Genomic DNA, 62,790 nt, shown 5'->3' with positions numbered 1-62,790 from the left:
CCCTTCACCTGCCCCCCCCCTTCACCTGCCCCCCCCCAAAAGATACACAAGTTATAAAATATAGAAAAAAAATACTATTTGTACATTATAAAATAGATGATATAGAAGAACCCTCTTTAAGATCAGTTTATTTCCAAATATCTATAAATCCACCGTTGATTTGACAATGCAGAGCTGGTTCCTGTGTGGGGGGGGGGGGGGGGGGGGGGGGGGGGGGGGCGGGGCTCTGTTGGCATTAATGCAGCTCGACGCCCACATTTACACAAGAGGATCCATTGATCAGCTCGAAGGGTCGAGGCAGCATGGATTTCTTTTAATGCGAACGCTCTTCTGCTGACCCTGAAATACTTCATAACAACTTAATAACCATCAATAAGGATCATTGATCATCGCGTTCAACCGACGAACCCGAGGAAACGTCTCATGGGGCTTTAGAAAACATCATCGTACAGTGTGAGGAGATCCCGGATTCATCTCGTTTCTTCTCTTCTGCTCGTTAAAACGTGTTGGGACGTCACGGGGGGGTTCGCCCCTCCCCCGAGGAGACGTGCTGCGTGGCCCCTCCCCCGGAGATACGAGTCATCACACGGAGAATCAAACCTGCGAGTCTGAAGACGTCTCACGTGAACCACGAGGAGCATTAAAATGCTTTGATGGTTCAATGTTTCCACTCACGTAACCATGACAACAGACATTTAGGCTGACTTCATTTCGCCAATTCTCACCCGACTACAGAAACCGTAAAACCTCTGAGATAATCACTTGGTGGAAGCTGCTCTCTGTCAGCAGGGGAGGGCGATGAAGACCCCCTCAGGGGGGCAAAGGGAGGGGGGGGGGTCATAGTGTAAAAAGTGAAACGGCATCTGGGAGAGAAATCCGCCCAGAAGCAAATCAGCGTTCTTAATAAGCAATTGGCGGAACCCCCCCCCGACCCCCCTCGCTCCGAAAAAAAAATCCTTTTCATCAGCACTTCAGAGTCTCGGGGACAAAGACAATCAGGGACGGGGGCGTCAGAAATCTTTAGCGGGTCGATGGCCTCAGCGAGTCGCCTCCTCTCGGACGGGGCGTCGAAATAGATTAAAAGCTGCCACTGTCACTTTGTCATGAGGAGGATGCTCAACTTTATCCGCCCCCCCCCCTCCCCACTCGGATTCTGTGTGGTCGGCAGCTTTCTTCTCTGCTGCCGATACTCGCTGGACCGCGGAGATGAAACCTCCTGAAATAAAAGCATCCAGAGATCTCACGTAGTTCACATTAAAGCACCAGGCCTGGTCTCTGATTGGCTGAGGCCTAAAGAAAGTGACCGGTGGGACGTCAGAGTCAGTCAGTGGGGGACCGGCTTGGTCTTAGTCCTGATGGACCTCAGCCTCCTACCAGATGGAAGGGGCACAAACAGGTTTTGTCCGGGGTGAGAGGGGTCGGCTACCATCTTTGTAGCTGCTTCAGAGACCTGGAAGCGAACAAGTCCTGCAGGGACGGCAGATTACAGCCGATCACCCTCTCTGCAGAGCGGAGGACACGCTGCAGCCTGCCCTTGTCCTTGGCTGTGGCTGCAGCGTACCAGACGCTGATGGAGGAGCAGAGGATGGACTCCATTATGGCCGTGTAGAAGTGGACCATCATCGTCAGCACAACGCTTCAGGGTGTGAGGGGAGACAGAGTCCGGGCCGGCTGCCTTACGGGGGTTTTGTCTTTTAAAGGGTCGTTGCTGGTCTCTGATTGGCCGTCTGTCTCCTGGCAGCGATGCTACTGAGGATTCTGGGTTAAAACACTATAAATAATAATAAAACAGATGATGTCATCACACACACGTCCGTTCATCATCGTTCTTTTACTGAGGTTTAAAGTGCTGCCAAATCAGAAGATATTCAGCTCAACACAGAACTAGGGCCTCTTCTTCCTTATCTTAGTAACCCCCCCCCTCACACACACACACACTCCTACCAGCCTACCTACCCCCCCCCATCTATCTAACAGCATATTAGTCTTGTTTCAGGGCTGTTAAGTCCAATTCCTCAACACTGCGTTCTCTTTGAAGCCCCCCCCTTCCGCCCTCAACACATACACAAATACACACACATACTCTTATATACCTACTACCCCCCCCCCCCCTCCCCCAGCTCTGACTAAAAGCTCCGTCTCTTCTCTCTTTTGATTGAAAGTGACAGTGGCGCTGCTTTATCAGACCTAGACATGTGTGTTTGTTAAAGTGTGTGTGGATGGACCCCCCCCCCACTCTATGCAGCCCACCTGATTATTGACAGGAGGACCAGTGTGTGTGTGTGTGTGTGTGTGTGTGTGTGTGTCGGTCAGGTTGTGAAGATCAGGGCAACAATTACAGCTCGCTGCTCCGCTGAGCCTCACACACACTTCATGCTGTCACTGGATATTACAGTTAACAGGGAGGTGTGTGTGTGTCTGTGTGCCAGCGAGTAAAAAACTCACGGAAAAAACTAAATATATTTTGACTGTTTTTTTTCAAATTAAACCAAAAATACCAGAGATACAACAGATTTTACTTTTGGTCAAAAACAAGAGGGTTTACAGCGACCTCCGGAGGCCGTACAGCGACCCGGACTGTTTGAAGGGTGAGGAGGTCAAGAGGTCAGCGAGTGTCCTCACAAAGAGAGAAGATGATTGTGCGTCTGCTGTTTTAATTCTGACCTTCTCTTGCTGCTTAAAGCTAATAAATGTCTCTCTGTGTTTTATGTGCGTGTGTGTGTGTGTGTGTGTGTGTGTGTGTGCGTGTGTGCGTGTGTGTGCGTGTGCGTGTGTGTGTGTCAGGTGCGAGCGCTGCGACCGCAGCTTCACACAGGCCACTCAGCTCAGCCGCCACCAGCGACTCCCCAACGAGTGTAAACCCGTGAACGAGAGCAGCGAGTCCATCGAGGTGGACTAACCCCCCCGACGCCGCCCCCCCCTCCGACCCCCCCACCAGCTGACGGACACGCGTTCACCTCGAGGCGGCTACATTGTGACGCTTCTTTTCTTGTTCTTCTCGGCCTTCCCCACTTCCCCAGACCCCCCCGGCCCCCCCGCATTGTTTTAACGGACCGACGGATAGATCCGTGTCTCTGTAACGCGTCCGTAATGGAAGCGGAGAGAAGTCGATGCTCCTGGATGCAGTTTGTGTGATTTAAACAGCCGGGGGGGCACGTGTAGTATCTCTGCACAAACACCGGGTACTATCTAAGTACTTTCTACTGGGTACCTCCAGGTATAGACGTGGTACTTTTACCTCCACTACACCTCAGACACCAGTTTGTGTTCCTCATTGAGCCAAAACACGTTTTCCCCTGAAGGCCTCGTGTTGAATAAACAGCTCCTCCTCAACCTGCCAATTATTATATGTCTTAATATTAATGTCAATATTTTATGTTGAAAAATGTCCATATGATAACTAGGAGATCGTCTGCATAGAAACACATTGTGTTGATGTTTGTCGCCTGGCAACCAGAAAAAAGAAGATGTACCGAAGACGCATCGTCATTATTGACGAACTTTGTCTTCACATTTAGTCGCCTGAGTGAAAACGTCGGGACTTTAAACAGACTTTATGACTTTAAAGAACTTTAAGCGACACTTTCATCAAACCAAAGATCCAGATGAACTCTCAGAGCGATGCAGATTTCTTCCTTTGGGGGGACAAGGATATTTATTGGAGACTTTTGGGGGTTGTGGGGGGGGTCTGGTAAGGTTGCCCCTCCGAAGAAAAAATACCAAAAAGAGTGCGACCTTTTGTCTTCTTTTGTTGTTTTTATTTCTTTCTTGCGACAGCGATGCCAAAGGAGGGACGGAGACCAAAGCCAGAGGACACGAGGGACAAGGCGGACGTCCCGGGACGAAACAGGTTTACAAAATAAAATGACACCACAGAGGATGTATTGTACAGAAAATAAAAAATAAAAATACCAAAGGAGGAAAAACCAACATAAATTATATTTATCTTCTGGCACTTTGGTTTTAAAGTCATGTCATATTTTGGTGTTGATGGATGTAAAGACGGTGGAGAAAAGGGAGATTTCTTATAGAAATAATCCTCCAGTTGTCAGCTATGAAGTTTACACACAGCATGTGTTTAAAATGTACTCTTGGTTCAAGTTGCTTTGTCTCTTTCTCGTTTATTGAAATCATTTTCTTCCCTTTTATCTTCCGATGAGCATAAATGTGACTTTTCTCCTGTTTGCGTGTAAATAGTCGCTATGATACACTTTGTGTTGAAAGGACTCGTCACACAGGCTTAAAAAAGCTTTAACAACAGTAAACGTGTGACTCCTCCCCCAAAGACCTGGAGCACAACCCTCCCAGTTCATTTATTTATTTAAGTCCATTTCCCATAGAACTCAATGTGCTTCCTGCTGCCTCAGTAAGAACTTCTGCAGAGCGTCCAGGACCTGCTTGTCCTGCAGAACATTTTTTGGGGACTTTTAAACACATTTTCACATATTTTTATTTTGGGTCGTTATTGTTTCAGATGCATTCAACTGTCTTTAAAAGTTTCGAGGATTAAATATGAAGTTGCCTCCATCTTACATGTGTGTCGATGCTTTGCAGGCATCACATGTTTGCTGTTGTATCCCCAAAAGGTCCCCAAATCCCCCGAATATCAACGCTTCAAATCCACAAAAAGGACGAGTGAGAAATATATAATCAATAAATTCAACACATTTCAGAGTGTTTTCCGCTCATAAACTCTGAATAATTAGTATAATACGGGTAGATGAAATGCAGCGCTCTGATTGGTTGAGAGTGAGTCAGGGTGCATTATTGAGCGGTAATGTACAGTTGCTGTTCACATTGACCCGAGCGTTGCGTATCACTGCGCTCACAGTAACAACTTAGATTTTGTGCGATCGTTAGTTGACATTTCAGCTTTTAGCTCGTTGGCCGAAAACCCCCCGGAAATCCCACAAATGATCGTTTTCAGGCAATGTGAGCTGGATGTACATATTTACACATAGATCTTCTGTAGGAAATAATTCTTTCTATTGTTTAACAAGTTTTTAAACAGCTTCATATCGACACGATCATTGTGGGAAAAGGAGAAAACGACGTAAAACTTTCATTAGAGTTGAAATTGTTCATCCTCTTGTTCTTTAAATATTGTATTTCTCCTCTTTTTGTCCTGAATACAATTATTATTCTGTTATAATAATAATGATCATCACTTACTTGTCCATCGTTGTCCTCACTCTTCTGTGATTGGGGCATTTATAAAAAGGGGTGTGGCTTCAAAATGACCTGAGATCATCACTTAAATGTGTTTTTCAAGCTCTGCAGATTATTTTTTTTTTTTACAAACCGCCACACAGGAAGTGGAGTTACTGATCAACAGCTGCTAATAATCTGTAACACACACACAGACACACACAGACACACACACACACACACACACACACACACAGCCTTGACCTGCGCTCCATCAGTCCTTCCAGCTTCCCGTCTGATTTTAGAGATTATTCCATCGAGGATTCAACAAATTCACCAGAACAAACACGTCTGCGGCTCCGACGCATCAATCAGGGCTTTTTTTTTACTGTGGGAACCAAACAAGTGACGACTCAGCCAACTGGCTCCGCCTCCTTTCACGAACACGTGGAACGAGGCCCGATCACGTCGCACGTGGCGGTTTGTGGAAGTGGTCGTTTTAAATGTGTTCATGAGGAGAAGAAACAAACCGAGGACGACGGACACAAAGAAACAAACACGTCCCTCATGATTGGATCTACTGAATAACAACAAGAGAAGAAGAAAGACACCAAGAATAACAACGTCAGGTTACACAATGTGTGTGTGTGTGTGTGTGTTCAACGGTTGTGTCTGCTTATGGGTGGAATTTCCTGTGGGGGGGGGGGGGGGGGGTCGGAGGGGCAAGAGGTCACACTTTCAAAACCAATTAGACATGAAGCTCAACGTTTTGTTCCTCTTAATTGGAAACATGTTGGAAGGTTTTACTGTGAGAAAATTTGTCTTCTGCTGATCTGAGGGTTAAAGAGTGTGTGTGTGTCTGTGTGTGTATCTTTGTGTGTGTGTGTCTGTGTGTTAACTGATTTACAAAGTTGGATTCCAACAACTGGAAACATCAGCTCCTTTTGCTCCCTTTCAAACACAAAATGTTTTATGTCAAACAGTAATATTATGGTAATAATGTTATTATATATATATATATATATATATATATATAATATATACTGTATATAATATATACATTGTCGTAAAATATAAAAAATCATAGAAAAAAGGTAACAATATATTTAAAAAATTAACATGGAAAACAAAGGGGCGCAGGGAACCAGCGGTATGATGTCGTCTCCAACAAAAATAAGGAAAAAAAACAATATTCAACAAATAAAAATAGAATTACAAAAAAGAAGTGAAGGCAGAACATCAGAAACTAGAAGAACAAGCTGGATAAAATAAATCAAAAATGAAGAGTCAGAGTATAGAATCTCATAAAACCTCTTGAATGTCATGTTAAAATCATAGCTCAGTATTAAATTAAAGCATAAGTCAGAAATATCTAAAGATCAATTCTGTGACTTTATTCAACATATTAGCACCATCTCATTAATAATACATATTTTATAAATATATTCAAAACACCAAGGATGAATAAAAAAAAGACCATTTAGACACCAGATGTTTTCCCCAAAACAATTTATTGAGAACAAACTTAGAAATCAGTTTGTTCTCTGATGATAAAAATAAGTTTCACAGCATCACAAATATTAATACCTTCTACTCTGTACAGACTCATATCGCACTAATAACTTAACAAATAATCGTTTTAAAAGATCAAAGAACCGCTCGCCTTCTCACGTTCACAAGCGCAATGACAGCGGTCACGCCTCAGAGCCCCGCCCCCTCCCTCAGAGCCCCGCCCCCTCCCTCATGGCCTCCTGGATCTGCCTGTTGAGCTCGGAGATGATCCGGTCCTCGTGGGTGTAGACGCCGGTCCTCAGCAGAGTGTCTCTCTCCTCCAGCAGGCGGCTCAGGTGCTCCTCGGCGCCCTCGTTTGGGCTGCGTGTGGGGGCGGGGCCAGCCGAAGAGGGGGCGGGGCCTAATTTGTCCTCCTGCTGCTTTAATCTGTCAAAGAAGCCACCAGACATTCGTTCATTAAAAAAAACATTGTAACAACAATGATACAATTTTTTTAATCTATTGATTAATATATATATATATATATATATATATATATATATATATAATTAATCCTTTTGACTACCTGTTAATACTACCTGATGTACTCAGACATTTATTCCGTGTATTACCTGTTGTCCCATTGACTGTTACTCTTGTATTTAATATGAATTTTTGTTTTTCATACGCTGACTTCTCCGTGTTTCTTTGCGACGGATCCGTTCGTCGTCGCTCTTCACCTGTTGAGTTGGTTCTTGATGTCGTCCAGCTCCCGCCTCTCCAGTTGGACCGCCTCCTTCTGCTCGGTTGCTAGGTAACGCAGCCTCATGGCCTCCAGCTCCGCCTGCTGCTTCTTCAGGCGCGTCATGGCGTTCTCCTGCTCCCGCTGCAAATAGAGGATGAATGTACGATGGGGGGAGTTTCCTCACAGAGGTTGTGTGTGTTTCAGAAGTGAAAGTCTGCAGCGTGGAGACGATTCAGGGTTGAAACGAGCAGGAAGCTCAGCAGAATAATTCATCTCTAAAATCTACTTTATTTACATGCGAGGATGTCAGGAATAATTCAAGGGAATCAACAGAAGAGATTACACAGGAGAGCGTTACGTTCTGCCTTTCACAGAGCAGAGCCTGAACGCATCACAGACGTGGACCTGTTGGCCGTTAGCGGCTAACATGGCTAACTGGTTGTTAACAATGTCACATGAACATTAATACCAGGAACAAGTCTTTATGTCGGAATATGGAGGGGAATCCTTCTCCCCCCAGCATCGTTGGTATGGTTTATATATATATATATATATATATATATACATATATATATATATATATATAAAACATAACATGTGTTTTCAGGGCGACAACGTGAGTTCTTCAGGCCGCTGCTGGTGTTTTTACAGCGATAAGTAGGAGATAAGAGACTGCGTCTGTTTGTGTGATAACGTTTAACCTCTGTGTTAAAGTTTAACACGCTTTATTTGTTTTAGCGTCGCTATGGAAACTCGTTCCTTCAGGGGAACTGTGCAGAACTAAAAGGGTGGCTTTAAATCGGTAACTATCCCATCAGCTCTCTTCATCCAGTTCTAAACATGGTGCTCAGGTACCGTGCTGTGAATGGATGGGGTCCAGCTTCCATCCAGGACCTGGTCCAACCCAACATCTCGACCTCTGACCTCTCCGCTCTGCATGTGATAAACTGCTTGTTCCTCCTCACTGAGAGCAAAACACTCCACTAGATCTCCACTCTCTGCTGTCCTCCTTCAGATATCTGACAGACGTTCTTCTAGTTTCAGCTTATTTCTGACACATTCTTTGTAAAAGTCTCAGAGGATTCGGAGATTAGAAAATGTTCTCCTTTTTGGGTTTTTTGTTGATGTTTTTGCAGTCTGGTTTTCTTCACTGAGTCCACAGAGGTTGAACTAATAAGAGGGAACCATCAGCGTCTCCACTGGGACCAGTACCACCGCTGTGTGAGGCAGACAGGGGGGGGCCAGGGGGGCATTATTGACGTTAAGCCATTGTCCTGCAGGACCCCCCCCCCCACCCGCTGGTGGACTTTAACAAAGAAAGAACCTCTTTTGGGTCCCGACCTTCTTCTACGAGTTCAGAACTTTCATCTCGTCCCCCCCCCCCCTCGCTCCCCCTCCAGGGAGAACTTTTATGATCCGACTTCTTGAGCTAAACAGAGCGCCATGCGAGGCGCTGAGCGCATTTGTGTAAATACACGCTTGATATCTTAGAGGGGGGGTGAGAGGGGAGGGGGGGCGAATATACACACAGACTGAGGAGTTAGCACTCGGCTAGCTGGTTGCTCAACGCAAACCCCAGGGATGATTAATAGGTGTGTGTGTGTGTGTGTGAGGGGGGGGGACACGCTCAGCACCGAACCCCCTTAGAGCTGCATAAATCACACCGTGTTTTCTTTACAATGATGTGGCACTTAGAGCGGGGGAGGAAGGGGGAGAAGGGGGGAGAGGAAAAAGAAAATAAAAGAGGGGAGGATTAAAAAGTGAAAAAGAAGAAAGGAAAATAAAGTTAAGAGCTGCTGGTAGAACGAGAAAAGGGAGAGAAACGGGAGAGAGGAGAGGCAACGGGTGAGGAGTGAGCGGGTGAGGAGTGAGCGGGCGAGGAGTGAGCGGGTGAGGAGTGAGCGGGTGAGGAGTGAGCGGGTGAGGAGTGAGCGGGTGAGGAACAGAGAGGTCCAGTTCTTCCAGCTGCTTGATGTCAGTAACAGTTATTAGTTTGTCAGATAAGCTGTGTGTGTTTACTTTAGACTAGAGAGCCACTTAGTGTGACTGTGTGTGTGTGTGTGTGTGTCTGTGTGTTACTGTGTGTGTGTTACTGTGTGTGTGTTTCTGTGTGTGCGTGTGTGTGTGTGACTGTGTCCAGGAGAAGAGTGAGCGATAAAGAAAAAGGTGTTTTTACACCAGAGACAAATATTTAGCGGAGCACGAAGTAGACGATGTAACGTGTGAGAGCCATGAATCACACACACACACACACACACACACACACACACACACACACACACACACACACACACACACACAAACAAAAATATTGTGTGTGTGTGTGTGTATGTAGAAAAACACACATACGTATCCTCCTTAAACATGTATCCATATCTAATAACCATACAAAATGTTTTACAAAAATAAACACGCAAAATAAAATAGAAATGAAGTCAGGTCGGTACATTAGAAGCATCTGTGAATCATTTAACGCTGTAAGAACTTTGGATGTTGAAGCTCGTTTGTCGTCTCTGTTGTGGCGTTTTGATTCACGTTCCGCCTGCAGGTGTGTGAGCGTACCTGCTTGAACCTGGCCAGCTCCTTTAAGGCCCGCCCCCACTGCTGCTTGTAGTGCAGCTTGGACTTGGTGGTGGACTCCAGCTTCCGCTCCAGCTCCACCTTAGAACCCCACCAGGAAGACCTCCGTCACTCTTTAACACTCAACGTCTTACTGTACATAAACATTCATTCTGCTGCTGCTCGGCGTTAAAGGGTTAAAGTAGCTTGTGTGTGTGTGACGTCTAAATGTTCAAATCAAAACAATCCTTTTTTTAAATGATGATCACATGAATAAATAATAATTCAATAATATAACAATTATCTGAAAAGTGTCAATTGGAGAATATGCATTTTTACATTGTGATGCGGGTACGTAACCTCGTGTTGCAAATACATGAGTATGAATAACGTTAATAGGGTTGACAACCTTCTCCAGAGTGAGCAGGTTGACCTCTGACTGCAGCCTGAACTCCGGCCTCACGTTCTGTTGCTCTCTGAACAGCTGGAACTCTTTCTCCAGCTGTTTGTAGCGAGCCTCTGCGTCTGACATCTGGACAACACAAAGCTTCACGAGTTAAAGCTGCATTCTGTGTAGTGACCAGCAGGGGGCGACTCCTCTGCTCCCATAGACGTCTATGAGGAAATGACTCTACTTGTCTGTAGTGACCAGCAGGGGGCGACTCCTCTGCTCCCATAGACGTCTATGAGGAAATGACTCTACTTCTCTGTAGTGACCAGCAGGGGGCGACTCCTCTGCTCCCATAGACGTCTATGAGGAAATGACTCTACTTCTCTGTAGTGACCAGCAGGGGGCGACTCCTCTGCTCCCATAGACGTCTATGAGGAAATGACTCTACTTCTCTGCAGTGACCAGCAGGGGGCGACTCCTCTGCTCCCATAGACGTCTATGAGGAAATGACTCTACTTCTCTGTAGTGACCAGCAGGGGGCGACTCCTCTGCTCCCATAGACGTCTATGAGGAAATGACTCTACTTCTCTGTAGTGACCAGCAGGGGGCGACTCCTCTGCTCCCATAGACGTCTATGAGGAAATGACTCTACTTCTCTGTAGTGACCAGCAGGGGGCGACTCCTCTGCTCCCATAGACGTCTATGAGGAAATGACTCTACTTCTCTGTAGTGACCAGCAGGGGGCGACTCCTCTGCTCCCATAGACGTCTATGAGGAAATGACTCTACTTGTCTGTAGTGACCAGCAGGGGGCGACTCCTCTGCTCCCATAGACGTCTATGAGGAAATGACTCTACTTGTCTGTAGTGACCAGCAGGGGGCGACTCCTCTGCTCCCATAGACGTCTATGAGGAAATGACTCTACTTCTCTGTAGTGACCAGCAGGGGGCGACTCCTCTGCTCCCATAGACGTCTATGAGGAAATGACTCTACTTCTCTGTAGTGACCAGCAGGGGGCGACTCCTCTGCTCCCATAGACGTCTATGAGGAAATGACTCTACTTCTCTGTAGTGACCAGCAGGGGGCGACTCCTCTGCTCCCATAGACGTCTATGAGGAAATGACTCTACTTCTCTGTAGTGACCAGCAGGGGGCGACTCCTCTGCTCCCATAGACGTCTATGAGGAAATGACTCTACTTCTCTGTAGTGACCAGCAGGGGGCGACTCCTCTGCTCCCATAGACGTCTATGAGGAAATGACTCTACTTCTCTCCTGATTTATTCCCTCAGTAAACATTGTAAACATGAGTTTATGGTCTCAGTCTCTAGTTTCAAGTCTTCTTCTACACAACATGATGTTCATTTAGTGAATTAAGTCCCTCCCCCATAGTCCTTATATGGTCACTTCCTGTCCACCGGTTGCAAAAATCAACAAACTCAAGGCTTCATCAGTCCACAAAAGTGACGTCGCCATGACGACCATCCGCTGAGTCTGTACCTGCTGCAGCAGGCGCACTCGCTCCTCCTCCACCTGTCGCACTTTGTCCCTCTCCAGCGCCACCCGGTGGTCACAGTCCTGCTGCAGCCTCCTGCCGGCCTCCTGCAGCTCCCTGTGGGCGAGGTCGTGTTCGGCCTGCAGCTCCTTCTGCAGCCGCCGGGTCTGAGCAGGCAAACCGCGTTAGAGACGAGCTTAAGAGTATGAACAAAGCCATCAGCGCACTTCTTCTGTTTGTCTGAGCGAATATAAAGTCAAGTGGCGCCTCCTTGTGATGCAGCGAGAGAACAACACAGTATAATATTGAATTAGATAAAAACATGCTTTGACTTGTATGTGATTACATCTATATTGTTTGAATAAATGTGGACTTAAGACTTCATCAGCGAGAAATACAAATTGTATTTTTCACTATTTTAGTATTTTATATTCTAGTGTCAAAACGACTAATTGCCCACGATCCTTTTATTGATTCATCACTAAAACATCAGCAGAAACCTTTCAGCCTTCAGTTAGTTTCACTGAAGTCTCCGTTTGTTGCTATTAAAGCTGCAACGATTAGACGACTATAAAAAAATCATCCACGTGGATTTCTATCGTATGTTATAAAAAGATTGAGAGCTACAGGAAGCGCTGCTTCTATTGTCGACGCGCACCGAGGAAGAAGTTCATCAGGTTGAACGAGGGTTGTTCGACGTTTTAAAAGGCGCTGAGCCTCAGTCTTCTATCTAAGCCGTGTTAACTTAAGGTTTACACCTAAATGTAATGAAAACACAACGTCTCGTGGAGAATGTTTGCTAACGCACAGCTAGGTTAAGTGAATAGTTACCGTTAACCTCCACTTAGCACTCTTCAAACACAAGATCATGGGAAAAAATGATTTCCTATCAACACAATTACCAGAGATCTACTCCACATTATAAAAACCTACACCGTGATAATTGAAGCGCTGCGTTTTTATCTTTCTCTTTTAGCACTAAACATGGTGCACGAGTTTGTCCTTCAGAGGCTCGTGCATCAGATGAAGGAGACAGAACATCCTCAACACGCGCGTCACTATTTTGAGTTACTTTTAAAACCTTATTTGCACTTTTTCTTTACTTTTAAATGCATATTTGCACTTACATTTTGTATTGCTATTCAATGCATTTATTATGAGGATTACATTTGTATTAACTTGTTACTCAAATACATTTGAAGTTCAAAATCCAAAGTGATTGGATGGAAATAAACGGTTGCTATGAATCCTCCAGCGCCGGAATATTTCAATCAGTGGAGAGACACTTTATTTAATCAATGAACATCAATGTTTAAGAGTAAGTCAGCACATTGAAGTGACTCATTGATTTAAGGAACCTCACTAAATAAGAACAAAGCGACCAGTTGAACTGGACTAAATGTTTTCATCGTTCACGTTAGAAGACTAAAGAAGAGTCTGACCTCCAGCTCGGCTTCAGCCAGCTGCTTCTCTCTGGTCTGCAGGTCGGACAGCGTCCTCTGCAGCGTCTCCTCCAGCGCGCTGAACTCCGCCTCCTGCACACAGGCCTCGTTAGTCACACGGTCAACGCCGGCTGTGGGTGTTGGTGTTAAAAGGCCGGACCTTCTTCTGGACCAGAGCTTCTCTCTCCCCGTCCCGCCTCCTCCACTCCAGGGCCAGAGCCTGCATGTGGCTCAGCTCCTTCCTCCGCAGCTGGAGACACACGATCATATTAAAATTAACAAATGTGATCCAGAGGAGCCGTCAACATCTGTCTGCATGAAGGTCATTCAAGCAGCCGCTCGGCTCTCCTGAACAAAGACATTCATCTAGCGTTTGATCAGATACTCGTTCATATAGTTTCTTTACTTCAGGGCTCTCGTGTAAACAGAAGACATGTGTCGCTGTTCATAAACATCTGTGTCTTTATCATTTTATTTGTTTACTTGCTTATTGTGTTGAAGGGCAAATCTACAATAAACATAAATAAATATATCACTATGTAGAAGTGATACATGTATGCACATATCTATATATCAATAGATGAAGATATGATCGTCTACCTGGTCGTCGAACAGGTCCTCCTGCTCCTCCTTCCACAGCTCCAGCTCCAGGGCCGTGCGGTATTCCAGCGTGTCTCTGGGGGCCGCGGGGTGGGGGGCCGGCTGTGTGGGGGCCGCGGGGTGGGGGGGCGGCTGTGTGGGGGCCGCGGGGTGGGGGGCCGGCTGTGTGGGGGCCGCGGGGTGGGGGGCCGGCTGTGTGGGGGCCGCGGGGTGGGGGGCCGGCTGTGTGGGGGCCGCGGGGTGGGGGGCCGGCTGTGTGGGGGCCGCGGGGTGGGGGGCCGGCTGTGTGGGGGCCGCGGGTTCGCTCTTTAGACGTGCAAGGAGTGAAAACATTTATTGCCGACATTCAAGTCATTTTGAGTTAGCGTAGCGTAGCCTAGCATAGCTCTGATCAATCGAAATAAAAGTGATTTACTTGCAGAGAGAACTCAATATGTAGTTAATTGGGCATCTTTTTTGTCCATTTTTGTAGTTTCTACAGCTGCAGTAAACCGGCCGGATGCATGAATACGCCTCATGATGATGTCATGATGACTACAAGAGGCGCTTAGTTACCACGGATACGTGAGACTTCCACAACAGGTTCTGAGCGGAAACAGTCGCTGCCTACTCTATTAAAAGGAGCCATTGTTATTATTGTTGTTGTTGTTGTTGTCTGTCTCACCTGTGAGGAGTCGACCACGACGACTTCTCTGGCTTTAACCAACCCAAAGTCCTCCAGCGTCGCCACGTAGCTCAACTCCGCCACCTTCTCGCTGGCCCTGAAGGAAACACGTTCATTTCACCGCGTTAACCGGCCCCGCGCGAGCCCCCCCTTCGCCGCTGTTTGACTCCTTACCGCTGTGCCGCGACCACGGCGACCCGGTCCTGGTGAGTCTGCCTCCAGCTCGGCTCGCCCGCCGCCGACAGCCGTCGGCTCCTCTCGCAGCTCAGCAGGGGGGACAGCTGGAGGGAGGCGCGTCCCATCAGCTGGTCCCCACTGGTGGGGTCTCTGTGCCAGACCTCCACCAGCAGAGGAACTCTGAGTCGGGGAGGGAGAGACATTAGACGTTCATGTGCATCTTCAACCAAACAGTCCTGTTGCACCATCTGCTGGTCAACTGTGATTTAGCACTTAGAGAAGAAATGACAACAGAATACAATGAAAGATGTGAGGACACAAGACAGATTTGTATCTTTACTAATCTATATTTAGCTTTACTCTTCATCCTGCAGCTTGTCTCAGAGTGTGTGTGTGTGTGTGTGTGTGTGTGTGTGTGAGAGAGGGAGAGACAGGGCTGTCAAAATTGCTCAAAAAGGACGTTCGAATATTCGCTATAAAGAGACATATTTGAATATCTGGCTGCGCATTAAACGCGTCAATAACAGGGCGAATTAATACAACGAGACACAACAGCACTTTATTTTGTTTGTTTTTTACATTTGAATATTTTCACATTCTACATATATATTTGCATATAGAATGTTGATTGACAGCCGTGGTGTGGGAGTGTGTGTTGCTACCTGAGGAAGGTGTCCTGCAGCTGCTGCGGCAGAGCGGCGAAGTCGAAGGCGCAGTAGGACTGAGGCGGAGACGCCTCGGCGTTCCTCTGCAGCTCCAGGGGGGGGCGGGTCATGATGGGCGCCGCGCTGCCGAAGAAGTGGTACGAATACCTGGAGGGTAAGAGGACACACGGAGCGACGTCAACATGCAGAGAAGAAGGATCGAGACATCCGGAGCGTAATGAAGCATCGCGCCAAATATTTACAATATAAACAAATAGCTCAGCTTTGATGTCAAACGTTTGTTGCTCTTATATTATTATCAGCTGCATTCAAACAGTCATTAAGTCCTCGTGTCGTCTCATAAGTGACCAACAGAACGCCCACCTGAGCGTGGCGGCGATGGCGTGCGTCGGGCTGAGGTTTCTCAGGCTGCGGAGGTCCAGAGAGAAGCAGTAGTGGTGGGCGGAGGAGGGGACGGACACTTTGGGGGCGGAGATGCTGACGGATGAAGCTCCGCCTTCCGCTGCAGCCTCGGACCGACCCTGCTGCTGCTGCGCAGGAAGCTCCTCCAGCAGGCTCTCCGCCTCGCTCTCTGTGTGAGGGGAAGGAGGAGCAGGAGGAGGAGGACCCGAAGGCGGGCGAGCCGGAGGGGAGCTCGGAGGCCTCTCTGCAGCCGGAGGCTCGGATTGAGCTTCTTTAGTCCCTAAAGACTGGAGGAAGTACGAAATGATGATGACATCACTAATGTTTCTCACGTGACCATTAGTAAACAACCAATCAGTGTTTAGATCAATAGGAGAAGTAGTAGCGTTAGCAGCACAGCTAACGGCTAACTAATGTCATTTATCTGACGCTTTTATCCAAAGCGACTTGCAACAAGAACATTTAACCACAAGGACACAAACTCAGAAGAACAAGAAACAATTTCCTCAAATAAGCCGATGTACAACTTGCTGTAGATAAGAACCGTTATAAGTCCAATGTAAGTGCTGCAGGTAGTTAGTGTGTTAGTGGAGGTAGAGTCTGAAGAGGTGTGTCTTTAGTCTGAAGATGTGAAGGCTCTCTGTGGTCCTGATCTTCAGAGACCTCCTTCCACCATTCAGGAGCAGGACAGCAAAGAGTGGAGATCTAGTCGAGTGTTTTGCTCTCAGTGAGGAGGAACAAGCAGTTTATCACATGCAGAGCGGAGAGTGCGGGTCGGGATTTAAACTACATTTTACAGATTAATAATGTCCTCATTTTCACAGAGCCTGAACGCATCATAATGTAGTCAGCTGTTAACCATTAGCAGTGCTGCTACCGCTACTAGCTCCTCCTCCTGTTGATGATGCCAAACTTCAAGGTCTGTGTGTGTGTGTGTGTGTATGTGTGTGTGCGTGTGTGTACCTGAGGTGTGACCTCCTCCCTCCTCAGGGTGACCGCCACCCCCACAGTCGGCTGCAGGTTGGCGGGCAGAGCTGACGGCGCCCGGTTGCTGCGTTCGAGGGGTTGCAGGACAAACGCCCCCTCCACCGTGGCCGCCTTGTTCTCCAGGTCCACGCACACGGCAGAGAGAGCGGCGAGGGGGACGTCGGTGCCCCCCAGGGAGCGAGTCCCACAGCAGAGGTGGATCTGACCAGGACCGGAGACGGGCGACAAAAACCGAAGCCCAGCAGGTGAGACGGATGGGAGGCTCATCCAATCAGCCGGCCCGATCCCGACGTCTCCCCCTAAACCCTCAGCGGTTGTGTTTATCTCTTCTTTGTCTCCATGTTGCCACTGTGCTATTAGCGTCACACTGCAAAGGATTGTGGGTAATTCCCATGCATCTAATGCAGACTTACGGAAAAGGTGTCCGTAAAAGGGCTCAAACTGTGAGGGGGGGCAGGACTAAAGAGGGCGGGGCTCTCACCTGTAGGCCGGGCTGCTGGGACAGGAAGGCGCGTAGGACCTGTTTGCTGCTGCGGATGCGCACGGAGGCGCGCTCCGGCTCGAAGTCGGGGCTCAGCAGGCTGGCGAAGGGCTCGCTGGTGATGTCGTTGCCGAGCAGGGAGTAGTAGAAGAAGAAGCCCGACCCCTCCGCCGACAGCTTGGTGGTGCTGGGGATCAACTGCGGAGAGGGGGGGGGGGGGTGTTACTGTACGGATCTCTGCATTGACCAAAGGAGCCTCTCGCTCCCCGAGGATGGAACCCCACCTGCTCCAGTTTGGTAGCAAAGGCCACGGTGACGGACAGCACGAACATGTCGGAGCAGGAGTCAGCGGGGCCGACCTGGTGGTAGCCCTGCTCCGGGACCAGCGTGGCCTCCAGCCGGGCCGGCAGCAGGTCTGTCACGGCCGGACCACCTTCAACGGGAGGATATGAAAAAGATGAACGTGAACAGAGCCGTGACATCACTGCCGAGCGCCTCGTGGATCCGTGTTGTTTCACGTGAGAGGAGTTCATCCGTTTGGATGTTCTCCACAAAGCATTTCTTGAAAACAAGGCGGACGAGCCGATAACATTCTGCCTGTAGGAGCCTTCCTCCTGTCCTACATCAGGAAGCAGGAGCTTGATACACAGCTACACGCTAACAGCTCAGCAGGAACACTGTGGGTGAAATGGGAACAGCTGACCTCGTCTGGGCGGGGCCTTCTTGGCCTTGAACCCATCAGGCGAGGGTTCGGCGGGCTTGGCATCGCTCTCCAGCGCCGCGCCCACGAGGAGCGCCGGCCTCTGTTTGGTGTAGCGGCTGCTCAGCAGCGGGAACCAGCGAGGCTCCTAAAGGGGGGCGGGGGGGGGGGGAGGGCAAAGCACGAGTCTCAGTCACCGGTTAACGGGCGACGCCAAGCCGGCGTCCATCACCGATGGACCGTCACCTGTTGGACCTCGTGCACGGACCGGAGGTCCAGGACCACATAGCCGACGCTCTCGCTCCTCTTGGTCTCCGGGTCGACGGCGAAACACTGAAGCTTGATGGGAGTTCTCTGCAGTCTGAGAGGACAGAAGATGCTTCGATGTTCACAATTAACTAGGGTTGAAAAATGTTTTTTCCAAATATGTTAAGTCGAGAAATGTCGTGGAAAAAAATCAAATAATATTGGGTCAAAAATAATTGGAAACGAAAAGTTCAAAACGACTTTTAAAGTCCAAAAATATTAGGTTTAAAAATGTCATGAAAAATAACTATTAGGTCAAAAAAAGGTCAAAGTAGGTTGTGTCAAAAAAAGTCAGAAAATGTTTATGTAAGTTTTGGGGGGGAAAAAAGCCAAAATATGTCATATGTCATGGAAGCAAAAAACAATAAATATCAGGTCGAAAGATGTTCTAAAAAATTCAAATTAGGTTGTGTAAAATAATGTTGATGTCGAAAAAAAAAGAAAAAAAAAAAAAAAGAGTCCAAATATTTTAGGTTGAAATATATCATGGAAGAAAATGTCAGGTGAAAAAATGTCATGGAAATTAAAGTAAAAAAATATTAGGTGAAAACCTTTTGTGAAAAAGTAGATGGGTAGATGGAATATTATTATGATGATTAACATACTGGTAATGTCATAATCAAACATTCTATACTACAGTGTTTCCCCTTGGTCTACAACATTAGTGGGGGGGGGATTCTGTCCATCCTGATAGAGGATCCTCCTCCTCTGCTTTTCCTGTGCCAATGTGAGGGTTTGTGTCCAAACATTTCATTACCGTGGAGGGTAAATTCTATCCATGAGATATAGTTCACGGTTTATGAATTAATAACTGAAATTAATTAAATTAATAACTTTAATTAAAATAAAAAGACAAAACGACAGCATTTTTGTGTGCAAATGTAACATATTTAATGGTTCAAGTCAGAATTTTATGAAAGTATGAATTAGCCGATTAGCAGAGAAAGAAATGAGACACATTGACTGTGAAAGTACGTATTAGTTGCAGCTGGACAAGAATCTAGATTAGCCTGCTAGCTAACTGACGCTAAAGGCGCCGAGCTCCCCACCTGTGCTGGTGCAGCGTCCGGCGGTCCAGCTCCCAGGCCAGCTCGGTGCTGAAGAGCGGCTGGTCCCGGTGCTCCACCGGGTCCGTGGCCAGCTGCTCGCCGTCGAAGCTCGCCTGGACCACCAGACTGAGGCGGGGGCTCTTGGGGAAGTGGCGACCTGGTTGAAGGAGAAGTCGAGTCTGTTACAACGAGGCTGCAGACAAAGACGGGAGTTTTTGGGAGGCTCATCTTTTCCGTTCAATGAGTGAGATTAATAAAACACACAGAGAGGGACTTTACATTTAAGAAACAACTCTATAAACTCCAGCTCTTTCTCTATGGGAGTCTTTAATTTAATTCCACTGTGTTAACATGAACACTGAAAAAGGACATTTATTAACTATAAGACAGCGTCATTGATGAGGAAAGCAACACATTAAAGTATTTATGTAATACTTATGTTTCGAGCTACACATATGTGAAGATTTGGTGTTTATCCTTTTATTGATCATTATTGTTATTAAATGAGGAGTAATGTTGTGGTGTGGGCTAAATGAATAATAAAAAGTTTAAATGAAGCTTGAGCTCAATCAATTAAAATACATGCAATAATGCATCATATTCCTTGATGGAAGCCTATTTTCGGCAGAAAATAACTGAACCAGAAGATTATTATTATTAATAATGAAATCTTAAAATAACAAAAAGGACAGTATAGTCTCATTTTCACAATATTCCCGTCATTACATTACAGGTCATTTAGCTGACGCTTTTATCCGAAGTGACCTACATTATTAACATTATTAACTCATGGCTTTTACATTTTGCCCGGGGACCAGTTAGGGGTTCGTGTCTTGCTCAGGGGCACTTGGACATGGGACATGGAGCAGCCGGGGCTCGAACCCGCCAACCTTGCCAATGCAGCATCTCTACCGCTGCACCACGACCACCTCAGCACATTAGAATCCTGCTTTAAGGTGAATGTGTGAGCAACAATAAACATGTCATTAGTGCACAACAGTGTTTCTAGTACCGTCTGTTTGTCTAATTAAACTTATATTAGTTCACTTTTACTTGTGCACAAAGTATTCATAACCACAGATTTGAGAGACGCGTGGTTCTCTTCTTATTGCATTCTTCTATTATTGTATTTAACATGAAACATGATTAATCTGAATATATAACATTAGTAGTTAGTCAGGCTGGGTTCTACTAAATTAACAAAAAAAACATTTATTTTACCTTTCGTAAAACCTAATTGCACAACGAGTTTTCACGTTTATTTTCATACATTTCGTATTAGAATTTCAATGCAGAACTTTTAACTTGTAAGAGTATTGAGTGTGTTGTCGAGACAGAAACAATAAAGTTTTCAGTTTTGAATGACAGTTGACGTCCCTTCAGAATGCTAAAGCTAGCTAGCTGCTCGCCGCCCGCGAGTTAAAGGTGGTGTATTAAAGTATTAAGGACTGAAAGTACCTCGTATCCTCTCACATGATGTTTACATTACTTCATGAGGGAACTTACCTTCCAGGATGGACACAACGATGAGGAGTTGGTCGCTCTTCGAAGCCATGATGACATTTATAAAACTTTAACGGAAAACTGATGTCCCACTTATTAGAAGTCCTCTTTAAAACTGTCAACTGTTTCATAAACCTCCATTTAACACGACGTTTGAAACACGGTGGGACTTTTTAGTTTAGCGCCCGTTGGCTAAAGGCAGCAAACAGCCGCTTTGTTGTCAAGCTTTGGCGCCACCCATTTTGTTTTAAAGGCGGAAGTGACGACGGAGAGGCGTCAGTGTTCCACGCCCCTTCTGGTGGGGGGTGGAACTGCAGGGCGCCACTGCTGCTGACGCTACTACTACTGTTACTAATGTACCAGTGGTTAGAGGGAGTAAGTGCGTCTATGCAAACTATTCTGAAGTACAATCTTGAGGTACACCATTAAAATCAGGAATCAGGATTCAGGAAACATTTATCACCGTAATATATCAGACATTCAAGGAATTTGACTTGCGTAACAGCAGACAGTACAACAATGGACGACAAAACAACATGCAAGAGTAATAAAATACAATATAATAAAATATAATGCTATGGGTTAGTTTAAAAATAAAGAAATAAAAGTCAGTTCTTTTTTTTAATTTATTTAATTAAAAATTATTAAATAAAGTGCACTATCGAACAGAAAGTGAAAGTGACGTGTGCAGTGAGAAAGAAAGTGACCGGTGGGACGTCAGAGTCAGTCAGTGGGGGACCGGCTCTGTTGATGAGCCCGACTGCTGACGGGAAGAAACTGTTGGTGTGGCGGGAGGTCTTAGTCCTGATGGACCTCAGCCTCCTGCCAGATGGAAGGGGCACTAACAGTTTATGTCGGGGTGAGAGGGGTCGGCCACCATCTTTTTAGCTGCTTCAGGGTCCTGAAAGCGAACAAGTCCTGCAGGGACGGCAGGTTGCAGCCGATCACCCTCTCTGCAGAGCGGATGACACGCTGCAGCCTGCCCTTGTCCTTGGCTGTGGCTGCAGCGTACCAGACGCTGATGGAGGAGCAGAGGATGGACTCCATGATGGCCGTGTAGAAGTGCACCATCATCGTCTTTGGCAGGTTGAATTTCTTCAGCTGCCTCAGGAAGAACAACCTCTGCTGAGCCACATCATTCATTAAAGTGGATTTCAGAGTAACTTTCTAATACAAAACTCCACAGACAAATAATTATATAAAACATTCTTTAATCATGATTGCCAAACATATGAATTAAGGCATATACAGTATAAAAAAGCAACAGCAGTTTTTCATGGTTATACGATTTCAGTTGTTAACTGGAGACGCCGGGCGGGTTTTAACTGAACACACACCAAGCAGCCTTTATAAGACGGGGCTGCGTCTCCATGGAGACGACAGCGCCGCGTAAACAGAGTTCATATATAGCGCTATATTCAAGTAGGGGAAGGAGCACAGACACTATGCAGGTGAGCCGCTGATTCACACCTTCAGGTTTCCACCACGCGTGTTCGTACGGAGAAGACACGCTTAACTCCCCGCCAGAGCTACTCGGTCCTCTGTGTTTAAACTGTGTGGTCTTACATCGCTGCTTTTATGTTTTTTGTAATATATGTGAAGTGTACAGCAGTTGGGACAAGTGTTAACTTGTAAATGATCTTTATAGATACACGAGGATTGTTATTGTTTTAGTTTTTATTAATGCCAGCTATGGTGTTGCATCAATGCGAATTAAATTGAGCCTAAATTAGCAACTTTTATTATCGAGGTGTTTTTTTAATGACTAGTTTTTGAATGAACTGAATTAACTATACAAATATTGGATGTTTGCAGCCAAATTGACACCTTTTTGTGATTAAAAAAGTAAATCTACGGCTCAGAATTACAACTCAAGGCTGAATTGAAGAAGAATGCAAAAAAATAAATCTATACTATATAACTGGATTATAAATATAACTGAAATATAAATATGATGTTTTCACTGCTAGTTAGCGTTCAATGACTTCATACACTTGTTAACTCCAAAGCTGTAATGGAGTTCTGTATCTGTCCACAATAACACATCACATTCGATTTGTTTCCTATTAATGTGAATCTTTAAATGAATCACAGTTGTCAAATATAGTGAAGTAAAAAGTACAACACTCCCCTCTGGGATGTGGTGGAGCCTGTACCTTTAAGTGTGCAGTGCGTAGTATCTATCGCCACCTAGTGGGGAGCTCGTAGATTGGAAGCATCTGAAGCTCCGTATGTTCCATCAATGCGACTCAGCGGCGAGATAGTCGGCTTGTGGAGGGGAAGCGCGGGAGCCGCGGCGGAGCAAAGGATTGTGGGACGTGGGAGCCTCACTGGCGGTGAACATGTGGGCATTTCAAATGAAGGAAAATTCCGGTGTTCTTCAGCGTTCAAGGACATTTTCTGTCTTGTTGTGGTTGTTCAGTGTGGAGCTGCTGCCGAATACTTCAAGCTGCAGAGAGTCCGGTGCCATCACAGGTTTGGAGTACGACCACCTGTCACTCATTAGCGCCACGCTCGCGCCCGCGGGCTCCAGGTCGGACCTCGGATTAACCTTCGTATTAGAGATCTTTGCCGATTGTCTGTAATATGAGACAGCGGCGTATCCAACAGCCTCACGTGCTCCTTTGTTCTGGTGTTTGATCGATCTCACGTTTCTCGCCTTCAACAAAGAATCGAAAACATGGAAACGAGCTGCCTCCAGTTTCCATCTTTGTTCGGCGCGAAGACGAAAGCAAGAAAAGTGACTTTGACGCGAGCAGCGGCTCAGAGGTGAGTGTGAAAGCGCTGACTCACGTTTGATCGCGTCCCGGCTCAGTTCGGTTCCACCTCCTCTGCTTTGCCGTCACGCGACGGAACCAAAGAGGGCCGAGGAGAAATCAGAGGGGCAAACGGGACCTGTGCAACATGGCGGGGCCAACGTAAAAGGCGAGTAGAGGCGAGGTGTCAGGGCTCCGCCATGAATCTGTACAGAATATCTACACCACGTGGTGCATGTGACGGTGCACTCTCACAGAAAGACAATACAATCAACATGGTTACGCTCAAGTACAGCTTAGCAACACAAATGCAGCGGCGGCACTATGGGAGGAGGAGGAGCACTTGGATAATCAGAATGAGAATAAGAAGTAGAATAGTTACTCTTCAGCTTCGTAGCGCTGCGTCCGGCCGGCCGTTTTTAGGAAAAGGAGATGGACTCTGTCGGGAGAGTCTTCTTCAGTACATTCAGTCACTTCGTCATCGGAAATGTGCGTTTCTTTTTTTTAAAATAAAGTTGATCGTCACAGCTGGGCTGACACGCGGCATTCTGGGACGTTGAGTTTTAGCCGTCCGTCCGTCGGCTCGCGGACGTGATACAAAAGGGGGGGGGGGGGGGGGGGTTGTTCGTTCGTGACCTTTCTGTTGTTTGATCTTTCTGCCTCTCAGGGAGGCGAAGCTTATTAAACGCCAAACGGTGTCTGATGAATCTGTCGTTCCTCGTGTGAGACGACGTCTCTCACATGGTGCTACTTCTTCCCTTCGCCCTCTGCGGAGACAAAGAGGACAAAACACAGGATTTCAGGAACATGGCGGCTTATTATCTGACCAACTAGACTTGAGACGTTAAAACATCACTACCTAAAGCTCAGTGGGCAGTTATGTTGCCTAAACCCAGACAGCAACTCCAGTTCCTTGAGTCAGAGCTTCACGTGTTAAAGCTGCATCCTCGCTAGTGACCAGCAGGGGGCGACTCCTCTGCTCCCATAGACGTCTATGAGGAAATGACTCTACTTCTCTGTAGTGACCAGCAGGGGGCGACTCCTCTGCTCCCATAGACGTCTATGAGGAAATGACTCTACTTCTCTGTAGTGACCAGCAGGGGGCGACTCCTCTGCTCCCATAGACGTCTATGAGGAAATGACTCTACTTCTCTGTAGTGACCAGCAGGGGGCGACTCCTCTGCTCCCATAGACGTCTATGAGGAAATGACTCTACTTCTCTGTAGTGACCAGCAGGGGGCGACTCCTCTGCTCCCATAGACGTCTATGAGGAAATGACTCTTCTTTCTTGATTTATTCCCTCAGTAAACATTGTAAACATGAGTTTATGGTCTCAGTCTCTAGTTTCAAGTCTTCTTCAACACAACATTCATTTAGTGAATTATGGTCCATTTAGAGAACAGACCATAAAGCAGGGGGCGCTTTAGGGCGGGGCTACACGCTGATTGACAGGCCTCTAACAGACCATAAAGTAGAAGATAGATGGAGACACTTTACCACGGAGAGAAGACCCGTCCAACTTCTTTCACTTATTCTGATCGCAGATCTCATTTTATGAAAGAAGAGAAGACTGAGCCAATTCATTTTGTGAGATAAATTGTAATTTGAATCATGTGAAAGAACAGCTCAGTGGATGAAGACATTTTACAGCTTTAAGGATTAAAATGGAACAAGGTGCAAGTTCTTTAATGTTAACCAGATCATTGGGAGTAAAATATATTTTTTATGACAAAGCCGCAATTTATGAATCAATTATTATTCAATTATCCATCACTCAGTCTTGAAAGAGACGTTTCTCTCTTTTTCAACACGAGGAAAGCAAGTCGATAACCTCAGAGCTTGAATACTCATTCAGGGAGAAACGCATTGATGAAGTGGTGAATCAGTGAGGAATAATATGTTTACAATGCAGCCAACTCACCAGCAGAGGAGGAAGCCGACACCTGCTGACTGGAGACCAGCGAGCGGGAGCTCAGCCCTGCAACACAGGAAGGAAAGCACCTTTCAAAATAAAACGTCCCGCAAACCTGAAATATTCTGTTCAGGTGAGAATCTTCCAGAAAAGTCTTCTTTGTCTCAGAACTTTCAGAAAAGTTGCTATTTTTTAAAAATGTTCTATGTTTTCTCTGATTGAAGGGTCAGAGGTCAGAGGAGGTCGTATTTATACTGAGTTCTCTGAAGCAGGTATTAACAGATATTCTGTCTTGTCTGCGATTAACCACATTAAGCTTTAAATAAAATATATCGGGATAATGAAGCAGGTCTGATCCTGATCACATGATCACCTGATCACCGCGGCCAAACCACTGATCTTATTTATCATGTGTGTGTGTGTGTGTGTGCGTGTGCGTGTGCGTGCGCAGTACCTTGGTAGATGTCGTACTGTCCTGACATCAGGGTGTAGCTCATGCCCAGGTGTGTGTGGTGGTGTGTGTGGAGGTGTCGGGCGAACGAAACGTGGTTCCTCTCTCGCTCCGTCTCTCTCTCTCCCTCTGGGGAACCCTTCTCGCCGGGCTGCACACACACACACACACACACACACACACACACACACACACACACACAAACACACAAATTGACTGCTCCTGTTGCGTCTCCACAAAGTAACTAATTTGTACTTGAAAGAAAGGTGTACAAATATACAAATACAAATATGTATTTATATTATTAACTTGTGGTAGAAACTAAATAGCATTCACTTTTATTTCTACTTCCTCCTCTAATGTTCTCTATTATTACATTAACGATTAGACCGGCCGATGACAATGTGGAAAATGTGGAAGCAACAATATAAGAATGAAAAATGATAGGGTTAGGGTTGGGTTAGGGTTGGGGTGTTTGGTGGTGTAGTCGTGTGGCGGTGAAGCGTTGTGACAGGGTGACGGCGTCGTTGTTTGGTGGCGTAGTCGTGTGGCGGTGAAGCGTTGTGACAGGGTGACGGCGTCGTTGTTTGGTGGCGTAGTCGTGTGGCGGTGAAGCGTTGTGACAGGGTGACGGCGTCGTTGTTTGGTGGCGTAGTCGTGTGGCGGTGAAGCGTTGTGACAGGGTGACGGCGTCGTTGTTTGGTGGCGTAGTCGTGTGGCGGTGAAGCGTTGTGACAGGGTGACGGTGTCGTTGTTTGGTGGCGTAGTCGTGTGGCGGTGAAGCGTTGTGACAGGGTGACGGCGTCGTTGTTTGGTGGCGTAGTCGTGTGGCGGTGAAGCGTTGTGACAGGGTGACGGCGTCGTTGTTTGGTGGCGTAGTCGTGTGGCGGTGAAGCGTTGTGACAGGGTGACAGCGTCGTTGTTTGGTGGCGTGGTCGTGTGGCGGTGAAGCGTTGTGACAGGGTGACGGCGTCGTTGTTTGGTGGCGTAGTCGTGTGGCGGTGAAGCGTTGTGACAGGGTGACGGCGTCGTTGTTTGGTGGCGTAGTCGTGTGGCGGTGAAGCGTTGTGACAGGGTGACGGCGTCGTTGTTTGGTGGCGTAGTCGTGTGGCAGTGAAGCGTTGTGACAGGGTGACGGCGTCGTTGTTTGGTGGCGTAGTCGTGTGGCGGTGAAGCGTTGTGACAGGGTGACGGCGTCGTTGTTTGGTGGCGTAGTCGTGTGGCGGTGAAGCGTTGTGACAGGGTGACGGCGTCGTTGTTTGGTGGCGTAGTCGTGTGGCGGTGAAGCGTTGTGACAGGGTGACGGCGTCGTTGTTTGGTGGCGTAGTCGTGTGGCGGTGAAGCGTTGTGACAGGGTGACGGCGTCGTTGTTTGGTGGTGTAGTCGTGTGGTGGTGAAGCGTTGTGACAGGGTGACGGTGTTGTTGTTTGGTGGCGTAGTCGTGTGGCGGTGAAGCGTTGTGACAGGGTGACGGTGTTGTTGTTTGGTGGCGTAGTCGTGCGGCGGTGAAGCGTTGTGACAGGGTGACGGCGTCGTTGTTTGGTGGTGTAGCCGTGTGGCGGTGAAGCGTTGTGACAGGGTGACGGTGTCGTTGTTTGGTGGCGTAGTCGTGTGGCGGTGAAGCGTTGTGACAGGGTGACGGCGTCGTTGTTTGGCGGTGTAGTTGTGTGGCGGTGAAGTGTTGTGACAGGGTGACGGGGTTGTTGTTTGGTGGTGTAGCCGTGTGGCGGTAAAGCGTTGTGACAGGGTGACGGCGTCTTTGTTTGGTGGCGTAGTCGTGTGGCGGTGAAGCGTTGTGACAGGGTGACGGTGTCGTTGTTTGGTGGTGTAGTCGTGTGGCAGTGAAGCGTTGTGACAGGGTGACGGTGTCGTTGTTTGGTGGTGTAGTCGTGTGGCGGTGAAGCGTTGTGACAGTGTCGTTGTTTGGTGGCGTAGTCGTGTGGCGGTGAAGCGTTGTGACAGGGTGACGGCGTCGTTGTTTGGTGGCGTAGTCGTGTGGTGATGAAGCGTTGTGACAGGGTGACGGCGTCGTTGTTTGGTGGTGTAGCCGTGTGGCGGTGAAGCGTTGTGACAGGGTGACGGTGTCGTTGTTTGGTGGCGTAGTCGTGTGGTGGTGAAGCGTTGTGACAGGGTGACGGCGTCGTTGTTTGGTGGTGTAGTCGTGTGGCGGTGAAGCGTTGTGACAGGGTGACGGCGTCGTTGTTTGGTGGTGTAGTCGTGTGGCGGTGAAGCGTTGTGACGGTGTCGTTGTTTGGTGGCGTAGTCGTGTGGCGGTGAAGTGTTGTGACAGGGTGACGGGGTTGTTGTTTGGTGGTGTAGTCGTGTGGCGGTGAAGCGTTGTGACGGTGTCGTTGTTTGGTGGCGTAGTCGTGTGGCGGTGAAGCGTTGTGACAGGGTGACGGCGTCGTTGTTTGGTGGCGTAGTCGTGTGGCGGTGAAGCGTTGTGACAGGGTGACGGCGTCGTTGTTTGGTGGTGTAGCCGTGTGGCGGTGAAGCGTTGTGACAGGGTGACGGTGTCGTTGTTTGGTGGCGTAGTCGTGTGGCGGTAAAGCGTTGTGACAGGGTGACGGTGTTGTTGTTTGGTGGTGTAGTCGTGTGGCGGTGAAGCGTTGTGACAGGGTGACGGCGTCGTTGTTTGGTGGTGTAGTCGTGTGGCGGTGAAGTGTTGTGACAGGGTGACGGGGTTGTTGTTTGGTGGTGTAGCCGTGTGGCGGTAAAGCGTTGTGACAGGGTGACGGCGTCTTTGTTTGGTGGCGTAGTCGTGTGGCGGTGAAGCCTTGTGACAGGGTGACGGCGTCGTTGTTTGGTGGCGTAGTCGTGTGGCGGTGAAGCGTTGTGACAGGGTGACGGCGTCGTTGTTTGGTGGCGTAGTCGTGTGGCGGTGAAGCATTGTGACAGGGTGACGGCGTCGTTGTTTGGTGGCGTAGTCGTGTGGCGGTGAAGCGTTGTGACAGGGTGACGGTGTCGTTGTTTGGTGGCGTAGTCGTGTGGCGGTAAAGCGTTGTGACAGGGTGACAGGGTTGTTGTTTGGTGGTGTAGCTGTGTGGCGGTAAAGCGTTGTGACAGGGTGACGGTGTCGTTGTTTGGTGGCGTAGCCGTGTGGCGGTGAAGCGTTGTGACAGGGTGACGGCGTCGTTGTTTGGTGGTGTAGCCGTGTGGCGGTAAAGCGTTGTGACAGGGTGACGGTGTCGTTGTTTGGTGGCGTAGTCGTGTGGCGGTGAAGCGTTGTGACAGGGTGACGGCGTCGTTGTTTGGTGGCGTAGTCGTGTGGTGGTGAAGCGTTGTGACAGGGTGACGGTGTCGTTGTTTGGTGGTGTAGCCGTGTGGCGGTGAAGCGTTGTGACAGGGTGACGGTGTCGTTGTTTGGTGGCGTAGTCGTGTGGCGGTGAAGCGTTGTGACAGGGTGACGGTGTCGTTGTTTGGTGGCGTAGCCGTGTGGCGGTGAAGCGTTGTGACAGGGTGACGGCGTCGTTGTTTGGTGGTGTAGCCGTGTGGCGGTAAAGCGTTGTGACAGGGTGACGGTGTCGTTGTTTGGTGGCGTAGTCGTGTGGCGGTGAAGCGTTGTGACAGGGTGACGGGGTTGTTGTTTGGTGGTGTAGCCGTGTGGCGGTGAAGCGTTGTGACAGGGTGACGGTGTCGTTGTTTGGTGGCGTAGTCGTGTGGCGGTGAAGCGTTGTGACAGGGTGATGGGGTTGTTGTTTGGTGGTGTAGCCGTGTGGCGGTGAAGCGTTGTGACAGGGTGACGGGGTCTTTGTTTGGTGGCGTAGTCGTGTGGCGGTGAAGCCTTGTGACAGGGTGACGGTGTCGTTGTTTGGTGGTGTAGTCGTGTGGCAGTGAAGCGTTGTGACAGGGTGACGGTGTCGTTGTTTGGTGGTGTAGTCGTGTGGAGGTGAAGCGTTGTGACGGTGTCGTTGTTTGGTGGCGTAGTCGTGTGGCGGTGAAGCGTTGTGACAGGGTGACGGCGTCGTTGTTTGGTGGCGTAGTCGTGTGGCGGTGAAGAGTTGTGACAGGGTGACGGTGTCGTTGTTTGGTGGCGTAGTCGTGTGGCGGTGAAGCGTTGTGACAGGGTGACGGCGTCGTTGTTTGGTGGCATAGTCGTGTGGCGGTGAAGCGTTGTGACAGGGTGACGGTGTCGTTGTTTGGTGGTGTAGTCGTGTGGCGGTGAAGCGTTGTGACAGGGTGACGGCGTCGTTGTTTGGTGGTGTAGTCGTGTGGCGGTGAAGCGTTGTGACAGGGTGACGCGGTTGTGGTTTGGTGGTGTAGCCGTGTGGCGGTGAAGCGTTGTGACAGGGTGACGGTGTCGTTGTTTGGTGGCGTAGCCGTGTGGCGGTGAAGCGTTGTGACAGGGTGTCGTTGTTTGGTGGTGTAGTTCGTGTGGCGGTGAAGCGTTGTGACAGGGTGACGATGTCGTTGTTTGGTGGTGTAGTCGTGTGGCGGTGAAGCGTTGTGACAGGGTGACGGTGTCGTTGTTTGGTGGCGTAGCCGTGTGGCGGTGAAGCGTTGTGACAGGGTGTCGTTGTTTGGTGGTGTAGTTCGTGTGGCGGTGAAGCGTTGTGACAGGGTGACGGTGTCGTTGTTTGGTGGTGTAGTCGTGTGGCGGTGAAGCGTTGTGACAGGGTGACGGCGTCGTTGTTTGGTGGCGTAGTCGTGTGGCGGTGAAGCGTTGTGACAGGGTGACGGCGTCGTTGTTTGGTGGTGTAGTCGTGTGGCGGTGAAGTGTTGTGACAGGGTGACGGGGTTGTTGTTTGGTGGTGTAGCCGTGTGGCGGTAAAGCGTTGTGACAGGGTGACGGCGTCTTTGTTTGGTGGCGTAGTCGTGTGGCGGTGAAGCCTTGTGACAGGGTGACGGCGTCGTTGTTTGGTGGCGTAGTCGTGTGGCGGTGAAGCGTTGTGACAGGGTGACGGCGTCGTTGTTTGGTGGCGTAGTCGTGTGGCGGTGAAGCATTGTGACAGGGTGACGGCGTCGTTGTTTGGTGGCGTAGTCGTGTGGCGGTGAAGCGTTGTGACAGGGTGACGGTGTCGTTGTTTGGTGGCGTAGTCGTGTGGCGGTGAAGCGTTGTGACAGGGTGACAGGGTTGTTGTTTGGTGGTGTAGCTGTGTGGCGGTAAAGCGTTGTGACAGGGTGACGGTGTCGTTGTTTGGTGGCGTAGCCGTGTGGCGGTGAAGCGTTGTGACAGGGTGACGGCGTCGTTGTTTGGTGGTGTAGCCGTGTGGCGGTAAAGCGTTGTGACAGGGTGACGGTGTCGTTGTTTGGTGGCGTAGTCGTGTGGCGGTGAAGCGTTGTGACAGGGTGACGGCGTCGTTGTTTGGTGGCGTAGTCGTGTGGTGGTGAAGCGTTGTGACAGGGTGACGGTGTCGTTGTTTGGTGGTGTAGCCGTGTGGCGGTGAAGCGTTGTGACAGGGTGACGGTGTCGTTGTTTGGTGGCGTAGTCGTGTGGCGGTGAAGCGTTGTGACAGGGTGACAGGGTTGTTGTTTGGTGGTGTAGCTGTGTGGCGGTAAAGCGTTGTGACAGGGTGACGGTGTCGTTGTTTGGTGGCGTAGCCGTGTGGCGGTGAAGCGTTGTGACAGGGTGACGGCGTCGTTGTTTGGTGGTGTAGCTGTGTGGCGGTAAAGCGTTGTGACAGGGTGACGGTGTCGTTGTTTGGTGGCGTAGTCGTGTGGCGGTGAAGCGTTGTGACAGGGTGACGGGGTTGTTGTTTGGTGGTGTAGCCGTGTGGCGGTGAAGTGTTGTGACAGGGTGACGGTGTCGTTGTTTGGTGGTGTAGCCGTGTGGCGGTGAAGCGTTGTGACAGGGTGACGGTGTCGTTGTTTGGTGGCGTAGTCGTGTGGCGGTGAAGCGTTGTGACAGGGTGACAGGGTTGTTGTTTGGTGGTGTAGCTGTGTGGCGGTAAAGCGTTGTGACAGGGTGACGGTGTCGTTGTTTGGTGGCGTAGCCGTGTGGCGGTGAAGCGTTGTGACAGGGTGACGGCGTCGTTGTTTGGTGGTGTAGCTGTGTGGCGGTAAAGCGTTGTGACAGGGTGACGGTGTCGTTGTTTGGTGGCGTAGTCGTGTGGCGGTGAAGCGTTGTGACAGGGTGACGGGGTTGTTGTTTGGTGGTGTAGCCGTGTGGCGGTGAAGCGTTGTGACAGGGTGACGGTGTCGTTGTTTGGTGGCGTAGTCGTGTGGCGGTGAAGCGTTGTGACAGGGTGACGGGGTTGTTGTTTGGTGGTGTAGCCGTGTGGCGGTGAAGCGTTGTGACAGGGTGACGGGGTCTTTGTTTGGTGGCGTAGTCGTGTGGCGGTGAAGCCTTGTGACAGGGTGACGGTGTCGTTGTTTGGTGGTGTAGTCGTGTGGCAGTGAAGCGTTGTGACAGGGTGACGGTGTCGTTGTTTGGTGGTGTAGTCGTGTGGCGGTGAAGCGTTGTGACGGTGTCGTTGTTTGGTGGCGTAGTCGTGTGGCGGTGAAGCGTTGTGACAGGGTGACGGCGTCGTTGTTTGGTGGCGTAGTCGTGTGGCGGTGAAGAGTTGTGACAGGGTGACGGTGTCGTTGTTTGGTGGCGTAGTCGTGTGGCGGTGAAGCGTTGTGACAGGGTGACGGCGTCGTTGTTTGGTGGCATAGTCGTGTGGCGGTGAAGCGTTGTGACAGGGTGACGGTGTCGTTGTTTGGTGGTGTAGTCGTGTGGCGGTGAAGCGTTGTGACAGGGTGACGGTGTCGTTGTTTGGTGGCGTAGTCGTGTGGCGGTGAAGCGTTGTGACAGGGTGACGGGGTTGTTGTTTGGTGGTGTAGCCGTGTGGCGGTGAAGTGTTGTGACAGGGTGACGGTGTCGTTGTTTGGTGGTGTAGCCGTGTGGCGGTGAAGCGTTGTGACAGGGTGACGGTGTCGTTGTTTGGTGGCGTAGTCGTGTGGCGGTGAAGCGTTGTGACAGGGTGACAGGGTTGTTGTTTGGTGGTGTAGCTGTGTGGCGGTAAAGCGTTGTGACAGGGTGACGGTGTCGTTGTTTGGTGGCGTAGCCGTGTGGCGGTGAAGCGTTGTGACAGGGTGACGGCGTCGTTGTTTGGTGGTGTAGCTGTGTGGCGGTAAAGCGTTGTGACAGGGTGACGGTGTCGTTGTTTGGTGGCGTAGTCGTGTGGCGGTGAAGCGTTGTGACAGGGTGACGGGGTTGTTGTTTGGTGGTGTAGCCGTGTGGCGGTGAAGTGTTGTGACAGGGTGACGGTGTCGTTGTTTGGTGGTGTAGCCGTGTGGCGGTGAAGCGTTGTGACAGGGTGACGGTGTCGTTGTTTGGTGGCGTAGTCGTGTGGCGGTGAAGCGTTGTGACAGGGTGACAGGGTTGTTGTTTGGTGGTGTAGCTGTGTGGCGGTAAAGCGTTGTGACAGGGTGACGGTGTCGTTGTTTGGTGGCGTAGCCGTGTGGCGGTGAAGCGTTGTGACAGGGTGACGGCGTCGTTGTTTGGTGGTGTAGCTGTGTGGCGGTAAAGCGTTGTGACAGGGTGACGGTGTCGTTGTTTGGTGGCGTAGTCGTGTGGCGGTGAAGCGTTGTGACAGGGTGACGGGGTTGTTGTTTGGTGGTGTAGCCGTGTGGCGGTGAAGCGTTGTGACAGGGTGACGGTGTCGTTGTTTGGTGGCGTAGTCGTGTGGCGGTGAAGCGTTGTGACAGGGTGACGGGGTTGTTGTTTGGTGGTGTAGCCGTGTGGCGGTGAAGCGTTGTGACAGGGTGACGGGGTCTTTGTTTGGTGGCGTAGTCGTGTGGCGGTGAAGCCTTGTGACAGGGTGACGGTGTCGTTGTTTGGTGGTGTAGTCGTGTGGCAGTGAAGCGTTGTGACAGGGTGACGGTGTCGTTGTTTGGTGGTGTAGTCGTGTGGCGGTGAAGCGTTGTGACGGTGTCGTTGTTTGGTGGCGTAGTCGTGTGGCGGTGAAGCGTTGTGACAGGGTGACGGCGTCGTTGTTTGGTGGCGTAGTCGTGTGGCGGTGAAGAGTTGTGACAGGGTGACGGTGTCGTTGTTTGGTGGCGTAGTCGTGTGGCGGTGAAGCGTTGTGACAGGGTGACGGCGTCGTTGTTTGGTGGCATAGTCGTGTGGCGGTGAAGCGTTGTGACAGGGTGACGGTGTCGTTGTTTGGTGGTGTAGTCGTGTGGCGGTGAAGCGTTGTGACAGGGTGACGGTGTCGTTGTTTGGTGGCGTAGTCGTGTGGCGGTGAAGCGTTGTGACAGGGTGACGGGGTTGTTGTTTGGTGGTGTAGCCGTGTGGCGGTGAAGTGTTGTGACAGGGTGACGGTGTCGTTGTTTGGTGGTGTAGCCGTGTGGCGGTGAAGCGTTGTGACAGGGTGACGGTGTCGTTGTTTGGTGGCGTAGTCGTGTGGCGGTGAAGCGTTGTGACAGGGTGACAGGGTTGTTGTTTGGTGGTGTAGCTGTGTGGCGGTAAAGCGTTGTGACAGGGTGACGGTGTCGTTGTTTGGTGGCGTAGCCGTGTGGCGGTGAAGCGTTGTGACAGGGTGACGGCGTCGTTGTTTGGTGGTGTAGCTGTGTGGCGGTAAAGCGTTGTGACAGGGTGACGGTGTCGTTGTTTGGTGGCGTAGTCGTGTGGCGGTGAAGCGTTGTGACAGGGTGACGGGGTTGTTGTTTGGTGGTGTAGCCGTGTGGCGGTGAAGCGTTGTGACAGGGTGACGGTGTCGTTGTTTGGTGGCGTAGTCGTGTGGCGGTGAAGCGTTGTGACAGGGTGACGGGGTTGTTGTTTGGTGGTGTAGCCGTGTGGCGGTGAAGCGTTGTGACAGGGTGACGGGGTCTTTGTTTGGTGGCGTAGTCGTGTGGCGGTGAAGCCTTGTGACAGGGTGACGGTGTCGTTGTTTGGTGGTGTAGTCGTGTGGCAGTGAAGCGTTGTGACAGGGTGACGGTGTCGTTGTTTGGTGGTGTAGTCGTGTGGCGGTGAAGCGTTGTGACGGTGTCGTTGTTTGGTGGCGTAGTCGTGTGGCGGTGAAGCGTTGTGACAGGGTGACGGCGTCGTTGTTTGGTGGCGTAGTCGTGTGGCGGTGAAGAGTTGTGACAGGGTGACGGTGTCGTTGTTTGGTGGCGTAGTCGTGTGGCGGTGAAGCGTTGTGACAGGGTGACGGCGTCGTTGTTTGGTGGCATAGTCGTGTGGCGGTGAAGCGTTGTGACAGGGTGACGGTGTCGTTGTTTGGTGGTGTAGTCGTGTGGCAGTGAAGCGTTGTGACAGGGTGACGGCGTCGTTGTTTGGTGGTGTAGTCGTGTGGCGGTGAAGCGTTGTGACAGGGTGACGCGGTTGTGGTTTGGTGGTGTAGCCGTGTGGCGGTGAAGCGTTGTGACAGGGTGACGGTGTCGTTGTTTGGTGGCGTAGCCGTGTGGCGGTGAAGCGTTGTGACAGGGTGTCGTTGTTTGGTGGTGTAGTTCGTGTGGCGGTGAAGCGTTGTGACAGGGTGACGGTGTCGTTGTTTGGTGGTGTAGTCGTGTGGCGGTGAAGCGTTGTGACAGGGTGACGGTGTCGTTGTTTGGTGGCGTAGCCGTGTGGCGGTGAAGCGTTGTGACAGGGTGTCGTTGTTTGGTGGTGTAGTTCGTGTGGCGGTGAAGCGTTGTGACAGGGTGACGGTGTCGTTGTTTGGTGGTGTAGTCGTGTGGCGGTGAAGCGTTGTGACAGGGTGACGGTGTCGTTGTTTGGTGGTGAAGTCGTGTGACGGTGAAGCGTTGTGACAGGGTGACGGCGTCGTTGTTTGGTGGTGTAGTCGTGTGGCGGTGAAGCGTTGTGACAGGGTGACGGCGTCGTTGTTTGGTGGCGTAGTCGTGTGGCGGTGAAGCGTTGTGACAGGGTGACGGTGTCGTTGTTTGGTGGCGTAGTCGTGTGGCGGTGAAGCGTTGTGACAGGGTGACAGGGTTGTTGTTTGGTGGTGTAGCTGTGTGGCGGTAAAGCGTTGTGACAGGGTGACGGTGTCGTTGTTTGGTGGCGTAGCCGTGTGGCGGTGAAGCGTTGTGACAGGGTGACGGCGTCGTTGTTTGGTGGTGTAGCCGTGTGGCGGTAAAGCGTTGTGACAGGGTGACGGTGTCGTTGTTTGGTGGCGTAGTCGTGTGGCGGTGAAGCGTTGTGACAGGGTGACGGCGTCGTTGTTTGGTGGCGTAGTCGTGTGGTGGTGAAGCGTTGTGACAGGGTGACGGTGTCGTTGTTTGGTGGTGTAGCCGTGTGGCGGTGAAGCGTTGTGACAGGGTGACGGTGTCGTTGTTTGGTGGCGTAGTCGTGTGGCGGTGAAGCGTTGTGACAGGGTGACAGGGTTGTTGTTTGGTGGTGTAGCTGTGTGGCGGTAAAGCGTTGTGACAGGGTGACGGTGTCGTTGTTTGGTGGCGTAGCCGTGTGGCGGTGAAGCGTTGTGACAGGGTGACGGCGTCGTTGTTTGGTGGTGTAGCTGTGTGGCGGTAAAGCGTTGTGACAGGGTGACGGTGTCGTTGTTTGGTGGCGTAGTCGTGTGGCGGTGAAGCGTTGTGACAGGGTGACGGGGTTGTTGTTTGGTGGTGTAGCCGTGTGGCGGTGAAGCGTTGTGACAGGGTGACGGTGTCGTTGTTTGGTGGCGTAGTCGTGTGGCGGTGAAGCGTTGTGACAGGGTGATGGGGTTGTTGTTTGGTGGTGTAGCCGTGTGGCGGTGAAGCGTTGTGACAGGGTGACGGGGTCTTTGTTTGGTGGCGTAGTCGTGTGGCGGTGAAGCCTTGTGACAGGGTGACGGTGTCGTTGTTTGGTGGTGTAGTCGTGTGGCAGTGAAGCGTTGTGACAGGGTGACGGTGTCGTTGTTTGGTGGTGTAGTCGTGTGGAGGTGAAGCGTTGTGACGGTGTCGTTGTTTGGTGGCGTAGTCGTGTGGCGGTGAAGCGTTGTGACAGGGTGACGGGGTTGTTGTTTGGTGGTGTAGCCGTGTGGCGGTGAAGCGTTGTGACAGGGTGACGGTGTCGTTGTTTGGTGGCGTAGTCGTGTGGCGGTGAAGCGTTGTGACAGGGTGATGGGGTTGTTGTTTGGTGGTGTAGCCGTGTGGCGGTGAAGCGTTGTGACAGGGTGACGGGGTCTTTGTTTGGTGGCGTAGTCGTGTGGCGGTGAAGCGTTGTGACAGGGTGACGGGGTTGTTGTTTGGTGGTGTAGCCGTGTGGCGGTGAAGCGTTGTGACAGGGTGACGGGGTCTTTGTTTGGTGGCGTAGTCGTGTGGCGGTGAAGCCTTGTGACAGGGTGACGGTGTCGTTGTTTGGTGGTGTAGTCGTGTGGCAGTGAAGCGTTGTGACAGGGTGACGGTGTCGTTGTTTGGTGGTGTAGTCGTGTGGCGGTGAAGCGTTGTGACGGTGTCGTTGTTTGGTGGCGTAGTCGTGTGGCGGTGAAGCGTTGTGACAGGGTGACGGCGTCGTTGTTTGGTGGCGTAGTCGTGTGGCGGTGAAGAGTTGTGACAGGGTGACGGTGTCGTTGTTTGGTGGCGTAGTCGTGTGGCGGTGAAGCGTTGTGACAGGGTGACGGCGTCGTTGTTTGGTGGCATAGTCGTGTGGCGGTGAAGCGTTGTGACAGGGTGACGGTGTCGTTGTTTGGTGGTGTAGTCGTGTGGCGGTGAAGCGTTGTGACAGGGTGACGGCGTCGTTGTTTGGTGGTGTAGTCGTGTGGCGGTGAAGCGTTGTGACAGGGTGACGCGGTTGTGGTTTGGTGGTGTAGCCGTGTGGCGGTGAAGCGTTGTGACAGGGTGACGGTGTCGTTGTTTGGTGGCGTAGCCGTGTGGCGGTGAAGCGTTGTGACAGGGTGTCGTTGTTTGGTGGTGTAGTTCGTGTGGCGGTGAAGCGTTGTGACAGGGTGACGGTGTCGTTGTTTGGTGGTGTAGTCGTGTGGCGGTGAAGCGTTGTGACAGGGTGACGGTGTCGTTGTTTGGTGGCGTAGCCGTGTGGCGGTGAAGCGTTGTGACAGGGTGTCGTTGTTTGGTGGTGTAGTTCGTGTGGCGGTGAAGCGTTGTGACAGGGTGACGGTGTCGTTGTTTGGTGGTGTAGTCGTGTGGCGGTGAAGCGTTGTGACAGGGTGACGGTGTCGTTGTTTGGTGGTGAAGTCGTGTGACGGTGAAGCGTTGTGACAGGGTGACGGCGTCGTTGTTTGGTGGTGTAGTCGTGTGGCGGTGAAGCGTTGTGACAGGGTGACGGCGTTGTTGTTTGGTGGCGTAGTCGTGTGACGGTGAAGCGTTGTGACAGGGTGACGGTGTCGTTGTTTGGTGGTGAAGTCGTGTGACGGTGAAGCGTTGTGACAGGGTGACGTGTCGTTGTTTGGTGGCGTAGTCGTGTGGCGGTGAAGCCTTGTGACAGGGTGACGGTGTCGTTGTTTGGTGGTGTAGTCGTGTGGCAGTGAAGCGTTGTGACAGGGTGACGGTGTCGTTGTTTGGTGGTGAAGTCGTGTGACGGTGAAGCGTTGTGACTGGGTGACGGTGTCGTTGTTTGGTGGTGAAGTCGTGTGACGGTGAAGCGTTGTGACAGGGTGACGTGTCGTTGTTTGGTGGCGTAGTCGTGTGGCGGTGAAGCCTTGTGACAGGGTGACGGTGTCGTTGTTTGGTGGTGTAGTCGTGTGGCAGTGAAGCGTTGTGACAGGGTGACGGTGTCGTTGTTTGGTGGTGAAGTCGTGTGACGGTGAAGCGTTGTGACTGGGTGACGGTGTCGTTGTTTGGTGGTGAAGTCGTGTGACGGCGTGCGGCGTCTCACAGCGGGGGATTTCCCGTGGTACTGGTGGCTCTGCTGCTGCAGCAGCTCCATGGACGAGGACGGGTCTCCGCTCTGCTGGCCGCCCGCCACTCCTCCTCGGCTGGGCGGAGTCACCTCTGACTCCTCCCTGCCCGCCGTCTTTCCGTACAGAGGGTAGTGGAAACCTGGTGTGGACACACGCACATCGACTTAAAATAATCCCCTAAAACAAAAGAGTCTGCGGCTTTAAGTTGCTGTATTTAAAGAGACAGTACGTAGATAGCGCCCCCTACAGCAGCGGCTCCCAGCATTATTTGGTCACGTGCCCCTTTTGAAACATTGACAGGGACAGATATGCCTCGTTATATTGTATTACTTTTACGTTTGTGGCGGTCGCGTCGCCTGTTACAGACTTTCATCCGACTCATCGAGTCCACATCTGTCCATCGAGTCCACATCTGTCCATCGAGTTCACATCTGTCCATCGTGGCACATCGACACCTTATTCTCTTTCTGTGTCGCTCTTTCTGACTCCCTCCATTGGTGCAATCATAAAGTGCACTATCTTAACAACTGGTTTGAATTGGTATTTGTATGATTGTGTTTTATAGTGTTTTACTGGTGTGTGAAGTTAGGCATTTACTTCCATTTCAAGCCTTCTCTCAGTTTTTCGATTACTTGTCGTCACAGAAATAGTTGACAGCACTTGAGGTGACATGGGACCGTTGATACACAGAAGATCATTTAAGGGGGAAGTGCTCCTTTAATATAAAACATGTTGGTCAGTGATGCTTAGAAGAAAACACGCTTGTCTGCTTTCTTGCCAAGAATTAAATGACAAGCTAGTTCAGAGGCGATGAAACCCATCTGAGGCTCACACATCAACACACATCGCTCAGACGGTCAACAACAGTTTGAATCCTTACGTAGCGCTAGCTCCGTGTCTACCACACAGACACGAGCGTGGTGCTGAACCATTTAAACCTTTATGGGGACTCTTACCGGGGTAGTTGTGGACCAGGGTGGGTGACACCCCTCTGTAGGAGCCCCCGCCGCTCTCGCACATGGCCAGGTAAGGCTGGTAGGACGAGTGCTGGTATTGGACGTAGGGCTGCTGGGGGGTCACAGGAGGAGACACCGCCGCCCGGGCGTTCTGGGGCTCCTGGTCCAGCGCCCCAACCGGCTCCTGGTCCTGATGCTCCAGCCCGTCCAGTCCGTCCGGATCATCCACGTCGATGGCGGGCGGGAGTTCGTGGAGCCTGTTTTTTTTAGCGTCTCCACCGCCTCCTCCAGTCATCTTAGCCCCGGCAGGCTCCATGGTAGCTCCCCACTCTCTCCCCCTGTCCATCTCCCCCTCCTCGGCCTCCTCCCCGTGACGTAGCTCAGAGTACTTGCTGTGAGCGAGGCAGTGGGCCCAGGCCAGGCCGTCTGGGGGCTAGATCGATCAGGGACATGTGTTGGTGCAAGTCGCAGTGTTTCCCCTATAAGTCTTTGTGAGCAGTGGTGGGTGGGACATGTTTTTTAGGGGGTCGGTTCACCTTTTTCGGTCCAGGTCTCCGTCCCAGTTATGGTTCTACATTGGCCAGTTGCAGAGCTAAAGCTAAGTTAGTACTCTGTGTTTATTTGGAGGATAATTTCTGACTCTCATTTGCACATTTTCTGTTAAACACGGGGAGAGAATTTCTTTCGATGGCGGCCCACCGCTGCTCTACGACTATAGAGGAAACACTGTGTACTGGAGGCAGCAGAACCCGGACACACCATCTACCCCTGGCTCTGGGCGGGATGTTGATAAAAGCATGGCAGCCAATCAGAAGGTGAATATGAGGAGCCTGGCGCCCCCCCCCCCCCCCCCCCCCCGTCAATGATACCAATCAAGAAAAAGTGCACATATGATCAACGCCAAACTGAAGCAAAACAAACAACAACCTCACAGTTAAAGTTAGTGGATGAATGCATCGCGAGAGGCCGGATACGGCGTATTGGGTATGCCGATCAGCTTTGGGGTTGCGGGGGGACGAAGCAATCGGCCGGTTGGTTCTTTATAAATCTTTACAAGCTTTCTGAAAAAAAGCAGTATGTGTCAGAAATGTTTCTTCTGTTCTTTTATGTGTTACTGTTTTACATGTACAGCTCCCCCACCCCTTGATACTACACATTAAAATCAAACCAGACTTTGATTTTAACTGACACGATTAAGGTAGCAGGTCAAAGCACGGCTGCAGGCCCACGGAAGCACCTGTTTTTAATCTCTTTGTGACACTCAACAGCAGTCGCCACAGAACACCAACAACACCATCAGCGGCGGCTTAGAGACAGAGGGAGAGACTTACACTGGAATAGGAAACATTTGAGTCCAGATCTGTCTGACTGTTTGGGTTGTGGAGGGCCGAAGAAGAAGAAGGCGACTTGATGTCGTCGCAGTCTTTCATCGAGACCTGGTGCTGGTCCAGCACGCCACAGTGGGCCAACTTCCTGCCTAGACTCAGTCCCCTTTCCCCCCTCTCGCTCATTTCCACGTAGGACAGGGCCGGTTTGGGACAGCAGCCTTTGACGCCGTCCAGACCCTTTCCCAGCACGGGTCCGCTTGCCGAATTCCCGACTACGTGTCTGTCGTCCTCACCGTCTCTCAGCCCCTGTCCCCTCTCGCCCCTCTGCTTGGCGCCATGCGTCTGGTCGCAGCACTTTGAAGCCAGCAACAGTTTCTGGTCCATATACAGGCCCCTGGAGTACTGGCCGTAGTACAGCGACTGGGCCAAGGCGGTCTGGGTCTGGCTCATGGCCAGCTGGAGCTGAGACTGAGGCGGCCCGTCGCTTTTCTTCAAGTCTGAGAACTCGCGGGGGGACGTTCTGTCGTCCTCTCTTGCTTCCTCCTTCCTGCCGTTGCCGTCGAGCCCGGAACTTTTATGGAAGGCGACGCTGTTGCTGTTCTGCCTGTCTGACTGCATGTACCCCTGCAGGTAGTAGGGCTCGTAGCCGTGGTAGTACGGGGATTGGGAGTCTTTTGGCGGCGGGGCAGACGCAGTGGGTGGGGTTTTACCAGAGTTGCTGTGGCTACTGTTAGAGCTCGCCTCCGACGAGGCCAAGGAGGCGGACTTGGATCGGATTCCATCTGAGCGACATTCGGAGGATCCCCCGTCGTCCCCAGCGTCCGAGATGTCTGAGTAGGCGGGGCTGTTGTTCTTGCTGTCCGTTGCCAGGCAACCACCGCCGGGGTCGAGCCTCGATGAACTGCCGATAGAGGGGCTAGGGGCGTTGTCGGTGAAGGTATACACCTTGTCGGCCTCGGCTCGGATACTGGCCATCCTGCTCTCCTGACTCTCCGTGAGCCCGTTCATCATATCCTGCTTGCTGAGGTGCTCCTTCAGAAGACTTCCGGAAATTTCCTTGACACCCATTTTGGAACCACAACCATCTTCCATCTTGATTCCATCGCCATCGCTGTTCGGCATCCTGGTTTTGTGGTGTTTGTCCTTCAGCCTCCGTTTCTCTTTCTTCCTGGTCTCCTTGCTACAGGTGATCATGGTGGCTTTCACGAGGCTCGGTTCCACAACCATGCTCTGCTTTGGTTTGATGGGTTTCAGGGTAAGGTTCTTACCGGTGAGGCCCACGGCTGCTATAGGTGAGTTCTGCTGTGAGGTCGTGGTGTCGGCTGTGCCGGTCGGATACGTCGTGTTGGGTATGGCGATCAGCTTTGGGGGCGCAGGGGCCGGAGCAATCGGCCGGTTGGTCCGTGACTTGGACAGCTTCTCCACCTTCCCATTGGACTTCTTGCCCTTGTCACACCCGCCTCCCTTTTTGTCGATCAAGCCTTCGGCCTCCAGCTTGGGCATTTCCACTATGGAATTCCTGTCTGGGACCATGCAGTTCTCCAGGACCACGGTCATGTTTGAGATGATGGGCAGGTTGCTAAGGTCGTCGATCAGCCCGTCTTTCAGCAGTGAGGTTCTTCTGGTCTTGGTGTTGACTGAGGCGCTGTGGTCGGTGCTGAGTAGCAGCCGTCTGTTCTTAGGAGATCCCACTGTGGTCACCTTGTACAGAGGAGCTGGTTTCTTGGAGGAACTGTTCGTCTCTGAGAGGTCGTACGTCATGCTGCTGATGGAGTCCTCGCAGTCTGAAAGCCGATCCTCGCCCTCCCCATCCTTCATGGGCTCCAACTCCGGCTTCCTCTGCTCCTCGGCCTCCAGGTGTGCGTGCGTTTGGTGGTAGCGCAGGCCGTTGATGTGCTTGTAACGTTTAGTGCAGTTAGGGTGGGGGCAGTCAATGAGGATGGGCGGGGGAGGAGGGGAGGAGGCGCAACCGCCTCCAGGGTCCATGAACGAGGGGTCGGATTTTCCCTGCGGCGTTGACGGGGCGCTGCGAGATTTGGCTCGGATCCTCTTCCCGTTGCCGTTTTTGACGTCGTCAGAGGTGACCAGGCTGAGGTCCAGGTCAGCGGGTGGCTTGTTCTTCCGCTTCGCGGACAAGTGAGATGAGGCGCCATTGGTGGATTTCACCTCCTCGACAGTGAAGAAAGAAGGAGGGGCTCGGCAGTTGCTGTTGATGAGGTTGAGGCTTCCTCTGCGTCCCTTGCTGTGGATGGGCGCGGCGGTTCCGGCCAAGCCACCTCCACGGCTCCTGTGCTGAGACAGACCTCTGACCTTGGCTGCTGGGGCCGGATCAACGCAGGGTCGCTCGGACAAGCCCATCCGCATCCGTTTGCCCCGGCCACGCCCACCGGGCAACTCAGGGTCGCTGGACGGAGACTCGCAAAACCTGGACACAAGAAAAGAAAAAATAATAATAGCATTGATACAGAGGTAGTATCGCTAGATAGATCTAATTGATTCAAATTGTACTGTATGGTATTATTGCATATTGTATTGTTTCATGTAACATTACATGTCATTTAGACATGAGCAATAACAATAAGTAACAATAAGTTGTATGTAACGTTATCTCTTTGATATTTTTTTGTACCGTTGACACAATGTATTGTCATGTTATCATATCACATCATATCACATATCGTGGTATCATCATGAGAGAACACACACACACACACAAGAGAACATGCAGACTCCACAGAGAATGGCTACTGGGTGGAATCTAACCCAGGACCTTCTTGCTGTGAGGCGTCTCAGAAGAGAGACGTTTTTGCTTTAACCCAAGAAACAACTTGCTCATATACCTAAACCCAAATTCAGCAAAATAAAACGTAGAGAATAGTTGTGATTTTTTCACCTGCTTCTTCTTTGAAAAAAACTACAATCCACGATCATCTCTGCTTCATGGCGAGACATTTAGTATTCACATGACGTGCCTTCGTCTCTGAAGCCTTTTGATGCTGTTTACCAGAGCGCCTCACATTATTCAGTATATCATTATTATTATGTTTATCTACATGGCAAAGCTCTTCTTTCCAAGCTGGACCTTGACCTTTGCACTTGTGCTGGCCTTACGGTGCCGTCATCAGGACCCTACATGGGACTCAGTGAATGTGTTCTGACCTTGGAAAGATGTTTTGGGGGTTTTAATCATCTTCCTTTATTGGAACCGCAAAGCATGCTGGGACCAGACTTTCTAGTCCCCCCCTGTGATTTCTAAATGATGATATCTCACATTTCATATGATGTTTTTAATGAATGTCCCTGAAGCTGCTGGAAACACCACGCTGAATTATTCATGGGTTTGTTTTGGGCCTTTTCAGGGTTATTTGTGGCTGTCATGCCTCGGTTTTACATTTTAAACAAACATCTACTTCAGATGATTTCATACAATTAAAAAAGTTACCAAAGTTATGGTGAGGACTTTTCATCTGTTCCTCCATACGAACCAGTCTTAACTTGATAAAATGAGAGGTTTTCTAAAGGGACCCTGGTGCTCAGAGAGAGGCCTTTAGTCCACAGGGGGCGACCCAATCGACACTAAAGTAAAGGTTCAAGTATTAACTTTAACTTTGTCTTGGACGTTTATTACTTGCTTTAAAAAACAACTGTTTTCTTTGTCTGTTTAGTTGTATTTTGTGCTTGAATTTAGTAATTTTGCTTGGAGTTTCATTCGTGGACTGATAAATAATTAACGAGGGCGTTTCTTTCCACTGACTCGTACAATAAAAACAGCATCAAGTCGCCGCCGATGAAAGAGAGCAGCGGCGGAAAGCAAATGAAGGGAAATTCAGTCCCTGGTTTCTGAGATGAAGCTGTAATTGCCATGACAACAATCATTTAGGAACAGGAGCAATAATTGAGCGGTGGCAGCGAGGAGAAAGCGCCACACTGCTTCTGAATATAGATACAAATGTAAATAGATTCAAATCATTTTAGCAGCATCACAGCTTTGGAAAAGTTCTCTATTTTTGGTTCATCAAATAAATAATCACCTGCAGATAAAAGATAATAACAATAACTAGAACATCGTTCAACGTGAATGACCATAAAATACGTCTACAACTAGACTACAGAATAACAATACATTCAGTAGAATAACCAGGGCCCTGTTCCTCGTACGTGGCTAACTGAGTTAGCCGGATAGGTTTCAGGGTGAGATGATGTAGTTCAGGCTTTTCGGTTCCCGGAAGCAGGTTTGTCTAAATCACCACATATTGGTAAAGTTCTTGGTAAAGTTCTGTTGGTTTATTTGTCGCTAATAATAAACTTCTGGATGTTCCACGTTTCACTGCTTCAATTGATCAAATGTCTGATTATGAACGGTGGATATGTAATGATTCTCACATACATGTCTCATGAGACGCCTGTGTCTTTACAGTCTGTACACACACACACAGAAAAACTCCCCAGACAATGAAAAAGTATTTGATGGGGAGAACAAAGGGAATAAACCTTTATAGAGACACAGGACGATCCTCCCTGGGACGGAGAGACTGCGATGGACGTACTGAATGAACAACGTGACATATGTACAATACGTTCAATTCATCCGACAGAAATGATTCAAATGAACATATTATCTCATCATATGTTCATGATCATCTCCTGTAAGTTTATTTGCCGTTATACTGTTCAAAAATCCTGGTTTCTGTGATCGACTCTTCCGCCTTCTGACGTGAGACGATTATCCTGATGATTGACATCTGGTTCAAACTAGCGAGACGGTTTGAGCGCCGATTCGAGCGCCGATTCGCCTTCGAGGAACCGAGATAGCCTGATGTCAATCATCTCGGTAATCTGAGCTGGATAATCGGACATTTGATGGACTCAGTTGAACCACGTACGAGGAACAAGGCCCTGAACAAAGCCGAGAGCTGCGTTCTCAACGTCGACTAAACATAATATAAGGATAAATTGAACTGTAGCTGACAAACAGGAAGCAGCGCTTTGCAAAATAATGTTCTACCAGGACCACGATCCTCCACTAACCTAAAAAACAATACACAATAAAACCACCCATGTTGGTGCTTTGGTCTCAGACCACAAAACTTAACTCATTCATTTGAGTGGCAGCTTCCTGTCAAACATTTAACCCACAGTGCTCCACAAAACGGCAATTGTGCAATACTGAAAATTACACAATAAAATGCGGAAAAGTCACTAGAATAAAGACACACAGACAAAGAGAATACAAATAAGACAAAGCAGATTGAAAAGACGGCGTTTCTCATAAAACGCAGGTTCTTCCAATCTAAGAGATCCAGTTCCAGGTCGACTCGTTTGAACTCATCCAACAAAAAGAACTCCCGTCGACCAAAGCCAGAGTCTCACCTTGGGGGAGCCCAGTCGTGTTTGGTGCAGTCCAACAAGGTTCCCACGTAGGTTCTCTTCCGCCAGGTCACGTTGACCACCAGCACACCTGTCGGGGTCACACGGGCAGAGACGGTTATGGGGTTACGAACCTGATCTACTGGGACCACGACAGGCTTCTGGACCGGTATCGAGGTTCTTGTTTCTTAAAGGTCAGAGAGTGAGACAGGTTCAGGACTGAAGCCTAAAGCCTAAAGCATGAAGAGTAAACCGGAGCCTGAACCCTCGGGGCTAAATGGGGCGTGTAAGAGGCCTCAATAGGGCTCAAAACAGTGGAATTACAAATGGGATAGCGCCTTACGACAGAACCATGACAACGTCACAGCTTGTGCTCCATGGTGGGAATTTATCCTCCTTTGGAGGGAAAATGTTTGTTTCTTTGAGATTCAGGTGTGTTCTGTTCTGCCGTTTGGGAGGAAGACGTACGTTAAGTCTACGGCTTCAAGGGGCGCGAACTCTTTCTCCTGTTTAATCTCTGGAACCTGAAACCGGTCAGCAAACATCACAGACGGAAAACAGAGAGTTTTGTCTCTGCTTTGAAGACACATTTCAGTCTTTAATCCGAGAACTGAGGGGCCGCTCAGCCGTTTGAAATATAAATGTCTCTCTGACTGACATTTGAAAACCATTAACCTTTGTTCTCTCGTTGATGCACCAGAGGCGGACGCAGCGAATCAAGTCCTGGACGCCTGCTGGAGTCTCCTAAAGACGTCCGAGGAAGGTCTGGAGGAAGATTTGAAGTAAAACCTGTGAATATTTGTGTTGATGAGCGGGACGTCTCTGATGCCGATAGAGAACTGGCATTGGGTGATTATTATTAGTTAGTATCATTACGTGTCCGCTTTCCTCCAGCTGATCTTTGGTGAGGAAATGTTCCCAGGCTGCATGCGTCGACGCCGCCGTTCCTCTTCTCTTTCTAAGCCATCATGGCGGAAAAAAGCTTCACGGAGGCCACTTGTGATGAGGGAGAAACGGCGCGCTGTCCCCTTTAAGGGCCGACCCGCCACTTCACGGCGTTGTCGTGATTATTGAACGTGTGTGTGTGTGTTTCGTTATTTACAACACTTGTAATTGACTTCATCTCAGCCCATAAAGTCGAGCCAATCAGGTCTGATTACAGCTCATCAGACTCTGGTCTCCTGCAGTGGGGAGGTGTGTGTGTGTGTGTGTGTGTGTGTGTGTGTGTGTGTGTGTGTGTGTCTGTGTGTGTGTGTGTGTGTGTGTGTGTGTGTGGGGATGAGGGTCTTGTCTTCTTTTTTTTCTCCTGCTTTCTGTCTCACTAAAACGCATTCTGCTTAATTAAAATGCAACCGGCATCCTCGCTCAGTGTAGCTCCGACGTCACGGGGGAAGAGTGTGTTTGGGGGGGGGGGCTCTCCGGTTCTCCCTCCACCTCCCTGACGTCGTCCCTCCGAGCTGAAGGATCTAAAAAATGTATAAAAACACCCTCTCGCGTCTCTCTTTGTCTTGGTCGTTTTTTTTCTCCTTTCTCTCTGTGACGCCGTCCATCCTTCTCCGTCCTTACATACAGCGCTCCACCCCCCCCCCGGGTGCTTTAGAGACACCTCTCTCTCTCTCTCCTCCTCCTGCTCCATCCGTCAGAATGAATCCATTTTCTTCACTCTTGCCATCCTCCTCCTGCCCCCTCCATCTTTCTCCCTGTTACATTGAATGTGTTGGGCCACGCCGTTTAAACCCATAAATATGTGTGCAGTTGGGGGCCGTGTGGTGTGAGAACCAGGACAAACTCTCCCAGCTGCACCGCCCGACTCCACCTGCAAGTGGATCACAGACTCCCTGTCTGACAGGAAGCAGCACGTGAAGCTGGGGAAACATGTCTCAGCCTCTCGGACCATCAGCACCGGTTCCCCCCAAGGCTGCGTTCTCTCCCCTCTGCTCTTCTCCCTGTACACCAACAGCTGCACCTCCAGCCACCAGTCCGTCAAGCTCCTGAAGTTTGCGGATGACACCACCCTCATTGGACTGATCTCTGGTGGGGACGAGTCCGCCTACAGGTGGGAGTCTGACCATCTGGTGTCGTGGTGCAGTCAGAACAACCACAGCGGAGATGGTTGTGGATTTCAGGAGGAACAGAGCCCCACCTTCCCCCATCACATCCATTCACAGCATGGTACGTGAGCACCATGTTTAGAACTGGATTAGCCACCGGTACCAGTGAAGAGAGCGGAGGAGTGGAGGAGTGAGGGAGAACTTAGGAAGGTTACAGACCAGTGGAGCTGCTGCATTCTGGATGAGCTGCAGAGGTGGAATGGTGGTAGCAGGAGACCAGCAGGAGAGAGTTACAGTAGTCCAGGAGGGAGACGACATGAGCCTGAATCAGTACCTCCTTCTGAGTGAGAAGAGGACGTGTTCTCCTGATGTTGTAGAGCGAGTATCTACAGGATGGTGTTGTCAGTGATGTTGGAGTCAGGGAGAGTCGGCTGTCGACGTCACGCCGAGGTTCCTGCAGTCAAAGTGGACGTTAACACGGAGTCTCAAAGTTAACAGTCAGGTCCTGTGAAGGAGAATCTTTTCCCAAAAAGAGAAGTAGTTCCGTCTTGTCGGGTTGATTTTCAGATGGTGGGCGGATCCACTGAGAGACGTCAGTCAGACAGGCAGAGATCCGAGTGAGGGAAGGAGAGAATTAGTTGGGTGTCATCAGCATCGCTGTGGTAGGAGAAGCCATGCGAGCGAATAACAGCGCAGAGAGAGTTGGTGTAGAGCGAGAAGAGAAGGGGACCCAGGACGGAACCCTGAGGAACTCCAGCAGTAAGAGGACAAGGTTCTGACGCAGACAATAAGGATCTGGTGGTTGACTGTGTCAAATGCAGCAGAGAGCTCCAGAAGGACGAGGACAGAGGCGAGAGAGGAGCTCTAGCAGTGTGGAGATGCTCTGAGACAGCGAGGAGAGCAGTCTCTGTGGAACGGCCTTGAAGCCTGACTGGTGGGGGTTAAGGAGGTTGTTACGGTGGAGATAGGAGAGTTCTCCAATACAGCATGAAAATCATGTTCCATTTAGAGTCAAGCAGCCCATAGGGCAGGGGATGTTCTAGGGCGGGTTTTACTGTGATTGACAGTTTTCTGCCGGACACGTTGATCTGTCCATATGTGGTCACTTCCTGTTCACAACATTGTTGACCGTGATGCTTCAAAATATGGGCCGATGGGTGACGTTACCATGACTACACACCCTTCTCATATACACCTATGGGCACAACAGCTAACTTGAGCATTAGCACCACTAGCACCTCAGACCCTGTCTACAAATGTACAGCTATTTTTTAAATGGATATTTTAGCATTAGCTTTCCCCAAAGATTCAAACAAAGTATTTATGAATAAATACACAATTCTGTTAGTTCTCTATATTCCACTGGTTCTGCGGGTTCTTTAGTGGTTCTCTAGATTCTATTGGTTCGGGTGACCCGTCCCTCTTACCCTCCTCGGTCTCGTGCCAGACGATGCCCTCCAGGTTGACGCTGGTCCCGGGCTGGCAGGGTCCCAGACAGGCCAAGTCGCCCTCCGCCCCCCCCGGGACGCTCTCCCCGTCCTGAGTGTTGGTGCCCACGGATCTCGTCCTCACCAGTAGCTGCTTGGGGCTGGAGGTGGGCAGGGCCGGAGGGGGGAAAGGAGGGGCCAAGGGGAGGGAGGGCCCGGGGGCCCCTGGGGGGCCTGGAGCGGGGGCGGCTGGAACCGTAAACATGGGGTCCCCCTGAAGGGATAAAAAAATAATAGAATAGTCAACCAACCTTTTACATTACATTTAACTGACGCTTTTATCCAAAGCCACTTACATTACATTTTTAACCCATGTTTTTTTACATTATTGCCCGGGGAGTAATTAGGGGTTAGATGTCTTGCTCAGGGACACATCAACATGGGACATGGAGCAGCCGGGGCTCGAACCTCCAACCTTGCGGTTCCCAGCGCACCCTCTCTACCCCTGCACCACGTCGACCCACGTTTCAGTTTGTCATTTTAATTCAGTTCTATTTATTAGCTTTCACGTTTTATCCCTTTAGTACGATGATGTGACGCCCACCTTTGTGCTTAAATAGAAATATGTAAGACCGTCATGTTTCATGTATAATACAAAAATAAGGAACCAAAGAAACTATTGCAAAGACAAAGAGATTATATTACATAAGTGCATTTCAACCATAGGGAAACTCAGAAGAACAAGAAACAACAAAGTGCAATTTTAATAAACAGCTGATTTACAACCTGATATAGAACCATTATAAGTCCAATGTAAGTGCTACAGTTAGTTAGTGTGTTAGTGGAGGTAGAGTCTGAAGAGGTGTGTCTTTAGTCTGAAGATGTGAAGGCTCTCTGTGGTCCTGATGTCTTCAGAGACCTCCTTCCACCATTTAGGAGCAGGACAGCAAAGAGTGGAGATCTAGTGGAGTGTTTTGCTCTCAGTGAGGAGGAACAAGCAGTTTATCACATGCAGAGCGGAGAGTGCGGGTCGGGATGTCGGGTTGGACCAGGTCCTGGATGGAAGCTGGACCCCATCCATTCACAGCATGGTACGTGAGCACCATGTTTAGAACTGGAGGCAGTATTATAACAAAATAACGTGATGTTAATTACAACAACAATATTTTATCACCTAACTTCATTCTATATGACGAATACGACACTTTGAATGGGATCATTCTGGTTCCTGTGAGGATAAAGCTCTGTTATATTTTCAAAATTCAATACAAATTCCTTGTATGTTTGGCATATTTTGGCAAATAAATGTTTCCTGATTCCTGAAAAGACTGTCTGATGTAACGAGCTGAGATTTACTCGGGTTGGTGGACTTTTTGAAGGGAAACCAGGCGGTAACATCCGGTTCTTAAAATTAAATCCAGAGCGTGTTAAAGCTGCATTCTGTGTAGTGACCAGCAGGGGGCGACTCCTCTGCTCCCATAGACGTCTATGAGGAAATGACTCTACTTCTCTGTAGTGACCAGCAGGGGGCGACTCCTCTGCTCCCATAGACGTCTATGAGGAAATGACTCTACTTCTCTGTAGTGACCAGCAGGGGGCGACTCCTCTGCTCCCATAGACGTCTATGAGGAAATGACTCTACTTCTCTGTAGTGACCAGCAGGGGGCGACTCCTCTGCTCCCATAGACGTCTATGAGGAAATGACTCTACTTCTCTGTAGTGACCAGCAGGGGGCGACTCCTCTGCTCCCATAGACGTCTATGAGGAAATGACTCTACTTCTCTGTAGTGACCAGCAGGGGGCGACTCCTCTGCTGCCATAGACGTCTATGAGGAAATGACTCTACTTCTCTGTAGTGACCAGCAGGGGGCGACTCCTCTGCTCCCATAGACGTCTATGAGGAAATGACTCTACTTCTCTCTTGATTTATTCCCTCAGTAAACATTGTAAACATGAGTTTATGGTCTCAGTCTCTAGTTTCAAGTCTTCTCTAGAAGTCGTTCCAATAAGCCTGGAAGTAATCAGACTGGACCCATGTGGCCCCCCCCTCATAAACACAACCCGAGCCGGTTACTTTTTTACTTTTCATCTTAACACTTAAGTCGCCGCGCTCTTATCGGCGCCAACTACAAGCGCTCTGGGAAATGATTCTGCTGAGAGAGCAGCGGCAGAAGGATTTTTCTCGTCGTTATGACTCAATAAAGATTACAGAGCTGACAGATATCTCGCGGCACAATATTCTCCAGTGAGTTTCCTGATGAAACAAAAGTCTGTAAATTTGAGTTTTTATTATTAGTATTTTATTATCTCACATCTGACAAGAGGCGACTGATCTGTTCTTTGTCTTCTCTCCCACGGAGGCTCAGAGGTGACTTCCAAGGTCACGGCCTGGACATTAGAACGTATTCAGCGGGGACCAATCAGCTGGGACCTCGCCTTCAAAGGACAAGAAAGTGTCTGTGAACTGCCGTAAACTTGTGCATTCATTCTATTCCAGTTCCACTGAGTTAAATGTTAAAGAGACTTGTCTTCAGTCACGTTCAGAATCTCAATCCTTAGAACCAGTTTGATAACATAAAGTAGGCCCCCAGCTAGCTAGCACATAGCTAGCACAATGCTAGCTAAACATGCAGCCAGAATATATGAATATTAATGAAAGAAAGGTTCAACGTCTCAAAGTGAAATTGTATTTTTTTGTGATTAGATAAAGTTCCGTCTTCACAAATGAAGCTTTTCATCAGTCTCATTTTTTCCATTAGTGTTCCTTCTCCCGGCGGCTTTAGGAGGGTGAAATCTGTTAAATGGGATCATAGAATCTAAAATTAACCAAGAGGCATCTTTAGTTTTTAGGCTAAAAGACGAATGTAAGCTGCAGTAAATCCTTTGTTTGTCTTCTAAGGAAACATGTACATCCTTCTGTCTTTTCATCCTCCATCCTTCTTATCGTTTATCAACGCTTTCCTTCCCATTTCCTGTCTTTGCTTTTCATGCTCTTCTTGTCCTCACACCTTCCTCCCTTTTATCTCCTCCCCCTTTCCTTTCCTTCCAACCCGTCCTCTCTTTATTTGTCAATTTGAATTTTATATTTCTCATTGTCATAATATCGTTCTTCCTCCCCTCTTCCCTGCTCCTTATTTTCCTCTTCCTTCCCCTTTCTTCTTGCCTCCCCCTCCTCCCCCCCATTAAATCCTCCAGTGAGCAGCGACCACAACGACAGTTTTCTTTTCCCAGACAGAAATCATCCCGTCTTTATTGTCAGGCAGAGGAAAAGAAGACGAAGCGTTTTGTGTGTATTTGTCGTCTTTTGCGAATGGTGGCCATCTTTTTTTGTCCATTTTGTCTATTTTTCTCTCTGCAGCAGCATCGTGCACAAACACACGCACACAGACACACGCACACACACACACACACACACACACCTTGAGTTATTTGAACCTACTATTTAAACTCTACTATCGTAAAGAACAGACACGCTCGGCCAAATAAGGCTTTTAAGGCACTCAATCGTCTCGTTTATCTTCCTCCAAGACGCAGAATCCTCCGTCTGATTTGAGGACCGGGGGAGGGGAGGCCGGGGAGGTCGGGGAGGTCGGGGAGGAGGAAGCGGATGTCAGGAGAGCTTCAGGTAGATGAGATATGAAAAGGATCCAGGGGAGTCGGTGTAGAATATCTACAAACTAAAGCTCATTCATTTCTGTGGCTACGGACGCAGGATGAGACCGACCGTTCTACAGGAGGAGATTCATATATTTTCACGTTAGTTTTTACAGTTTTTTCCGGTTGCTAAACGTCAGCGGACACAACTGGTGTCACATGTGCATAACTCTCCAGTCTGCACAGCAGCAGTTCATGAGGACCGAACTCTAGATCCTTTTCATTGCTTGAACACAGTTTTCAAAACTCTACACACTGATCACATGACGTCTCCACAACCTGCACAACACTGTGGATTTACAGCACTTTGTTCAAATGCAACACACTGCTGTCAGAACTGTGAACCACACATTCAACACGGAATGAGCCTTTAAAACACTGATGATTCTAATTCAGCTGAAAGGCTGAGCAGGTGTCTTGTTAGTGAACACACACACATATATATACATATGTATAAATACATACACATATATATATATATATATATATATATAGAGATATATATATATATATATATATACACACAAAGAGCTGCGATGTGTTCAGAGGCTTCACAGGAGAACCAGAAGCAGGTAGATCCCACCTTAGCAGGTGGCAGGTAGATCCCGCCTTAGCAGGTGGCAGGTAGATCCCACCTTAGCAGGTAGATCCCGCCTTAGCAGGTGGCAGGTAGATCCCGCCTTAGCAGGTGGCAGGTAGATCCCACCTTAGCAGGTAGCAGGTAGATCCCACCTTAGCAGGGAGATCCCACCTTAGCAGGTAGCAGGTAGATCCCACCTTAGCTCCACACGTGAACTTTCTGTCTTTCTTCTGCTTTGAGCCGATACTCCGGCTCAGATGTAGTAATTCAAAGCGTTTCAATCCTCCACGTGTTTCATGACAAGTCGGAACATGACATGTGACGCTCTTACGTTCTCTCAATAGCGTCATATTTGGAAACTATTCAGTCAACTTTGTCTCTTGATGACGAAGATGATTTGATGGCTGAACCATCAGTGTAAATAAATGATGATGATGATGACATCATCGATGTTTTCGAGTCTCTGATCTCTGATCATGTGACATCGTAAACAACCAATCAGCGTTTAGATCAGCAGAAGGAGCGCTACTAACGTTAGCAGCACCGCTAACGGCTGAAAGTCCAAATCTTTTTCATCTATGTCACCAGATGATGTTTAACACGTGTCCACGAACAAATACGGGTGTTATCAGATCGATGGAACACAAAACCAATAAGCTGTATTTAGTGGCTTCCATGATACCGGGCTGGAGCTAGCGTAGCACGTGGACATGCTAAGCTAAGGCTGAAAACCCGCATACGATGATGCCTTCAGGGACAGTATAGAGCATAAGTCACCCCACACACAATCACTGTAACTGTGCACGGAAAGTAGACTTAAAGCTGGAACAAACATGCAGATTTAATCATTGAGATAAAGCTCTATTCCATCGTGTGCGCACAAAAGAACGCGTGTCGTGAACGCGTGTCTTTAATTAAACGTTATTTATAAGCTTGGTGTAACGTTCATGCCAAGTGAAAGTGAAATTGAAGTGTTGATTAAACGGGTTATTGAAGAGGTGGAGCTTCACGCTGAGGCTTTATTCATCCGCTTCCTCCTTCGAGAGGTTCGAGGGCGCTATGACCACATCTCATACTTCCTACCCTCTAATCACACTCCTGATTTAATGAGTCTCGAAGTTAAAAACTGGAGAATCTTCTGGACATTGAACACAATGTGGTTTCTGACGGGAATTTCTGTTTCATTAACAAAAGATGGACGATCAGAGACAAAGAAGACAACAACCAATCTGATGTGTGAACTTCGTAGTTTTTGCTCCTACGAAAGGTGGAATTCTCGACCTTCAGCGTCGGGCTTAACAAAGCCAGGATTAGTTAGCATCGATAAGCTAACCGTCGCTACGGTGGAAATTAGACCCAGAATTGAGTCAATGATGGTGAAGCTTCGCCTCCATCACAGGAAACAAAGCTTCAGTGCAGCCCAAATGACTGCTGGCAGTGTGTGTGTGTGTGTGTGTGTGTGTGTGTGTGTGTGTGTGTGTGTGTGTGTGTCTCAGCCCAACGGGAAGCCTTCAGATCGACAAATAAACAAAGGGGGCGACGGGCCGGCGGTCCTCTTGTCAGCAGGAGGGAGGAGGGGGGGGACACATGAAATTACTCGGACATCCTCCATTGGTTTTCTTTTTTTATCGTCCTCTGCTGTCACGTCCGATTCCTCCTTCTACTCCCTCCATCTTTGTCTCTCCGGATGAGGACGACTTATTTAAGACCCCCCCCCCCAATGTAATGCAATGATTTTACGAGTGGCCACATCTCCCTTAATTCTTCACAGACCAGAGAACAGAGATACATCATCTACAACCTGCAGAACTTATGTCTCACACCCGATTAGTGACCCCCCCCTCTCGAAGAAACGACATGAAAAAAAGCAAACAAAAAGCCTGCAGATGCAACAAATGGGCTTTAATCTCCAGCAAAAGGAAAAGGAGGATTAAAGACGAGGAGAAGAAGAAGCTGTGCCCCCCCCCCCCCCCCCCCTCTTCCCATCCTCCTCCGTCCCTCCAAAAGAAACGCACAGAAACGTCAGTCCATCAGCATGTTAAATATGAAGCGCCCCCCCGCTGTGAGTCCGCGCGCTCCTTTGTGGCCTCCACCTGCATCGCACCGCAGAGATGCATTTAAACCAACACCTGCGTGTCGTGTAGACGTGCGCGTGCGCGCGCGTGCGTTTCGTGTAAAGACAACATGGGCTTTTCCTCCTTTATAGTTCCTAATAGCAACATTCATCTTCTCACCTTCTCGGCCCCTCGGTGCTTCTTGGCCGCCGGCGTGTCGTCATGCTGCCGCCCGACAACGATCGCGCCGCCGCCGCCGCCGCTTTTAGCTCCACAATCCAGCGCGCCGCCGCCGCCGCCTCCTCCTCCGCTGCTGATGATGCCGCCGTTTTCTCCCGGGGTGCGGGGCTCCGGCGCGGCGCAGCGGCAGACTCCGGCGCCGGTAAAGCAGAGAGGATGCTCGGGCAGGGCGCACGACGGGAGGAAGGCGGAGGAGGGATGGGGATGGGGAGGGGGAGGAGGAGGAGGAGGAGGGGGAGGAGGAGGAGACGAGCCATCGCCGGACTTCTCTTTCCTCGTCCGGGCGGGAGGAGGTGCGGCGCAGGCGTCCCGGTCCCGGTGCCGGTCCCGGTCCCGCTTCCAGCCCCGGATCAGGTTCTTCGCCTTCCGCTCCTCTGTGCCTTTGGCGCACGTCGCTGCAGAGGCCGCGGCCACGTCGTCGTTGATGCTGCTGCTGCTGTTGTTGTTGTTGTTGTTGTTGTTGTTGTTGTTGGTGATGAAGCCGCCCTCCGCGTCCCCGCTGGCCGCTGAAAGCATCTCCGCACCGTCTCCACCGACGCTGCGTCCTTGTGCCCACCGACCCTGCTGCTGATGCTGCTCACCGACCGCGCCGCTCGCCGCCTCCTCCTCCTCCTCCTCCTCCTCCGCCTCCTCCGGCTCCGCTCGTCCCTCCCGAGCGGCTCGGCTGCGTTTCAGCGCGGATCTCCTCGGCTCCGACCCGCCGACGGGTCCCCGGGTCTGGAAGGAGGGCAGGGCCGCGGCGCTGGAGGAGGAGGAGGAGGAGGAGGAGGTGAAGGAGGAGGAGGAGGTGTGGTTGGGTGACAGCTCCTTGCGGTCCGGTCGCAGCGCTCCGCTCTCCGCGTCTCTCGGGAAGCGGTTCATCCCGTCCCGGTTCCCCCGCGTCCTTTGTCGCTCCGCGGTCATCGGCATTCAGGTCCTCGCCGGCCCGCCGCAGTGAGGCAGCGAGCAGGTCTGGATCAGGCCCGGTCCATCAGCCGGGGGGGGGCAGGTCCCTTATGAAATAAAGACACACACCCTTGTCTCAAAGCATCCACACATACAGAACATAGTATATGTATTATACTCTATTGTATTATTATTATGTCTCCCCACAGTACTATAGATAATAGTAATAATAGTGAATACAGGGCTCACTTGTATTTCTGTACTCGGACATTTGGCCACACGGGGGCGCTTTTTGATTAAAACATCTCCTCTGGTGTGACTGATGGAGCCGTAGATATTAACTGTAGCGGAGTGTAGAACGTCCTCACAGGGCGGCCATCTTGGTACAGGCACAAAGTCAGAGGTGTAGTTATGTCTCTGCATACTTATGAATATTGTTCTGCTTAATATCATTTTCGTAAGAAAAGCCATGGTTATAATTATAATTATTAGGGGTGCGACGATTCATTTTAACAATGATTCGATTCACGATTCATGGACGATCTGGTTTAATTTAGAACGAATCGATTCAGTAACTTTACTGGACAGTGCAGGCAAAGTTTCTGCTGCTGCTGCAGCGGTGACGCTGCTGGAGCTCCTGACTGTCGCCGTTGTTTAATCGCACGGCGCCTTAGTAGATGGCCGGAAAGATTCGTCGTGTTTCCGTGTTTTTATTATTTGGCTTCTACATATTCTACAAACAGCGACCGACTTATTTAGAACACCTCCGTGTTTGCAAAAGCCTAAATGTTTCCACGCGCTGGATCGATAAGTGGGTTTGTAAATGTTCAGAGTTTTGCGCGGCTGCCGCTGCGTACTGATGACGTCACAGACAGGCAGACTGAATCCAGTAACGTTTAACGTGTCTAACGCGTTTTGGTGCTTAAATCCAATGTGCAGTTTCCAAGTATCGATACAAATCGATTATGTACCATTTCAATCGATTTGTAATCGATATATGTTGTAAAAACTAGAAAATTTGTACAATATTCGAAGACCTTGAAACGTCTTCATGTGAGAGTAAAGTGTGTTCAATAGTATTTATCTCTGATGATGTTGTGTTCAGTATTACTACATTAGGTTTTATTTACATTTATAATATTACATAATAATTGACAATGGCGTCATCAAAAGAACCATTCTTCCATTTTAAAATCAAATCGGTTAAGCCTTTTAGCTAAAAAGTAATATTTCAATCTTAAGGCAAAGGAAATTAATAAATACAGTCAATAAAACAGCAAACACATTTATTAACTTGTATCTACAGACTTTTTATTTTTCTTGCATAAACAACCTAATTTAACTGTAACTATTGCAGAATATGTCCGTTCTGAAAAAGGAACCTGACACTTTTCCACTTGGCACGTTTTCTGTAATAATTGGCCGATGGAAACCAAGCTTTATCCCGCCCTCTGGCAACTTTAGTCCAATCAGATGTAGGGATACAATGGTGACTGGCTCCGCCCACTTACTGTCAAAATCAAAAACTACTTGCGAGGAACAGGTTCAAGTTTTGTGAGCAGAGCAAATTAAAATATCGAGCAAATTTTGTTTGTGACTGTTTGCTTTGCCGCTCATCGAGCTCATTGATTTGCCTTCATCCGTCCGACTATCAATGAACCGCGCGGATCCAGTGAGAACTAAAATATGAACATTTCACATTTGTTTCAATTAGTTACACAGGGAAATACAGCACCTTTTATTTATTCATCTGATCTTAAGCTTCATTTTTGTAATTTGTTCAAAATGTTTATTTTTTTTATTTTTTTATTCTCTTATTTGGTTTTCAGTAGTTTTTCAGTATTTTATGTTCAAAAAAATAGATTAAAAAAATCTATGAAATCATATTAAATACTATAGTATATTTAAAGTTCAGGTAAAATTCCCAAATGTTATGTTCAAATATGCAAATGAGGTCTTATCCAACAGTAACTTTCGGTGAATTTAGGAGAAATCTACAAACACAGACAAAATAGTAAAATAATTAAATAATAATAATTAAAATAATCTAAAATATGTCCTCCTCCTTTATGGTCTGTTGGGGGAATGAACTGGTTTAATGTCAGTAACAAGTCACTTTTCCACCCTGAGGAGCAGCTTGTGTTCTCTTGGATAATTAGTGCACATGGCAGCTGTTGAAAAGGAGGATTAATGTCTCCTTTCTGCACAGGTGACTCCAATATTACAGGTAAACTAGAACCAACTTTACCAGTTTTATTTAAATAACCATCTCATGTTCAACCAAGTTCATGTGGAGCATTCTGACTGAGATGCTGCTTCATATTTATTTGATGTCTCAAACTGAACAATTATGAATTCACTCTGACACGTTCAGGTTGCTGCTGGATTTGAAGCTTGGGAGAACTTTCTTAAATAGATGCTGTGAGGTTAAAGGTCATCACTTGAAACATTTGCTCATTAATTCTTGGTATGAATGTGATTGTCACGAGAGTTGAAGCTTAGGACCCAAAAGCTTGACCACAGTATCAGGTATACAGCTTTTATTTCAACCACTGGAACGGCGGGAACGTGTGGCATCCCACCGCTCGACACTGGAGGGCAGGCAGCTCGATCAGGTGCTGGACACTGGGAGGGAAGAGCGAGTTAGTCCACGAGCAGGCAACAAGCAATTTACTGAACGCTGGTGAAGACTACCAAGGGAGAAGACGATACGGACTGACAACCCAGGTCTGCAGGACCAGGGGGGTATTCCAGATAGGAGGTTCAACAAACACTGAGTCCATCCCTGGACTCCGAGTTGACTTCCTCTGGGACGGGAAACTCTGTGTATCCGGTTCCAGAACAGCTGATCTGCGTTAGTTCAATCGACTCGGAGTGTGTTCACCTTGAGTTAAGCGCGTGCATGACGATTATAAAAAGCCATCATCAATGGAGCCCCACGAGTCACCATGACAACAGAAAATAAAAGCGCAACACTTACACTTACAGACACATTTTTATTTTATACCTATCAAAGTCATTTAAAATGTGACGCTGTAGCCTACGCCAACACTCATTAAAATACTAATTAAAAAACAAAGAAACATTGAGTTCTGTTCAGCCAACAAAAAGAAGGCAGAGGCCCGAAAAACCGGTGGAGGGCCTCGTCCACCACCTCTGACAGAGGCGGAGGAGCTGGTCCTCAGCCTAAACAGTGGTCACCCGGTTTCCCGCCCGGCTCATCCAAGCCAGTCACCCGCAGGACACAAGTGCATCAGATGCAAGTATACACTTCTTTTAAAAAAATAAAACTAATACTAACTAAACTAACTAATATATACACTAACGTTCAAAAGTTTGGGGTCACCCAGACAATTTTGTGTTTTCCATGAAAACACAAAAACACTTTTATTTATCAAATGAGTTTGAAAAATTAATAGAAAATATAGTTAGAAGATTAGAAATGATTCTTATTTGGAATATTAATTTTGTTCCTCAAACTTTGCTTTTGTCAAATAATGCTCCATTTGCAGCAATTACAGCATTTCAGCAAACACAATGTACCATTAGAAGACTGGAGTGATAGTTGCTGGAAATGGGCCAATATAAACTGACCAGATGTTTCCACCTGCAATACTCATTTACCACATTAACAATGTATAAAGTGTATTTCTGATTAATTTATTGTTATTTTCATTGAAAAAAAGTGCTTTTCTTTGGAAAATAAGGACATTTCTAAGTGACCCCAAACTTTTGAACGGTAGTGTGTGTGTGTGTGTGTCTGTATATATATATATATATATATATCTCCACCCACCCAACAGTTGTAGATGGTGTCATCTGCACAGTTGTAAACCCTGCAGATACTCAGATCTTGCCTCAGATGGTAGTTAAAAGTATTCAGAAACAGTAACAGGAAGATGATAATGAGGAGGAGGAAACGCTGTCTGCTGCCACAGGGAGCGATCCAGAGGGGCCTACTGAAGTATGTCTTAATATTATCTACTGGCAGTGCTCTGCCCATTCACATTCTAGAGTGGAGTTTGACATGTAGACTGAGTTACCAGTAAAGCGGTAGCGTTCTAACAGAAATTCCTCTGGAAATGATAAAACGTCTAATCTGGGTCGGAAGACTCTCTCGCGCCGTAAAGCATTTCGAATCACAACGGCTTCAATGTCAATTGGATTTGCTGGAAAAGGGCAATCCATGTCTACCAGCTTTCTTCATGTGGGAGGAGACGGTAGAAACTCTGGGTTTCTTATAGTAAACCTGCCAGCGAGCAGGTTACGTTCACAGAGTCTGTTACCATGGTGATTGACTCAGAGTCTGTTACCATGGTGATTGACTCAGAGTCTGTTACCATGGTGATTGACTCAGAGTCTGTTACCATGGTGATTGACTCAGAGTCTGTTACCTCTCTATCTGGAACGGATAACTCAGAGTTTCCTTCATCTCAGGGTTAACTTACTCTGAGTTTTCACATAACCCGCTTTCTGGAATACCCCCGAGGAGAGGAGATTGAGGGAAACAGAGGATCCTGACAGTGATGTTTGTTTGGATCTTCATACGTGACAATAAAAAACACTTGAATCCCGCTGAGGCCTCGTTCCATCAGTCTGATGTCACATGTTTGATGTTGAAGAAACACTTTCACTTTCCCAGAATGCTTCACTTTGATAAAAGAAGAGTTTATGACCTGATGTTATTTGTCATTACATCTTTTCTTCAGGGGTTTGCTGAAGCTTCAAAAGGTTCTTATTCAGATCAAACCTGATTATATGAAATTATATTTGATTTCACTGTACACAATTTGAAAGATCCACTCAAAAAAATTACACATCCATATTTTACTTATTCATTTACTAGTCATTACAAACAATCCTTAGAAAAACATCACCTTGCTAATGAAGCACACACACACACACACACACACACACACACACACACACACACACACACACACACACACACACACACACACACACACACACACACACAAATAGGCAGGCAACAGACCTTTTTATAAAAGGCCTCCTCTCTCCTCTGTTCTATCAGATCTCCCTTCCACCGACTCCTTCTCACTCATCTGAACGCTGCTGCAGAGACTCTTCTCTCAACTCTGTCCTCCTCTCTAGACTCTCTGTCCTCTGACGACCCGACGGGTCGGTAAATCCCCTGCGGCTCCGTGGCTGTCTCAACCGGTGCCATGAGAGCCTCCATGCGAGCGTCGGAAAGGAGACGGCATAAATATAAACGACCTGATGACCTGCTTGAGTTTCAATCTCTTCTCTCCTCTTTTTCTGCTTCTATCTCTGCTGCCAAAAGCTCTTTCTACCAATCCAGAATCCAATCTTCATTTTTTGGGGACAAACTACAAATAATGTGTGTCATGATATCAATGAGGCTGTACTACTCAAGGTTTTTGCTACCCTCAGCTGACAGACATCTTGTCTGCCGAGATTAGGGTCTCTGGTCTCTGGAGGGACATTCTGTCCCATGAGGGCAAATAATCAGTCCTCTGTGCGTGCGTAACCATCCCCATGTTTTGATGCCATACCTGCAGTATATATTCCTCCAGATGAAAACTTTGGAGCAGGCTTGGCGCATGACCTGTATGTGTGTCAACTCTGTATCCTCTTTGCAAACATTA

At 49.1% G+C, this 62,790-nt stretch overlaps 3 protein-coding genes across 6 annotated transcripts in view; 1 reads left to right on the top strand and 2 right to left on the bottom strand.

Moving 5' to 3' along the window:
- Positions 1 to 4,527, top strand: part of prdm6 (PR domain containing 6) — a 47,795-nt gene extending 43,268 nt beyond the window's left edge. For both annotated transcript variants that reach the window (XM_078086401.1, XM_078086400.1), the window contains exon 9: positions 2,785 to 4,527. In XM_078086401.1, coding sequence (XP_077942527.1) covers positions 2,785 to 2,899 — 115 coding nt within the window. In that variant the 3' untranslated portion in view covers positions 2,900 to 4,527. The remainder of the gene's footprint in view (positions 1 to 2,784) is intronic.
- Positions 4,528 to 6,640: 2,113 nt separating this feature from the next.
- On the bottom strand, positions 6,641 to 21,050 carry cep120 (centrosomal protein 120). Of its 3 annotated transcripts, none has more exons than XM_040194692.2 (19): positions 20,805 to 21,050; positions 19,299 to 19,455; positions 18,190 to 18,304; positions 17,947 to 18,091; positions 17,528 to 17,676; positions 17,244 to 17,441; positions 16,739 to 16,963; positions 15,737 to 16,062; positions 15,371 to 15,520; positions 14,706 to 14,888; positions 14,532 to 14,628; positions 13,868 to 14,173; positions 13,428 to 13,517; positions 13,268 to 13,360; positions 11,831 to 11,992; positions 10,353 to 10,475; positions 9,947 to 10,045; positions 7,380 to 7,525; positions 6,641 to 7,086 (listed from the first exon to the last, which is right to left on the bottom strand). In XM_040194692.2, the coding sequence occupies exons 1-19, from the start codon at positions 20,851 to 20,853 to the stop codon at positions 6,870 to 6,872; spliced, it is 3,030 nt and encodes a 1,009-aa protein (XP_040050626.2). In that variant the 5' UTR covers positions 20,854 to 21,050; the 3' UTR covers positions 6,641 to 6,869. The 3 variants fall into 3 exon arrangements, with proteins under 3 accessions (XP_040050626.2, XP_077942524.1, XP_077942525.1); XM_078086398.1 differs by having other exon boundaries at positions 13,868 to 14,149; XM_078086399.1 differs by having other exon boundaries at positions 19,299 to 19,491; positions 20,805 to 21,045.
- A 945-nt stretch (positions 21,051 to 21,995) lies between these two features.
- znf608 (zinc finger protein 608) lies at positions 21,996 to 57,622 on the bottom strand. Its single transcript, XM_040194633.2, has 9 exons — positions 56,216 to 57,622; positions 49,748 to 50,021; positions 46,273 to 46,360; positions 40,906 to 43,327; positions 39,575 to 40,007; positions 38,594 to 38,757; positions 25,924 to 26,071; positions 25,479 to 25,535; positions 21,996 to 24,324 (listed from the first exon to the last, which is right to left on the bottom strand). Exons 1-9 carry the CDS (start codon positions 57,182 to 57,184, stop codon positions 24,305 to 24,307), a joined length of 4,575 nt encoding a protein of 1,524 aa, XP_040050567.2. The 5' UTR covers positions 57,185 to 57,622; the 3' UTR covers positions 21,996 to 24,304.
- Between the last annotated feature and the right edge of the window lie 5,168 nt (positions 57,623 to 62,790).

This window comes from Gasterosteus aculeatus, chromosome 13, assembly GCF_964276395.1.
Source record: "Gasterosteus aculeatus chromosome 13, fGasAcu3.hap1.1, whole genome shotgun sequence".
Taxonomy (NCBI): Eukaryota; Metazoa; Chordata; class Actinopteri; order Perciformes; family Gasterosteidae; genus Gasterosteus; species Gasterosteus aculeatus.
This window is presented reverse-complemented; position numbering and strand designations above follow the sequence as displayed.

What these genes read in the sequence shown, in the direction of transcription:
- cep120 (XM_040194692.2), bottom strand. Translation starts at nt 20,853, where the DNA reads ATGGCTTCGAAGAGCGACCAACTCCTCATCGTTGTGTCCATCCTGGAA. An exon ending in GCCATCGCCGCCACGCTCAG is followed by an intron (nt 15,521 to 15,736) that starts GTGGGCGTTCTG and finishes CTTACCCTCCAG; the next exon opens with GTATTCGTACCACTTCTTCG. An exon ending in TGGCTGAAGCCGAGCTGGAG is followed by an intron (nt 11,993 to 13,267) that starts GTCAGACTCTTC and finishes TTGCCTGCTCAG; the next exon opens with ACCCGGCGGCTGCAGAAGGA.
- znf608 (XM_040194633.2), bottom strand. Translation starts at nt 57,184, where the DNA reads ATGCCGATGACCGCGGAGCGACAAAGGACGCGGGGGAACCGGGACGGG. An exon ending in CAAATGTTTCCTATTCCAGT is followed by an intron (nt 40,008 to 40,905) that starts GTAAGTCTCTCC and finishes TGATCGATCTAG; the next exon opens with CCCCCAGACGGCCTGGCCTG. An exon ending in ACCACGGGAAATCCCCCGCT is followed by an intron (nt 26,072 to 38,593) that starts GTGAGACGCCGC and finishes GTGTGTGTGCAG; the next exon opens with CCCGGCGAGAAGGGTTCCCC.